Source organism: Vanessa atalanta, chromosome W (assembly GCF_905147765.1).
Source record: "Vanessa atalanta chromosome W, ilVanAtal1.2, whole genome shotgun sequence".
Lineage (NCBI taxonomy): Eukaryota > Metazoa > Arthropoda > Insecta > Lepidoptera > Nymphalidae > Vanessa > Vanessa atalanta.
The window spans coordinates 8,580,976-8,653,064 of NC_061901.1; the positions used below are offsets into that span (position 1 = coordinate 8,580,976).

Below are 72,089 nucleotides of genomic sequence, written 5' to 3' on the forward strand. Positions count from 1 at the left end.
TTAAATTTGACACTTAACTTATCGTGTCTTCTATGATCTTGGTTAACATAGACAATGTCTCCAACTTTAAAAGACATGTTAGTCCGGCGGGTGGAATCAAACCGCTCTTTAAATTTATTGTTCAATCATTGTTCAATCGTTGTCGAGCTAGATCGCGATCAGCATGTACGTTAATACGAGTTTGTGTAGATTCATCAACAAAATCAGTAAGTCGAGCCTGTATAGCAGGAATATTACCTTATCTACCAATTAACAATCGAATGGGGGAAAATCCGGTGGATTTCTGAACAGTAGTATTTAGTGATTGTTGTACCTTCCATAAGACGCTCGGCCATTCTGTTAAGTCATTGATAGTACTACTCAACATGTTAATTACAGTGGCCACATATCGTTCTACCTGCCCGTTACTACGCGGTGTTCCTGTTGATATCATATGGTGCTCAATATTCATTTCGCAGAATAATGACTGGATTTAATGTTATTGTTTGTCGTAATAGAAGTTCTTGACAATTGAGAGTTTTGAGAGATTTTAAAATGCAAAATTTTGTAAATCCATCCACAATTAATAAAACATGTTTATATCCCTCAGGTGATTGTCTAAATGGTCCGGTGCAGTCAAGATGCAAAGTATGAAACGGTATTGATTTTATAAGCGGATGTAACAAGCCCTGTTTGGGTCCTGAATGACCTTTATGCTGTACGCACTTTAAGCAATGTTGAATATATTTTTTTGTAAACGCAGCAATGAAATTAAACCAAAAATTTTCACGCATTTTACTCATGGTTTTATCATAGCCCACATGTAATGTGGTGCCCTTAGAGAGGAATGAAAGCCGAGACTGCTGAATAGATACTGCCTTTATTTCCAATAGGTCGTACATTAAATAGATACAAAATTAGGTTACGTAGTATATAATGATTAATAAATATGTTTATTTAATATAATCTATTCACTACATCTCATCTCCACCGCAATAAAAAAATAAAATAAACAATACAATTTATTTTATTTTAGTTTATATTACGAATGTTCATATAGTATAATGTCATATTATAATTACTACCTTTACAAACTTTTGAAGTAAGTGTTTAGTACATAAACTTTTAACAAAATTGTTAGGTAATTGGTTCAAAATACATTTTTGTTCTGTTTTTGTGAACAACATAGTTTTTATTATCCTTAATTATTTCTACATTGGGTGAACATTCCCTTATTACTTTGTATGGACCTGAATATATGTTTTGGAACTTACTGCCGGTTTCATTTTTTATTAAAATCAAATCATTCTGTTTATAAGTCACAGGGTTTATATTACGATCATACTTATCTTTTCTTTTTAATTTACTTGCTATTAAATTTTCTCTAGCCTCTTTTTGTGACGTTTGTAATCTGAATTTGAGTTCCAAAGGACAATTATCAAAATTGTACAAAGGATCAACTTGTGCTGATCGCAAGTTAGATGGTAAAATACATTTCTTACCGAACACCAACTCATAGGGAGTGAACTTAGTCTCCGTATGTACTGCAGTGTTATAGGAAAAACACCAAAATGGAAGCCACATGCTCCAAGCTTCTGAGTGATTGTCTGTCTGTATTCGCAAATAGTTACCTAGATGTTTGTGAGAATTCTCCAAGGCACCGATACTTTGATGATGATAAGCAGTAGACTGCAGCTTGTTAATATGCAAAAGTTTACAAACCTCTTTCATTGTGTCCGATAAAAACTCCGTTCCCCTGTCTGTAGCTATCTCCTTCGGAATACCATACCTGAGGATAAAATTGTTTACGAAGTTCCTGGCTACCTCATCTGACCTTTTTGATATTAATGGGTAGGCTTCAACATACTTGCTCAACTCACATTGTATAGTTAAAATGTACACATAATTATTGTAATCTCTCTCTAACGGCCCTACTATATCTAAATATACCTTTTCAAACGCTGAAGTTGCCGTCGAACTAATTGTCATAGGTTCTTTAGTATAATGTGAGGAATGTTTTTGTTTTTGACATTTGTCACACCTTTTTATAAATTCTGTAACATCAGCTTCTAATTTTGGCCAAAAATAATATTTCTTTATGTTATTTACCATTCGTCTTATGCCGGCATGGCCACTTGTGGGTAATATATGAAAATCGTTTAAAATTACACACTTATCGTCTTTATCAGTTATTCTCTTTGTTCCCCTTAAAATACATATACGTGGTCCGGACCAACTACATATGTTATTTACTTCATTTATTAACTTTTCCACAAATTTATTATTTTTCTCAGTCTTAATAAAGTACACTTCTTTAATATTTATTTTCCCACAAAATATTTTTAGCTCTCTCACAAATTCGCCTGGCGATAGTTGCGATCGAGAAGCTAAATTAATAAAAATAGTATCCATTGTGGGCACGTAACTCAAACATCCCTTCTCATGCGTTATCTCTCTCAATTTACGATATCGATTTAATTCATAAGCGCTTATGAAACGTAATTCCGTGAAATATTTCGGCTTGCTATGTATTTCTACAAGTTTTGGTTGATCAGTCCCATCGTTTTTAGAAATAATAGCATCCCGTTGTTGCTTAGCCATCTGGCCACGCGTCATTACAGTCATCACCGTTTGATTCATCTCTTTCAAGTCCTCAGAAGTTAAATGCAAACGTGAAAGTGCGTCAGCGGCAGAATTATTCTTCCCTTTTAAGTATTCAAGTACAAAATCGTATTCTTCTAATGCTAACCTAAATTTAATTAAACGGCTAGATGGATCCCGCATTCCAAATAAATAGATAAGCGGCTTATGATCAGTCTGAATTTTGAATGTCCTACCATACAAATATTGTCGAAAATGCTTCACGGCCCATACAATCGCAAGCAGTTCCTTCTCAATCGTTGGGTACCTTTTTTCTGCTTTGTTAAGAATACGGCTGGCATAGGCTACAGGCCTACCGTCGCTGTTGCATAAAACTGCACCTACCCCATATCCTGATGCATCTGTTTGTAAAATAAATTGATTAGACTCCGAAAAATCAGGGTATTGCAATACAGGATGGGATATTAAATTTTGTTTCAACAGTTCAAATGATTTTTGGCATTCCTCATCCCATTTAAAAATAACACTTTTTCGACACAAATTATTTAATGGATGTGCTTTTGTTGCAAAATTAGGAATAAATTTCCTGTAATAATTTACAAACGCAACGAATCTTTTTACTTCGTCGACTTTAGTAGGAACTGGGTAATCTTTAACGACTTCTATTTTATCAGAATCTGGTATGACACCCTCTGCTGACACAACATGACCCAAGTATAATAGTTCCTTCTGTAAGAAAATACACTTCTGAGGATTTAACTTTAGATTAACTTTACGTAATCTTTCAAAAATAGATTGTAAATTCTTAATATGACTAGGTAAGTCTCTACTAAAACAAACTAAATCGTCTTGGTACACCAGACATTTTTCGTATGTTAACCCTGTCATTGCCATAGTCATCATACGCGAAAATGAACTAGGACTGGTTTTTAAGGCATTCTAGTCATCTGAAACTCTCCGGAACAAAAAGCAGTATACTTGCGACTGTCTGGGTCTAAGCTAACATTATAGTAACCTTGATGTAAATCTAAATGAGAAAAATACATGCAACCAGATAACGAATCTAAAATTTCTGTTATATTTGGAAGAGGAAATTTTTCATCATGTATACTTTTATTAAGTTTTCTGTAATCTATGACCAAACGCCATTTTTTGTTTCCATTTTGGTCACTTTTCTTTGGCACCAACAAGATTGGACTGGAACATTCACTTTGACATGGTTCAATAATATTTTCTTTCAACATTTGATCAATTTGGTTTTTAATTTCATTTTTTAAAGCATGAGGCAATCGATAAGGTTTTGAAAAAATTGGTTGTATATTCGGTTTTACTTTAATTGAGTGTTGATAAATATCAGTGGTTGATAACTTGTCCCCTTCCAAATAAAAGATATCGGGATATTTCGCACATAAACTTTCTATGTTAATCCTTTCCTCTTTATTTAAATTATTTAACTTCAATTTTGACAAGAGTGTTTTAACTCGCGATGCATTTTTCTCGATCTTATTAAAGTTGCAAATATTATATTCCTTTAAATTTTCTATATTAAGTTTAATTTCAGACAAAGTTATATCTTTTGAAGTCGTATTCAAAATTCGAACGGGTATTTTGCCATTAATTGGATATACTAACGTACTCGCTATAAATACTCCCTCACATACTTCTTTTGTACATACCACACATTCCTCTGTTAAACTGGTATTAATATAGTGAATTGATTCTGATCTGGCAGGTAACGACAATAAATGACTACACGAGTCTATTAATTGCAAAGATATTTGTTTAGATTCACTGATCCATAAAGACAGACTATTATGTTTCATATCAATCACCGCTCCATACTTTCCTAAAAAGTCTTGTCCTAAAATACCATGCGACTTACAAGGTAACGTGTCAAATACATAAAACTTATGACTAATATACTGCCCGTGTACTGTCAACTGTAAACATACGTATCCGATAGCCTGTACCTTTCCACCTATCCCGTTTATTGTTATGTTTTCTTTGTTAATTGGAACGTTGATGTTTTATAGCTGAAATTGAGGCTCCCGTATCTATGAGCCAGTTAAAAGCGTATCTGTCTTTATAAAATAATTTTATGAAGTAACTACTATCGCTGGCTAGAATACTATATGTTGTAGGCACGAAAAAAATCATTTTCAGGTTCCGAATTCTGAGTGGATGCACTCGATTGAGGCTGTAACTCATCAGTTATTATTGTCCGAATCTGTCCTTTGAATGGTCTATGACGCCTAGAATAATTATTAAAAGTTCTACCTCGATATGGCGTTCTACCCCGTGGCGCTCCCCGTGGCTGAGATTGTGGCTGCTGGACCCATTGTCCAGTCCTGGTATGCGACTGTCGCCCGTTGTAGCTAGGGTTGCCTCGGCAATGGTCAGTATTGTACGTACCTCTTGGAATGCTCTGATGAGAAGGCGGCCTGGAAGTGTTTTTAAAGAAACGATTATTATTATGCCTTGTTAGTGTAAACACTTCAGCAGTTGAACTTGAACCTGAAATGTCCTCATCGATTGCGGCCTGAATCGCGTCTTTCAAATTTTCAAATTTCTGAGCCGTAATAATAGTGCCAATCCTACGATTTCTCAATCCGTCGCTAAATTGACGAATTGCCTGTTTCTCGTTAATAGATTTTAAAATATTAAATTTTTCAACATTTCCCTCAGATTGAGAAATTGTAAGGTCAACGAATAATTCGGATAAGGTTTTTCCGAAAACATCTATAGATGCATCATTTTGCCTGCAATTAAAAAACTGTTTTTGCAAGGCATTTGTAGATTTTTTCGGTAAAAGTAACCTTTTCATATCTTTTACAAGATCAGTTACAGTGTCGTATTTCGTTGCTAATTTTAGCTTGGCAGACTGCGACAATCCGCTTTTCAAAGTAAAAGATATTAAATACGTCTGTGACTCAGTATTGAGAACCGAACTATAATACTCAATACCATCGATAAGTTGTCGTAAATTAGAAAGCTCATCATTCATCACTGGCAATAAGCTCAAAGCTACCTTCAGGTCGAATTTATCCATTGTTGAAAAAATACTAGAACCGTCTGAAATTCGACACAACTCAGTAATTTCATCAAACAATTTCTTAATATCCGTACGATATTTTTCAAAAATAAGACGCTCGTCCTTTTCAATGCTTTTCAGTTCAATACTTTCTATATAATTATTATATTGTGCAATAATACATTTAGCTTCGTCTAATTTAGTCTGCAATATTTTACCTTGTCGTCTAGCGGGTCCTATTTTAATTAAATACTGTCTCACTACTAATAAATCTTCATATAATTTCTTTAAAAATGTTGCCATAGAGTTTAAAAATACTTAATATGCATAATAGAATATTAACATACCTGTTTTAAACCCTGGATCCTCCACATATTATTAAGAATTGTAACATTTATAATAATACACGAGTATACATTATATATTTAGTTACATACATTTAGTTATACATATTTAATTATACTAAGTTTAGATAATATTTTAACTAATAAGTTTTTTTTTTTTTTTTTATATATTATATTATAACAATATTGATTATACGTTGGTCAATAAGGCTACAGTCCACTAAATAATGTCCATAAACTTGCCGAAATTCCGATGTACGCGAAAAGAAATACACATATTTATGTAACCGCACTTCACCTCATACCACTTTATACAATTTTGAACACTTTTACACTTTGCTATCATCGATCTTCAAATCGGGGTACCCCTGGCGCCGTCGAAAGGAGAGTTGTCGCACCCTGCTGCCACTCGCGTTCAACTCAAAATCCTGCCGTATCCATCTCGTATGACATTTACATTATCGTACAAAGAGTTTGGGGACTGCGTCCGGTTCGCTTTTATAGTGTAATAAGTTGTTAATAATTACATATTGATTAACAACAACTTCGCCTGTATGAACCTTATTAATCAGGGATTGATGATCTGACATCTGCATTTTTAGTACATCTCAATTCTATAAATAAAAACATTCAATTTACTATGGAATTAGAGGCAAATAATTCTTTAGCTTTTCTTGACATCCTTATTATCAGGAATCCTGACAATACATTAAGTCACACAGTTTATAGGAAACCCACACACACCAATAAATACCTCAATGGTGACTCGCACCACCACCCTAGTCAGTTAGCTACCGTTGGCAAATCTTTGTTTCAGAGAGCCCACCATCTCTGCAATGCTGAACACCTAGAGGACGAGCTACTTCAGGTCAAGCTTGCACTCCACCAGAACAAGCTGCCCGTGCCTCGCCAGCATCGCAGAAGCCGTATCAAGCCACCCACAGTTGAGCGACAACCTGCATTTCTACTATATGTGAAGGGAGTTACAGACAGGATTGGCAATATCTTGAAGCGAGCTTCGATTAAAACCATTTACAAGCCTCATAAGAAAGTGAGCCAGTTCTTGAGACCTATCAAGAGTAATATCCCTTTACAAACTGCGGGAGTATATAAACTCGAATGTGAGTGTGGTTTATCTTACATAGGTCAAACAAAGAGAAGTATCGGTACTAGGGTCAAGGAACATATAGGAGATGTCAAAAATAGGCGTTCTTCAAAGTCTGCAGTCTGTGAACATGCTCTGGATAAACCTAACCATTTTATTCGATTTGATAAACCACAGATCCTCGCTAGAGAACACAGATTCATTCCTAGAATGATACGCGAGGCTATTGAAATTCAAAAACATCCGAACTTCAATAGAGAAGATGGTTGGAGACTTTCTAACACTTGGGATCCACTTATTAAAAATTTAAAATCCCAAATCCAACAGACTGCAAGACCTAAAGATACAGTTAGTGCCTTCTGCGTGCAACCGGAACGCTACTCAAGATACCAATTAAGAAATCGTTGGCGGTAGTTGTAATAATATTTCTTTTTAATTCGAACAGACAAATGTCACCTTAGTCTGCCCGTGACCACGAACACTGCAAAGTGCTCGAAACGTCGGGATGTTAAAATAATTAATATACGCGATTAAATCCGTTAAAAACTAGTTTTATTTCAATGTGTAATAATCGCGAAAATCTAAGACAACATTATCTTGCATAAAAGTCCACCAGCTACACGGGATGATAAATCCTTTTTATTCATAGTTGGTTTGATGGCATTACAGTCTAAGACTTTGGTAAATTCAATCCCTAATAGATAAACGCGAAAGTGCTTTAAGGCGTTAAAAATCGCCAATGTTTCTAAGTCGTAAGAACAATACCTAGATTCCGCGGGTGTAGTGCGTTTGCTATAGTAAGCAACAACTTTGTTTTGGTTTTCAACTCTCTGCATCAGGACAGCACCGTATCCAATGGAACTAGCATCGGTGTGCAGTTCTGTTTTAAAGACAGGATCGAATATAATTAAGAGTGGTTTAGATACCAGATGTTGAATAACATAGTTACGAGCATTATTCTGTTCCTTACCCCATACCCATTGTTGGTTACTTTTTGTGAGCTTACTAATGGGAGCAGTACGTGGGGCAAACTCAGGTATAAACTTCCTGAAATAACTTGCCAATCCCATAAATTGACGCACTTCTTTAACATTAGTTGGTAAAGGAGAGTTAATAAGTGCTAAAACTTTATTGTCACTTGGCCTAACGCCGTCTTTCGAAATATTCCTACCAAGATATTCTATGTTATCGACAAAAAATTTACATTTACAAAAGCCAGCCGAACTCAGAGCATCAAACGTTTGTTCGAGATATTTTAGACCTGTAGACATTGATTGGAAAGGAATTAACAAGTCATCTATGTAAACTAACAAAGAATCCAGATGTTTCACGGCCTTTGTAATAGCTTTTTGGAAAACAGATGGGCCATTACATATTCCAAAGGGCATTTTAAGAAATTCATAATGCCCATCGGGTGTAATAAAAGCTGTGTATTTTATTGAATTTTGAGATACCGGTATCTGATGAAAACCGTTTTTCATGTCAATAGATATGAAATAACAAGCTTTTCTTAACTTATCAATTTGATCATCGATGAGGGGAAGAGGGTAACGTTCTTTTTCTATAATTTTATTTAAAGCTCTATAGTCAATACATAATCGGTCACTACCATCTTTTTTTTTTGACGAGCAATACGGGACTAGCATATGAGGAGTTACTTTCACGAATCACTTTCTTTTTTAATAGGTCAGTTATTATTTCCTTAAATTTTTCTCGTTCGATAGGGGAAACGCTCGATAGGGAGCCAAACGGTATGGCCGATAATTAATTATCTCATCTTTCTTTATTTTATAGCATAATTCGCCAGTATTTACGGTGCCAAGGTTTTCTGTAGTGGACAATATGGAAGAATATTTAACAAGGAGGTTTTTGATCTACAGTTGCAAAGAAGGTTTTAAATGACTTGTCAATTCCCTTAACTTAATTTTGTCATGTGTGTAGGTTCGAATAAGCTTACAGCCACCTGAGTCTATAACTATAGCTATGTCCGGATAGTTAATAGCATTTCTACCAATCAAACAATCATAGGTAAAGTCCTTATCTCTTGCTATGTAAAATATATTTCTATACAGGCCTCATTGAATTTAACTGGCACCGCCATAATACCAAAGACACGTAACTTCCCGTTACAGATTCCATCTAAATTTACTGAACAAGGGGAGACATTACAGCCTAATTGTTTAGCAATCGACTCTTACGCTACAACTGGCACCGGTATCTATAAGTGACATAAATTTGTAATCTCTAATACTTATTTCCGTAAGCTTCAGATTTGTACTTAAACAATTCATGTTACTAGTTTTATTTTGGCTTTCTGATTTATAATGTTCGATACTCTTTTTCTTATAAAAGCAAATGGATTCATCATGGCCTAATCTCTTGCAAAAGGAACATTGTACTTTATTAGGAAAATATCTCATATTATTGAAATAGTCATAATTTCTGGATTAAGGCCTAGTAATTCTGTGTCTAAAGCACTGACTCCTAACATGACCTAGTTTTTTACAAATATGGCAACGGCGTTCTCGAGTATCTTCTAATTTAGTACGCTTACTAATTGTGGGTATATCGTGTATATCAATAGCTTCGTATCTTGGCATACGCTTCTTGGGTATTTTAACGTAAGTCGTAAATAATAAAATTAATTCAGCGGTACTTTCGACACGACTGTTGAAAGATGCCATCCTAATATTATTATCTACAATACCTCCGCATACAAGCTGGACTAACTATTGCTCAGTAAATGCCACTTTGGTGTTTTTGTAAAGCCTAATCTTTTCTCTAGCGTATTCACAATATGAATCACATAAATCCGAGGTAAGAAGTACAGCTTTATAAAGTTTCTCGGATTAGTTACGTTTCTCTGGATACAAGTCACTTATAGTCATTTTAAAGTTATCCCCACTTCTTCCCTCCTCCGGGTCCCACGATTCGTACCATAGTAATGCAGAGCCCTTGAGGGCCTTACCTGCCTTAACCACTGCAGTAGCACTACTCCATCCAAGATCCTTTGCGACGATGTCAATGCCATGGCACCAACCCTCTGCTCCACGTCATCCTCGCGGTGATTTATTGCAACTGCATCTCTGATGGCTTTGAGTAAGCCTTCTATGACAGCAGGATCCATAACGGAGTAACGAAGCCACGTTAACTTGAAACCGCAGAAAAAAAAATCTATTAGTGATTGAGTCGTATCCCACTTCTGAAAATAAAATAATACAAATATATATAAATATAAAGATTTATTAATTAAACTTAAATTACATTATTTGTATACGTTTATCTAAATACAACAATTATGTGATCTATCTTACACCATATATGTATATTACTTATCATATCTTACACAGAAAGGGCTTATAGCTAACTATCTGTAACTACGACTATACAAGCTCCCTTTAAGTAGGATGATATACTTTCACATAATCTAATACAAACAAACATGAGTTGTAATGCTGTGTAATTATATTATTAATAGCTTATATAAAATAATAATTGAAATACTTAACTTTAGAACTAGTCGCTTCGGCGGCAGAACCAACACTGGCCCAGGGACCAATCACCGTTCTTTTATATGTCGGTTGGCACAATATAGGACTTATTTGAAATAATTTATATTTATCATCTACCCTCAATGATTGATTAGTACACAACACTTGTAATAAACGAGTATTATACTTTTTAAAAACATGATTCAATTGCCATTAGTATAATAATCTATCACACGCGTAGATTCGCGGATGGTCGTCACAATCTACACGCAGCCAGACAATCGATAGGTCCTGTCCTTCCCAGATGAGATATCTGGGCCTCATCTTGGACGGAAGATGGAGCTTCGGGCAGCATTTTGTCCAACTCAGCCCAAAGCTCATCAACTCTGCTGCGGCCTTAGGTCGCCTTCTACCCAACGTAGGAGGGCCGGAAACACCTTGCCGGTGTTTATACGCTGGCGTGGTGCGCTCTATGGCATTGTACGGTGCACCCATTTGGGTGAACTTGCTCACCGCTCGTAACAAGGCTCTTCTGCGGAAATCGCCGAGGGTCATAGCGGTAAGAGCGATACGGGGCTACCGTACGGTGTCGTGGACGGCGGCGACCCTTCTTGCGAGCGATCCGCCCTGGGAACTACAGGCGGAAGCGCTTGCGGAAGTGTACCGGTTCCGGGTGGAAGCAAGGTCTAGCGGCGATAGTCCAGGACTGATGGAGGTAAAGCGAGTCAGGGCTCTAGCCCAGCGAGCCTTGATTAGAAGATGGGAGGAGGACCTGGGGTCCCCCTCGGCAGGCCTGGCGACAGTGGAGGCTATCCGACCCCACTTGAGTCGCTGGGTAGACCGAAGACACGGCACACTCTCATTCAGGCTGACGCAGGTGCTTACCGGGCACGGCTGCTTCGGTAGGTATCTGCACCGGATAGCGAGGCGAGAGATGACACCCTCCTGCCACGAGTGCGGCGCGCCTTCGGACACGGCCCACCACACTCTGATTGAGTGTTCCGCATGGGGGCCTCAGCGCCATTCCCTGGCGGCCATTGTAGGCGGAGATCTCTCGCTGCCGAGCGTGATAAGCGCTATGATCGACAGCGAGAGATGCTGGAAGGAAATGGTCTTGTTCTGTGAAAACGTGATGACACAGAAAGAAGCCGCGGAGCGGGAGCGTGAGAATAGTACGGCCGACCCGCTTCGCCGCAGAGGACCAGGAAGAAGGCGTCTTCGTTATGGACACCTTCTCCTCCCGCCATAAGGCTCGCCGGGGATAGGGGGTCTTTGTACCTCGAGAGCCCCCTAGGAATTGGAGGCCCACAGAGTTGGGCCTACCGTCAGGACGTCACGGTAGTATGCGCAAGCGATCCCCTGACGTCTCCCAAAAGACGGAGTGGGTACCGCTGGTTTTTTAGTGGGTATTCCGGCGCCTTCAGCGCCGGCGAGCCCCACATACCCCCCCACAAATGTGGGGGAAACACGTTATGCGTTTTTCCAGCGAAAAAAAAAAATTGGTCCTGTCTTTCAAGGCTGCCGAGGCGTCGAGAGCATATATCATCTCTGATATAAACGCACACCCCAGCTCGTGGTACAAAGGAATGTTCCAATTTATACCCGGGGTAGGAAAGAAAAGTCGTATCGGCAGGAGAGGATATCTGGGTCTCGGTAAGAAAGAGCAAGGCCGGCTTCGCCGTCTCAAGGTGAAGGTGAACAGCGTTCAAGTTTGAGTTGGTAGGGGTTGCCTTATGATGCCTGCTCCGCTTGCTCCGAACAGTGGCGAGCGCAAAATTGCCCCCTCCAGAATTCGGAGGGCAGCCTGGGCATCCCTGCTCAGGTGGTGTACGTCCTGAGCATGGATGCCCAGAGAGGGATTCTCCACCGCAGTCGCTAATGGTACCCTCCTGGGGTAATGTAACCAAATTCTGCACATCCATCATGTTTATCGGGTCTCCGGGACTCTCACATACCAGACGAAACGCGGTAGCATAGCTACCACTTTACGCCGGTTTTAAGTGAGAGAGTGGTACTTCCCCGGGCGTGCCGGCCCATTCAGCTGCAACCCGAAGATATGCAGTGTGGCGCTAACAAAATAATGTGAGCAATAAAGTGTTGTTCTCAAGTTTCACTGAGCAATGAAGAGCGCTTGGGTAGCCAGCTGCCAAAATTTGCCTATATTACTTTTTCAGGTTTATTGAACTAGAGTGAGAAGCTAAAAAAAAAAATTGCATCTTATTAACTTACCGTAACCCGTACTAAGGGAGCTCCAGATGCTTTATAACTCTGTCCTCTTCGAAGGGAGAACTCCGGAGGCGTCGAGTAGGAGTGTGGTCGTCCTGTTCTTCAAAAAGGGAGACAAGACCCTGCTGAAGATCTATCGACCCATATCCCTAATGAGCCACGTCTATAAACTGTTTTCAAGAGTGATCACAAACCATCTTGCACGAAGATTCGACGAATTCCAACTCCCGGAACAGGCCGGGTTTCGGAGCGGATACGGCACCATAGACCACATCCACACAGTGCGGCAGATTATACAGAAGTCCCATGAGTATAATCGGCCCTTGTGTCTTGCATTCGTGGACTATGAGAAGGTCTTTGACTCGGTTGAAATCTGGGCTGTTCTGGAGTCCCTGCAGCGTTGCCAAGTTGATTGACGATACATCCAAGTAATGAGATGTCTCTACAAAGCCGCCACCATGTCCGTCCAAGTACAGAATCAGCATAAAAATCCCAGACCTTTGCATCGAGGAGTGAGACAAGGGGACGTTATTTCCCCCAAATTGTTCACTAATGCAATGGAGGACATGTTCCAGACGCGGAACTGGAAAGGGCGTGGCATCAACAACAATGGCGAGTACGTCTCTCACTTGAGATTCGTAGACGACATCGTCATCATGGCAGAAACGCTGCAGGACCTACAACAAATGCTGAATGAGCTGGCTGATTCTTCTATGCGCATCAGCCTACGGATGAACTTGGATAAAACCAAGGTCATGTTCAATGAACATGTTCTACCGGAACCGATTGCGATACACGGTATCGTCCTCGAAGTTGTTCAAAAATATGTCTACCTCGGGCAGACATTGCGATTAGGTAGAAACAACTTTGAGGACGAGTTGAATAGAAGAATTCAGCTAGGTTGGGCAGCATTTGGGAAGTTACGACGAATCTTCACATCGTCGATCCCACAGTGCCTTAGGACGAAAGTCTTCAACCGTCCACAGTGCGTCCTACCATACGTCATGACATACGGAGCTGAAACGTGGATATTCACGACAAAGCTGGTCCACCGGGTTAAAATCGCTCAGCGTGCTATGGAAAGGGCTATGCTCGGAGAATCTCTGAGGGATCGCATCAGAAATGCGGTGATCCGTCAGAGAACCAAAGTCATTGACATAGCCCACCGGATTAGTAAGCTGAAGTGGCAGTGAGCCAGCCATATTTGTCGTAGAACCGATAACCGTTGGGGAAAACGTGTTCTAGAGTTGAGACCTCACGCATGGTGGAGTGACGATTTGCACAAGATGGTGCGGGCTGATGATGATGATGATGATGATTAACTTAGGGTTTGAGTTTAAAATAGTAGGATCGGAAATAACCCAGCCCAACTGCGAACTCCTAAGAAATGGCTTATTGTGACAGAGACTGAACTGAACACGCCACCATCACGCTAAAACTGTTAACTTAGACCTCAATTGGTGCACGCAACGCTCGTTTGTCAAGTGACGTGTTGAATTACCTGTGACAATTATTACACAAGGTAAATAATCGATAATTAGTGATTAAACGAACTTACCTGTAAGTGAAGTTCTATCATAATTATACGAAGAGCCTCGTCCGAAGAGATTAGTAATATACACATGTAGTTCCACATACAATGTCGCCACTCACGCACTTAGTTTGTCTTTTCTTTTTTTTTTTTTATGAGGGTATGTCAGTTTTCCTCGGTATCGATACACCGTCAATACCTCATTAAGTTTAGAGCTATGGATGTTATAACTCAAATTATATTTTACTAAAGGGGATGAATTTAAAAAATGGGAAGGGTGGGATGCTAATTATACTCGTGCCTCGTCCTCGGGATTAGTAATATACACATGTAGATCTTGAGAGATTATAGTAAAATATCAATTGAAAAAAGATAGTTGTAGTTGAAACATTCTTTAATCAATATCTATAATGAAAAAATAATTATAACAATAATATAAATTAATTAATCAATAGTATTTTTATTAAATACCAATTAACATTATTTATCAAGTATTAATTATACTAGACGCAAAAACATGATCATTATATTCATTAATCCTTCTATTGTAAAATCTGGCAAAGAATTTTGAATTATTAGACCAACCAGCAGTTCTTCTAATAGTGTCTAAATTTATCCCTAAACTGTGGGCTTTCGATGTATTAGCGTGTCTAGTACTATGTGCGGAAAATTTAGAAACATCAATTCCACATATAGCTAATGTGTCTTTAATCCATCTGCTTAAAGTTTGAGAAGATACCGCATTATGAGGTTTTTTCAGACTAATAAATAGTAAATTTATAGTTTTCGTAAATTTTTTGTTAAATTAAAGTATGAAGACATTACTTTCGCGGGGCAAATTTTTGGTTTGTTTTCAAAATAGGGAAGAACAAGCCTAGGCTGTAGAGCTTCAGGCCGAGATGTTTTAATTAAATCAGGGATTTTTATTGAAATTTCGTTAGGAAAAAATTCAATATTGGTAATTAAAATTTTTGAAAATGTTTGTACCCTGTGCGCCGTAACTAAAGCGAGTAATGTTATTAATTTTTTGGTTATTTTTTCTGACGTTAAAGTCTCATTAGGTAACCAAGTACCCAGAGTAGTACTAATACTTTTGAAGTATCCCATGTACAATCATATTTGGGCAACGAGGGCCTTAAACGGAATACTCCCTTAAGAAATCGCTTAATGAGATCATCTTCACCTATCTGACGTCCAAGAATAAGGGCCAATTTACGGAAAATGCATTTATAGCGTATGCGTCTGGATCCCTATGCCATGATATATATTTCTGACATTTTTTTGTTGACCCTACTCGCAAAAAGGTCTATGTTAGGAGAACCAAAAACATTTGTTACTTTTTGAAAAGCATAATCCGAAAGTTCCCATTCTAAATCGGGATGAGTTTTTCTTGACTCAGCATCTGCAACATCGTTCTCTGCCGAACGAATATATGATGCAAATACGAAAAGAATACTACCGGAACATTCGCGTGATCCAAATAAACTGAATACCTTTTTTCTTACAGTTCCTGGTAGCCACAATGCAAGTCAATTAGAAATTGAATACTATCAACAAAATAAATTTAGTGATGCAAATTTAAGCTTAAAGGTAGTATCAGAGTCTGAGATCTTTAAACATATTAAAACTTTGACTACAAATGCCATTGGTGCAGATGGCATCTCTCTCGATATGATATTGCCCACTCTTCAATATACCTTAAAGTTGATTACAAAAATAGTCAACACCTCTATTATGACAGGTATATACCCAAATCTCTGGCGTAGGGCTATTGTCAGACCTATACCTAAGGTCGATGCTCCTTTAGAGTTTAAGGATTTGCGTCCTATAAGCATTCTCCCGTGTCTGTCTAAGATTCTTGAAAAAGTAGTATGTAATCAACTCAGGGGCTATTTAGAATTTAACAATATTTTGCCAGACAAACAATCTGGGTTCAGAAAAAGAAGGGGAACTACGACTGCATTAGCAAACGTTGTAGATGATATCCTATCTGCTCGAGACGGGGGGAGGGTACTATCCTGGTGCTTCTGGACTACTTTCATGCGTTTGACACTATAAATATTCCTCTGTTAATTTTTAAGCTGTCATATTATGGTTTCGACGACAAAGCAGTACAATGGTTTCAAAGTTACATGACTGACCGCAGCCAATCTGTTGAGATAACGCTAGAGGATGGCAATGTTGCTAAATCGGATGTACGTCAGGTTACAAGAGGAGTTCCGCAAGGCTCAATCTTGGGACCGATTTTGTACACGATCTATATAGCAGATATTATTAAGCAAATAAAATACTGCAACTACCATTTGTATGCTGATGATCTGCAGTTATATATCTCTTTTAGACCATGCAACACACAAACGGCCCTACAACAACTTAATCATGACTTGGACCAATTAGCACGCTGGTCACACTCAAACACGCTATCAATGAATTCTAATAAAACTAAGTATATGATTTTTGGTACAGAGCGTCAAACTCAAATAATAAGCAGCTATGATCCTGTTATGGAAATAAACGGTGATCGCATCCTCAGAGTGTCCGAAGCGCGAAACTTAGGTGTTCTATTTGATGAGGACCTTCGATTTGAAAAACATGTAAACAATATTGCAAAAAATTGCTTTTATAGATTAAAAATACTTTATAACATCAGGGATTCTATTAGTACTAAAGTTCGTATAAGATTATGTGAGGCACTAGTTTTGTCAAAATTTAATTATGCTGATCCCGTACTAAAAAAATCATCCAACGAGTGCAGAACGCCTGCGCTCGTTACTGTTTCAATATTCCGCCGCGTACACGTGTCACACCATAATTAAACACTGCTAATATCTTAAAAATGAATTACCGTACGCAAGCACATTTCGCTACATTACTTTTTGGTGTTATAAAATATCAGATTCCACCTTACCTCTATCATAAGCTACAGTGGTTAAAAAATAACAATAGTGAGCATGTTACAAGAGCGTCATTGTTTAAGCTGAAAATGCCAATCTATAAAACAGCGGCATTCCGAGGAAGTTTCAGGTACTGCGCCACCAGGTGCTGGAATGACCTGCCTCCTCCTATTCGTGACCTGAAATCGTTAGGAAATTTCCGCTATAAGTATAGATTATATTTATTAGATAAACAAAAAAATTCTTAAACTAGACATTTAATTTTATTCATTTAATTCAATCGCAGTTATTTTTTTTTATTTATTTATTTTATCTATTTATATTTGTATTTATACACATGGGTATGTAAATTTATGTACAAAATTAATTTATATGTCGTTGACAAAATTTAAATATAAATTATGTTAATATTCAAGTATACGTATATTGCAAAATTAAATTAATTATAATTTTACGACACGAACCCGTTTGGTTTGCGGTCCGATTGCTATAGGCAAGAATCACGTTATCGCCTGGTGATCCCATGGCTTCCACGCTCAGCTGCATTGTTTTTTATGAGATGTCATCTTAACCGCTCCTATTTCATAACTCCTTAGTTCTTCAATCCATATCTTTAAGATAAAGCGAAATAAATTAAGATATTGGGTTTTTATGTTAGCGTGTAATTAAATATATATGCGAATAAAACTGAATTTTACTATAATCACATATATTTTATATATATTTGGTGTCATAAAAATACTTCTTACCTTATATTGTCTTTTCCAAATACTTAAAAATGTAGTACTATAATTTATTGTCAAATCGCAGTATGTATTTTTCTGTGTTCGTTTGGATATTTTTAATTAAGCGAACAACATGCTTACGGTTAAGCGTCAGACGCTGCGGGCTGCGCGGGCCGACTGGGCGCGTGAGCATTAAAAACACTTAAAATATTATGTACAATTTTACGTATAATTAAGAAAGAGGTTGCGCCCAAAGAGTATGTCAAAGAGTATGTAAAGTAAGAGTCGGCACTTAGAACACTAGTCCCGAGCTCACGCACACATATATGAACCGTATGGGAAGCACTACCAACCTATTGGAAGTAAAATACGGAAAGTACTTACTGCCAACCCAACCACTTTTTTGACAACTGTAGGGAGGTGGTGGTGTCGATAATAAATGTATCGATATCGATAAAATAATGATGTGCTTTAATTATCGATAAAATAGATCATGTCTGTATTTTTCATTTTATAGTTTTGGATTTAAATAAATAAAAACACAAACTTTAACTCAAAATGTACTTTATTTACATATGTTGTTACAAGCACTTTTAAAATCGTCAAGTGAGTTATAGTCTACTTTTACTTGGTATCATAATTAAGATACAAACAAAATGAAGTAAATGAAATATTATTTTTTACATTAAATAATTGAATAAAAAGATTTAGATCGCACCAAACAAAGAAAAAACAGACTATACCTGGTTAAGCAATACTGTACTTAATGAGAAAAAGCCAGGAACATTTATTTGTCTTTATTAAGCTGTTGTGCCTTTTTAACTTTATCCGCTACATCACATTCTGATATTACAAAATCAGAATTAATAATTTTACATGATCTTCTAATGAAGAGAAAATGAGTTTGCTTAATAAAGTAAATATATGTTCCATTACATATTTATAATGAGCTTCGCATTTAAACCATGTCATATTGCAGCGTGTACTTAGTTGTAATATAGAATACTGGCAAATGTTTAGTCTATATAGGTCAGAGGGCCTAGCCAAGTTACATTCGTTTCATATCGAATCTCTTTCTACAATCGTTAACGCTTCGGCGTAAGCGATTATAGAAAACGATAAGTTGCTAGCCAAATTGACACGAGTGATTCGATCGCTCATTCTACAATGAACTTAGAAAAAACCTACACTTTAGTCTATGGTGAGCGATCTTACATACGTCAAACCAACGTCAAAGTCGCAGTTGTGTACTTTGAGCGCGGGATCAACTCTTGTTTTGAATTGAAGTTTGAAGAATACTTATTTGAAGTGTTAAAAAATAAGTAAATTAAATAGGGTGGGTATACATTCTCCTTGTAATTGGTTTATAACAATATCACAGTGCCGAATGTAAATTTAAACATTACTTGTGACCCGAAATTTTATTTTATTATCCTGCTTAAGTATGACCGATAAATGATGTGATAACTTTTATAGAATGGAATATAAATCTCGAGCAAGCCCAGAACAGTTTGCAACTTTACTGGAATTTATGGAAAGGTACGTAAAATTATTAGTTATTTCGTAAATATATTCCTTTGTTATTTGAAAATCTATCATACTGTAGCACTTGAAAGTTTAAAACATAAACAATGACGCGATACGCGATAGGAACTAATATACCACTTACGAAACAAACAATAATTGTGTTTGATTCTTTACTTAATCAAAAGACCCTTTGTTCCTCTGAAATAGTTTTAACTTCTTCTAGTTATGGCGATATAACGAGACCCCAGCAAGGGCCACAAGGCCGAATTAAAGCTGCCCGACTGTGGCAGCAATTAGAAGAGTTATTAAACTCCATAGGTGGAGGAGTAGTAAAACCAAGGGACAAGTGGAAAAAAGTATGGTTCTAATAAAACCTCCCCTAAAAATATTATTTTATAATTTTCTATAATTATCATTCATTCACTTCATTATTATCAATCAGCTTATTTCAAAAATTATAAAATAATTGATGAAAATATTAATGACAAAAATTAACAAATAATGTCCAGGTGTGGGCAGACTGGAAAGCTAAAACTAAGAAAAAAGCTTTAGCAATACGTCGTGAGGCTTCTGGTACTGGTGGTGGTCCAAGCAGCAGACAAACTCTCACTGCTTCAGAAGAGAGGGTGTTGTGTATAATGGGTTTGACTGCTGTTGTTGGGAATTATAGAGAGAGGCTTTGATGCTAGTTTTTTTTTTTGCTTGGGGTCTTGGCTTATTAGTGTATTTTCTTCTTAAAATAAAAATTATCAAGTTGTTCATATTTTCAGGCTCAACCATCAGTGAGAAACACTGAACCATCCCCGACCAGAGATTCTAATTGTACGGTCTGTCCACCCCAAATTTCTACCACAGCCACGGATGAAATTATTTTTAAAGATAGAATGTTTTGCCTGAATAAATTTATTTGTGCCCAATTTAAAATATAGTTTTTTATTTTATTAGCAACAACATCAGCCTTTACTGCCACCTCATCACAACAACATCCACCACCAGTGCTAACGCCGCCGCCCGGCACTACGTCCTCGCCGGTGCCGTCAGCGACGACACCTGCCGCTTCCACGTCACGGCGTGCTACTTAACGGCAGCGACATCAGGCAAATCCGTCGCCTTCAGCTTCGCCCACCTCAACTCCGCGGCGCCATAGGCTCCTCCGAGCGCGCACACGCCGGGTTCAAACATCCTTTGAACGAGCCACAAGTGAGTGTGTGGCTGTTGAGAAATGCCGGCTCCAACTTGAGGCAGACCGTGAAAAAAATTACCATCAAAGGGAGTTGGAAAGATTAAAACTAGAGTCTAAAAGAATTGAGGTCCAAGAAAAGCAAAACGAAATTTTAAACAGTTTAGCTAATACAGTAGTCAATTTAATAGAAATTTTACCACAGTTGAGACCATCATCACTGCCTTCAACAAATATTATCCCATAAAATATCAATGTAGTAATAATGATCTCAGCTGTGGCTTACTTACATTTCAAATTGCCTACAGTATTCGTTTTTTTTTTAAGTTTCTGACTCCGCAAAGCTAGTAAATCCTTGGTACAAAGTATCCGTTTGTATAATAAAATTCTACAGCTATTTTTAATTTTGTTGATTCATACATTCATATTCGTTTGTATTTTAATTATTTATTGATTACTTTAATTTTGTTGTAGCATTTAAGAAACCTGATTTTACCTAAATGTTCTTTTTTTGTTCTTACCTACACAATAATACTAAATTATTTATATTATATTATATTTTAACGTCTTTTATTTGATTATAAATGTTAGTGTTTTAATAAAAAATTTGTTGTAATAATAAATGTTTTATTATTAAATAAATTTCATTTAAAGTAAAATTACCTAGACTTGTTCACAATATTAATAAGTTGATTGTCAACTTATTAATATTTACAGAAGATAAATTAAATTAAATGTTAAAGATCTCGGACTGCACATTGATTCAACTTTGAGCTGGAAGGTGCATATTAATGAAGTTAGTCGCTCGGTTACCGCCACCTTAAGGTGTCTCAATAGATTAAGAAATTTTCTCCCTATTAAAACCAAAGTTTTGCTAGTGCAAGCCCTTATATATCCGATCATCGATTACGCTGATGTGTGTTATGTCGATCTCAATGAATTTTTTTTAAACAAACTCGATCGCCTCATAAATAATTCCCTGCGTTTCATCTTCTGCCTTCGAAAATTCGACCACATTTCCCACTGTCGAGCCGAACTCAAATGGCTCCCTATCCGCCAACGCAGAGATTTACGGCTACTGTGTTCTCTTTTTTCTATTCTTTTTGACCCGCTTTCCCCTGATTACTTAAAGGATAAATTCAAATTTCTTTCTGACAATCACGATCGACAGCTACGCTCTATTGATTCTCTCCTTCTCTCTTTTCCCAGTCACTTCTCTGGTTTCCTAACTAACGCTTTCTCTGTCCAAGCTGTCAGATTATGGAATAAACTTCCGGTAGAAATTAGAAAGGCTTCTACTAAGGCATTGTTCAAGCGTCGTTTACAGGATCATCTTATTAAAAACCTCTCTTAAGTTTCTCCTTCTTTCTCTCACTACGCTGTGTTTTTAAAATTTCTATTATGTCTCTGTTAATTATAAATGTGTATTCTCATGCATATATATAATATTTTATCTATGTTTCTGTTTCATTATTATTATTATTATCGTATATATTGTAAAATTTATTGTTACCGCCTTCATGACTTTCTGTTTGGCCTAAAGGTTGACTGGTAGAGAATGCCTTCAGGCATTAAGTCCGCCTTTTGTTCCAACTTTTGTTGTTGGTCAATAAAGTTTTTAAATAAATAAATAAGTATAGAGTATAAAAGTTTAATTTATAATTAAGAAATGTAAAATAGATTAATATTAAAGCTTAAAATAATCTTACTATATCCTATTCAATAAACAACTCAGCATGGCTCTTCCTTGGATTACTTCACTCTGGCTACCTACAAACACAGTGGATGTGGGATCTTGCATCATTGTATCATCCCCATTGTCATGTGCAGCAGGAAGTGGTTGTGGTGGTGGCAGCCCAGCTTGCAAAGCTATATTGTGTAATACACAACATGCCATTGTAATTTTGCTAGCTACATGAGGATGATAGTGAAGAACCCTGTCTCTAAGCAAACATCTCCACCTTGCTTTGAGTAATCCAAAACATCGCTCAATGCAGTTACGGGCTTGTACATGCAATCGAGTGTATTGTTCTTCCCTAGAACCTTCAACTGCATTGAGGATAGGTGTCATAAGCCAAGGACGTTGTGGATATCCAGAGTCACCTGAAAATTATTTTAAAATTTGGTTAATCACAATTAAACTCTTTTAGATTAGATCTTTTTATTATTATAAATACCTACCTAAGAGCCATACTTGCTCATTATTTTGATGAAGTTCACGCATATATAATTCAACTCTACTAGAAGAACATATATGTGAATCATGTGTAGCTCCACCAAACTTTGCATTTACATTTAAAATTAAAAGATTACTATCACAAACCTGAAAATAAAACCCCTATTAAGACTGATATCTCACTCTAACATGCCGTACAATATAAATAATAATTATATCTACCATTTGAACATTTAAGGAATGATATCGTTTTCTATTATAAGAAAGATGCTCTTCATGGTTTGGCTTTACCAAAGCTATATGGGTGCAGTCTATGCACCCAATTACACCAGGCAGGCCAAATCTTCTTTGGAACCTCGGAAATTAAAATGTTATGTTTATTAAATTTATTTCATAAATTAAACATTGTTACTTTAAATGCTCACTCTTGTTTTATAAATGATCTGTCTTGTCGTGTTTTCGGAAACTTGATCCATTTTTCCATGATAGCAGAGTGGTTCAAAGCATCAATGACTTGTCTTATGCACCGACTAGCTGTCCGTTGGGCAAGATGCTGAGAAACCCCAACAATTCGCTGATAGGATCCTGTTGCTAGGAAACTAAGAGTGCACAATACCTACAAACACAACAATTAAGGAAATAAAATTTATCATAGTTGCGTTAAAAAATAAATATCAAATACAATATTCTATTGTGAGTAATTTTTATTATTGTAAAAATATTGTTTATGTTATTATTATATAACTGTAACGTAAATAACTGTTGTGGCTGTCTTGAAGAGTCACACACTTTATGTTAATTCTGAATATGTTGTTATTATGACATGTGGTGTGTCCTTAATAAATAAATAAATTATCAATAAGATTATTAAGCACTTACCTTAACATTGAGGGGAATCTCTTTGGTTCCTTTTAACGAAGTCTTGTGTCGGAGTTCACGACAAAGAGCTTCAAAGGTTGTTTTGTCTAGCCGAAATTGTTGCACAAATAATGTCGGCAGCATTTCGCGTATGTTTTCCATGCACTGACGATTTTTGTCTCTTTTTTGCCGCCTAAGCCACACTTCTTCATTATGAGCACACCACAACATATTTAAAGTATGCATTTTAAAAGGTAATAATAGAAAATAATAAGTTTAACAAACAAAACACTTGTCGATCACCAAATAAGACGCCATTTTTTTAGCGTTAACTATTGAGTCTCTAAGATCGCTTAGTTATCGATAAAAAACTTCGACATCGTTTCGTCAGCGCTTGTCAAACTGTAACTTGGCTACCATTTTTTATGGAGTTAGCGATTATCGTTGTAGAAATGATTATATTCAATTCTATCACTTTAAACGATTGTCAACTTGTCTACGACTTTTCTATTCGTTTGTTTTGATCACGTGACTTAGCGTTGTCAAAGTCAAAGTCAAAGTCAAGTCAAAGTCAAAAATCTTTATTCAATATAGAAGTGTTTGCACTTGCTTATTGATTGTCAAAAATCTACCACCGGTTCGGAATTTAGCACCTCGGACCTGAGAAGAACCGGCGAAAGAAACTCAGCGGGATAGAGATGACGTCATGCCCATACATTTGTTTAGTTTTCTATTAGCGATTACGATTGTAGAATGTCAACTTGGCTAAGCCCTCAGTTGTGTTAAATCATATTCTAAAGCGAAGTCGAGAACAGAAATACCCGCATGATCGGTAGTACGTGATCCAAGCCATTCGGCATGGTGGGCATTAAAATCACCAAGAACCACAATCTCTGCGGATGGGATCTGCTACAGCACGGAATCTGTAGCCATTTGGACGTGCTCAACCAGTCGGTCGGTTTCGGCATTACCGCTATGGGACCTATAAAGGCAAGCATAGATTCGCGGATGGTCGTCACAATCTACACGCAGCCAGATCGATATGTCCTGTCCTTCAAGGCTGCCGAGGCGTCGAGAGCAGATATCATCTCTGACGTAAACGCACACCCCAGCTCGTGGTACAAAGGAATGTTCCAATTTATACCCGGGGTAGAAAAGAAAAGCCGTATCGGCAGGAGAAGATATCTGGGTCTCGGTAAGAAAGAGCAAGGCCGGCTTCGTCATCTCAAGGTGAAAGTGTACGGCGTTCAAGTTCGAGTTGAGTCCCCTTATGTTGCAAAAGTCAACAGTGAGGGTGGTAGGGGTTGCTTTATGATGCCTGCTCCGCTTGCCCCGAACAGTGGCGAGCACAAAATTGCCCCCCCCCCCCGTTCAAAATCAAAATTCGGAGGGCAGACTGGGCATCCCTGCTCAGGTTGTGTACGTCCTGAGCATGGATGCCCAGAGAGGGATTCTCCACCGCAGTCGCTGATGGTACCCTCCTGGGGTAACGTAACCAAATTCTCCACAACCATCATGTTTGGGGGGGAGGGGGATCGGGCTTCCGGGACTCTCACATACCAGACGAAACGCGGTAGCATAGCTACCACTTTACGCTGGTTTTAAGTGAGAGAGTGGTACTTCCCCGGGCGTGCCGGCCCATTCGGCTGCAACCCGAAGGTATTCAGTGTGGCACTACCACTTGAAATGCCAATTATTATTGTTTTTTAAACTACAGTAGAAACTCGATTAACCGGACTAATTGTTGTCGTCAGGCATTCGAATAATCGAAAATCCGGATAATCGAATGCATGAAGAAAAGCGGGTTTTGTGCATATGTACATAGTATATATCGAATTTATGATAGGCAGTTATTTAAAAAAAAAATACGCAGAACCGCTGACCTTGTTCTGGTCATCGGCTCTGCTATAGTTATAACAATTTTATGTTTATATTGAAAAGCAACTTTAAGATATCGTCGGCATTTATTTGATTTAAAAATAAAAAGGTGAGTATTAACAAAAATAAGCAATAGTTCAAAATAGTTAGTTTTATTTAATCAACACAGCTTTTTCTTATTTAACCAACATAGATTTTACTTACAATGTTTTCTCTTCCGAAGTCGGTAGCAAAGTGTCTCGCGTACTTAAATCAACCCTCTTTTATTAAATCGCCCGCCCCACCAGAGGCGGACATCAATAACAAAAACACTTCATTATTAAACAAACGGATGTTATAAAATCACTGTATTAGAAAATGGTTTTGACAATTCTTTTTATAAAATAATTTAATAATTTTAAATGATAATAATTAAAAGTAATTTAAACCGAATTACAGTAGCATTATCTAATTAGTAACTAAATAATTAATTTTAACAATTCATTTACACGATTAATCAATTTTTATAAAATCAATACTGAGCATATTTTAACCATACAATCATTTTAACATTTACAATAATTTTATTTAGAGTATAATAAAATTAACCTTAACAGCTAAATAATATTTGCGGCGACACGGCCATACTGACGCGCGATGCGTGCTCTGCATCGCTCCTTCCCTCTTTCTGTAAAAGAATAATTATTACGAGGCAAGGTACCTCCACGATACACACAAGCCTATTTCATAAGTTTTAATCATTTGATAGATTACTGCTCATTCCATATGACAACAGTAACAGATCTTGTCTTTACTAAGACAAAATTGTAATTATTTTTTTTTTTTTTTTTAATAGGCTAGGATAGGTGTATGAAAGGGCGTTGCTGTATAGAACAGAGGCTCTAAGGGATAGGATAAGGGATAAGGGATATGGGATAGGTCGATGCTGTGCTCTGGGCGGTCTCGTGCGCCGTGGTACACAGAGGACTATTTTTCTTTCAGGATAGGTTTAATTAATGGCTTATTGGACGGCTCCACACGCCAATAGCATCTTTTATCATTTTAGACATTCTTAATGTTCTTTTAATTAATTTTTTTTTTTTTTTATAATTATTATAATTTTTTAATTTTTTTTTTTTTTTTTCTTTTTTTTGTAATTATTATAATTTCGGTTTTTTTTTTTTTTTTTTATTATTATAATTTTTTTTTTTTTTTGTCTTTGATTATGCTTATAACTATTTAGATAATTTTTATGATAGAATAATAATAAGGACCTCACCATTTTTAGTTTCATTGTTGCTCGTTTGTGAGCGGCGGAGTACCTGAAGGAGTAGGTTGTGGTGAGGCCACCACAGCGCTGGAATGTCCAGCTTGCTTTTCCTCTGGGGGCGACACGGCTGCCTGGGTGGCTCCGGGAAGTGGAGCGCGCCGTAATTGATCGTGTGCGACTTTTCGAGGTCGCCCATGATGTCCTACTACTTTTTTTACGAGGTAGCGGTCGTTTTCAAGGACTTTGTAAACCTCATAAGGAGCGCTAAACTTAAGGTCAAGTGAGGTTTGATTTCTAGGATTGTTTTTTATTAAGACAAAATCACCTCTTTGGAAGCGGAGAATCTTAGCTCGGCCTTTGTCGAACCTGGCTTTATCGTTAGTGGATACCTGCACCATCCTTTGCTGTACGTGACGTTCAAGGGCTTCAATGTCAATCAGCGCATTGTCCAGGTTAACTAAATTTAACAGTTCTGGCGGGACACAGTTTTGACGCCTAGTTAATAGTGTAAGTGGAGCTACGCCCGTGGTTCTATGGACGGTGCAATTGAGGGCAAGCTGAAGACTCTCCAGTGCTGTATGCCAGTCTGGGGTTTCATAATTCTTTATCATGATAAGAGCGTTTTTCAAAGTTGCCATGACGCGTTCGACTTGTCCATTAGCTCTACTAACACCGGGTGCTATGGAATGTACTTCTATATTGAATCTATCACAGTAATTTTTGTATTCTCCTAGAAACTCGCGACCACCATCGACGATGATTTGCCTTGGAGTTCCAAAAAGGTGGATGACTTGTTTTAGGGCCGCCAGAGTACTGTGTTGACTTTTGTCATTAGTGTAACGTAGTAGAACGTATTTAGTAAATGCGTCTATTGTAACCACGACGTACTCTCGGTCATTGGAGGTTCCTAATTTACCCGTAATATCCATGTGAATAATTTCAAATGGAACTACTGGTTTAGCTATTGGATGCAATTGTACCTGCACAGCTCCAGATGACTGCTTTGATGTTTTGCATACGATGCAGTTGTCCACGAATTCACGTACCGTGGTGCTCATTTTCTCGAAATAATAGGTTTCCCTTATTTTTTGAAGAGTCTTCTCCCAACCAGGATGCTTAAGGGCATTGTGAAAAGTATTTATGAGGCTCCACTGAAAAGACTTTGGCACAACAATAAGTTTCAGTAAACCTAGGACAGCATCCTGCCTTACAAATTTTAGGACGTTATTTTCGAGCTGGTATCCTGGTACGTTGTTTCCATTTTGCAAATCATCTATGATGAGTCGCAGTTGGTTATCGCGTCTTTGTTCAACCGTTACCCAATCCAAGTTCTTGGTCAAAACGTTGACGGTGAGAAGATCCGCATTTCTGCTTAAGTAATCTGCGTGCTGCATCCGCTCGCCTTTCCTATATTCTATTTCAAATTCAAAGTTTTGTAAATATGCCCACCATCTATGGATACGGGGTAGCAATTCCTTTTTATGTTTTGAGGCTTTAAGCGCGTTACAGTCCGTAATTATTTTAAATCGGCGGCCATAAAGGAAATGCCGGAAATGCTTTATTGCCCTGACTACAGCCAACGTCTCAAGCTCATACGAGTGATACCTACTTTCTATGTCAGTAGTACGCATACTGAAGTAGGCCACTACATGCTGCCGTCCACTTATAATCTGGGTGAGTACTGCTCCAAAACCAAGGCTACTAGCGTCAGTAAATAATTCAATAGGTTCGCCTTCTTGAAATATTGTTAGGACTGGTGTAGAAGTTAGACAACGAATAATCTTTTGTCGTGCCTCTTCATGAACATGAGTCCATTCCCACCGTGCTCCCTGTTTCGTCAATGCGTAAAGAGGGGCCATAGTACGCGCAAAGTCGGGTATAAAGCGTCTGAAATATGCCGCTAGACCGTTAAACTGGCGAACTTGTTTAACATTTGTCGGAATGGGGGCCCTCGATAAAGCCTCAACCTTTTTAGGACTAGGACGGACCTGACCATTTTCGATTATGTTTCCGAGATATTCTATGGACCGTTTAAAGAGTGAACACTTATCAATGTTAACTGAAAATCCGGATTCGCGTAATGCTACAAATACTTTTTCTAGGTTTACGAGACCAGATGAAAAATCACGACATTTACTGATGACGTCATCAATGTATACCTGAGCTACACTATCATTATGGATCTTATCTGCACTGCCAGGGCTTAAAAGGGGACCCAAAGCGCGATTAATGCATCTTTGATATACTGAAGGTGCGTTACACAATCCGAAAGGCATAGCTTTGTATTCAAATAAGCCATCCGGAGTAATAAAAGCGGTTTTCTCCATAGACTCAGGTGCAATCGGTATTTGGTGGAAGCCAGAGGCCATATCGAGTGTAGAATAATATCGACCACCATCAAGCTGATCTATTTGGTCTGCGATTAAGGGGAGTGGATAATGATCGCGTACTGTATTTGCATTTAGCTCTCGATAATCCACGCACATGCGATCGTCACCGTTCTTCTTTTTGACCAGAATTATTGGACTTGAATACGGAGATTTACTTTCTTGTACAATATCATTATCTATTAACTCTTTAACAATTTCTTTTACCCTTTCACGCTCGACTGGGCTTAACCTGTATGGTCTCCGCTCTACGTATTTGTCCGGATTTTTCAGACGGATCTCCAATTGACCTGTGTTAACACGGGTTCGCGAAAAACCGCGCGTAAAAATGGTACTATATTTATCGAGCAATGTTAATAGTTGTTTGATTTCAAAGTCATCGCTTAAATCATGATCTATGTTATTAAATAGGCTGGTTGTCGACCGCAGGTGCATGACGCGGGGTTGAGAACACAATGTCGCGCTATTTTGAGTTATGATTACAGTTAGCCCGGTTTCACGCAAGATATTTGCACCAATCAACACACTCGATGTCATTTCATAGTCGGCCAATATAAAAAAAATCTATTTCTACATTTATATCATCAATAGTACACACGGTTGTTAAAGTACTCACGGAGACTACGGGAAACGGACCTATTCCACGTAAATAGTTAATAACTTGTCGTCGCTTACCCGGTAATTTATTTGCAATGGATTCGCACATAACGGAGCACTCCGCACCACTATCGAATACGGTATCAATAATAATATCACCTACCCGCATACGCATAGTATTTAAATTTTGTTTATTTTTATGGACTGAGACTATGTTAGAGATCTGTTTTTCTCGACGGTAACACGTATCAAATGTATGACCAGATTTAGAACAAAATGAACAGAACCTATTGTCACCCTTTTTAGGTAATGATGCAGAAGTACTAAGGTTTTTCTCGGTAGATTGTTTTTCTACAATTACAGGCGTGTTTTTATTTCGACAATCGCGATATGTATGCCCGGGCTGCCTACAAAAACTACAATAAGCTATGTTTCGATTATCAATTGAGTATCTTAATCGTTTCGATGGTGGTTGGTTCGAGCTTAGATGGTTAGCACGCTTAACACGAATAGACGCGGCGACAGAAATTAACTCTGGTACTGAGGTAGCTCTGGCATTCATTAGTTCAATTCTGAGGCGTTCGTCACCGATTGTTCCTATCACTGCTTCTACAGCATCACTATTGTCAAGCTTATCTTTAGTGACTCGTCTCCATAAAATCCATTATTGTGACAGAAACTCTGCAATATCTTTTGTTGGGTCGTAATTGTGTTCCCGGAATCTTAGTATATCCCTTGAATAGCGAGTCTCGGGTTCAAAGGTAGTAATAATGTTTTGACGCAATTCTTCCCACGTGGAAGTTGTGACAAGCCAATTTCTGCCCACATTTTTGCACGACCTTTCAGTAGGCTAGTCACCTTCATGCGAACATCGTAATCACTCAGCTCATAGTTAGTTTTAGCAGACGAAATGTGATTACACCACTCGCGTACCCCGACGTTTCCGTCTGGATCGAATGAAGGTAGAAACACGTCAATAATTTTAACCTTATCACTTTGTTTGGACAGTCTTTCACTCAAATTTTGCATCATAGTCATCATATGTAAGTAAAACTCAGGGGGTACATTACCCCCCTGTAGCATCGCCTTGTTAGCAGTTGTAGTTGACCCGTGAACACCAGCCTCTGGATCATGCTCGGTTGATGGTGGCTCACTTGGTTCTGCTGATACATTCTGGTCTCTTATATCCATCGCACAACGAGATAATTTCGCTCAATGTGGCTAGGCGGTATCTGAAATCATAAAATAAAACCGACAGAAACAATGGGTTCGTATCCCACTTCTGATATCGAATTTATGATAGGCAGTTATTTAAAAAAAAAATACGCAGAACCGCTGACCTTGTTCTGGTCATCGGCTCTGCTATAGTTATAACAATTTTATGTTTATATTGAAAAGCAACTTTAAGATATCGTCGGCATTTATTTGATTTAAAAATAAAAAGGTGAGTATTAACAAAAATAAGCAATAGTTCAAAATAGTTAGTTTTATTTAATCAACACAGCTTTTTCTTATTTAACCAACATAGATTTTACTTACAATGTTTTCTCTTCCGAAGTCGGTAGCAAAGTGTCTCGCGTACTTAAATCAACCCTCTTTTATTAAATCGCCCGCCCCACCAGAGGCGGACATCAATAACAAAAACACTTCATTATTAAACAAACGGATGTTATAAAATCACTGTATTAGAAAATGGTTTTGACAATTCTTTTTATAAAATAATTTAATAATTTTAAATGATAATAATTAAAAGTAATTTAAACCGAATTACAGTAGCATTATCTAATTAGTAACTAAATAATTAATTTTAACAATTCATTTACACGATTAATCAATTTTTATAAAATCAATACTGAGCATATTTTAACCATACAATCATTTTAACATTTACAATAATTTTATTTAGAGTATAATAAAATTAACCTTAACAGCTAAATAATATTTGCGGCGACATATATATTGTTACGTGTTTATTAAAAACAACAAATCAACGAAAATCAATGTTTATTAAGAAATTATTAAGAGATACATTTTCCAACATACGATATATGCACTTATTTATGTAAGTAGGTACATACATATTTTCTTAAATTACATACATACTAAAATACTGCAGCTTTCATCATTAAATAAAATATTTAGGTACATATGTACGTATAATTTGTTTACAATATGTATTTGGTAATTTGCATTTGGTAATCATGAAATAAAATAATAAGTTTAATTTGGTTTAAAATATTTGGTAATTGTCATTTGACGTAAGCCACTTTTTGTCTTCATTGCTGCTAAATCACGAATTCGTTTCAGCTGTAGTAAACTCACAGTATCACTCTCTGTTTGTTTTTCAAGCCACTTGAGAGCTGTTTCCAGGGTCTGAAGCGCTTCATCATGAGACGGTCTTGCATCATTTTCCACGTCTAGATTTTCTTCTGTTTCATCTTCTTGCATTTCCAGCGGTTCATTTATATGCAATATGTTTTCTACGATTTCGTCATCCGACATAATCTGAAAGCCTTGATCATTACTGTCACAAGTGACCCACTCTTTCATATCATCATTATCACAATCCTGGCAAATTTGTAGCTTTAACATTAGCTCATTTATATCCTCCAAAATAGAATCATCCGTATTGGTTATTGAATTTTCGTTCTCCCGATTAAGTACTCTGTTCCAAGCCTTGCTTAAAGTCTTTCTTTCAATGAAATCCCACGCATCTACAACCATGTAACAACACTCCTTTAAATTCATTTCCTTAAAAAATGATAAAACGACTTCTACATTATCTTCATCAACCGATAACAACCTACGTAAAAGTTGTTTTCTATAAAGTCGTTTCAATGTTTCAATAACACTTTGGTCCATTGGTTGTAGCAAGGATGTCACATTAGGAGGCAAAAATTTAACTTTAAACTTTCCATTTTCTCTCTCTAAGAGTTCAGCCGAAGGATGGGTTGGCGCATTATCCAGCAAAAGTAGGACATTTCCTTGTTTGCCAATTTCGTTTTGTCTTTTTTTTACTTCAGGGATAAAAGTGTTGTCATACCAGTCGATGAATATTTCTGAGTTCAACCATGCGCTTTTTTGATTTTTATAAATTAAGGGCACTCTAATATTTTTAAAACATCTGGGTTTTTTTGATTTTCCGATGAGGAGCAAAGGTATTTTATTCGAACAATTCCTCGGAACATTCTCCGTGATAAATTCTGTAGAAGATGCAGAGCGATCCAACATCTCTACGCAAAGCCAAAGGATCAAGCAGAATTTAGCCTCCGGCACCGTGGTATCACACCGCGGGATTGTTGGTGACTTTCCTCGGTCATCCAGAGTCGAGTTCGCCGCAAAGAGAGAGCCTAAAAGATCAGCCTTCTCCTTCGCTGTATGGGCCAATGACTCACCGTCCTTGTGCAGAGATGGTAAGGAAGGCTGACAGAAATTCCCTAAGACAGCCTTGGCGAGCGACCAGCGACAACGAGCAGGAAGCTCACCTGATGGGTAGTGACTACCACCGCCCATGGACATCTGCCACACCGGGGGGCTTGCAGGTGCGTTGCCGGCTTTTCAGGAAGGAGTACGCTCTTTTCTTGAAGGTTGCCAAGTCGTATCGGTTCGGAAAAACCGCCGGCGAAAGTTGGTTCCACAGAGTGGTTGTGCGAGGCAGAAAATGTCTTAAAAATCGCGCTGTTGTGAATAAAATCCTGGCTGTTCCAGGCCAGGATTTTTTTTGGCCAGTTAATTTTCGTTGAGATCGTAATAACATACGTCTGCATAATAAATTATGAGAAAGACCAAAGCGTGCACAAGTATAATCTTAGTCTTGATGGAAAGGAAATTTCGAAGTCGATTCAGACACCTTAACGTGGCTGTAACTGAGCGACTAATATCAGAGATATGCACAGACCAACTGAATGTGGAATCAATATGTAGACCAAGGTCTTTTACATGATTGCGGTAAGGAATATTGATGTCATTGAACGGGCGGTAAAGATGTTAGGTTCAGATTGGTGATAAGGCGAGAGCTCCCAATAACGATCGCCTGACATTTTGATGGATTAACCTTTAAACCGAATTTTTGAGACCAAGTATTTACACTAACTAGGTTATTATTAATAGTTGCAACAGCATCATTTATGTTATCCAACTTGGTTTGACAGTAGAGCTGCAAGTCGTCGGCGTAAAAATGATAAGAACAGTTGATGTAAGTTGTGAGGAGATTTATAAACAGAGAGAAAATAAGAGGAGATAAAATGCCACCCTGTGGTACGCCAGTATGAAGGTCAAACCAATCGGAGAACGATTGATCCAATCTAACTGCTTGCTGGCGGCCGCGAAGATATGATGAGAACCACTACAAAACTAATGGCGAAAACTTGAGATGCTCGAGTATAGCAAGGACAATATCATGGTCAACCATGTTAAAAGCATTAGAGAAGTCGATTAAGACTAAAATGGTGACCATTCTATTCTCCATACCATTCCGAACATCCTCCGTGACCTTCAGAAGAGCCGTAGTAGTACTACGACCGGGCCGAAAACGCCGCTGAAATGAACTAAGGATATTGTTACTGTAAACGAAGGAGGTCACTTGTTTGTAAACTGTATGTTCAAGAATTTTTGACATAAAGGGCAGGATCGAGATAGGTCTAAAATCAGTTAACTTGTTAGGGTTAGAGACTTTAGGAAGAGGAATGACAAAAGACTTGCGCCAATTTATAGGGAACATCCCGGATGACATGGAAAAGTTAACAATGTGCACTTCTTTCATTTTTGTATCTCCTGAAGGCGCGATCACGTCGTGTCATGGCCATTCGTACTTCTTGCGTTATCCACAGTGCTGGTGGCCGTCTTATCTTAATCGGTCTCAGTGGAGCATGTTTATCGAAGAGCGATAAAATGGACGAGTTAAAATGGGAGACTTTATCGTCAAGTGACGAAGAACTGTATACCAGTGATAGGTCAAGTAAGTTCGCGTCGCTCATTAAAGCCTCATGATCCATTTTTGAAAAATTGCGCATCCACACAGTTGGAGGTTTCATTTTAGGGGGTCTTAGCTTATAAGCCAAATATAAGAGATCGTGTCGAGAAAATCCGGGAGCCAATAACTGTCCATGCTTAAAGACATCATCGATAGAGGAAATCAAAGTTACATCTAACCAAGTATCAGGAGCATCCGAATTATGATGAGTGGGACCAAAAGGAAGAATGTGAAGAGCGATTGATTTTAAAAAGTCAGAGAGACGAAAAGAGCGAGTTGTAGATTTTAAAAGGTCAGTGTTCAAATCTCCCATGACAATAATATGTAAATAATCCGAAGACAGAAGAAGAGGGCCTAGCGCCTGTGTGAGTGCTTACGTTCACAGTGACTCTGTAGTAAATATCATAATATAAATAAAAACTCTGCGATATACGTGTTGATTTGCATCTAAAAACTTGTATAGTGGGAAAATTCAAAGGCAAAATATATAAGTGACGAAGAAAACTACACAACTGTGTTTAAAACTTTAAAATAGTGCTGATACTTTTCGAACTATTTATTATCAAAGTGTCATTACAAAGATAATTACAATCAGTGCTCAAACAAAAAACTTTTGGGAAACCAACCAAATCACAGCCAGTGAAATGTGTGTCCTACATCTATAATAAAGTTAGACTTGGTATAACCTAAAAATGCATCAGTTACAAAAACTACAACATCAACCTCATCAAAGTTCAGATCAGCACCATCTCGCGTAGAGTGGCACAACAATTAAGGCAAACAGATAAATCGAAACTTGCCGTCACCAATTTACATTCGACGTTCGTTTGACTACTCATCGCGAGAGGGCGTAACTATCCAATAAAATCACCGATAACGCGATAAATACAACATCGTAATGGAAGAGCTTACAAAATTAATTAAAAATCTACAAACAAAGTTAGACGAACAAACTAATGAAATACGCGATATTGTAGTGTAGTATATAAGCAGATGACACATGGTATTGAGGAGCAGTAATAAATTTATCTTCAAACCTTAAACATCTACTTTATTTACCTAGTCCCGTCCTTACATGGCGACCCTGCCATTTAAGGTTCGGTTTCGGGTTCTAACGAAGTGCAGTATAACAATATAATGTCGCTCTGTGTAACATTGGATATTCGTGTATTTAATTGTTCGAACGTTAGTAGCGTCATAATACAAAATGGGCAAAGAACAAATTGTGCATTGAAATAAAACTAGTTTTTTTAACAGTCTGCCCGTGACCACGAACACTGCAAAGTGCTCGAAACGTCGGGATGTTAAAATAAAATAATTAATATACGCGATTAAATCCGTTAAAAAACTAGTTTTATTTCAATGTGTAATAATCGCGAAAATCTAAGACAACATTATGTGAACAAATTGTGATTGCACAAAATGCCGCAGGAGGCGTGAATTCGGCCGACGTGGAAATAATACACCAAAATCAGAAAGTGACTAGTATAATTTTGGGTATTTTTCTTTTACTTTTAATTTTGGGGGCAAAGTTTGCCATATATAAATTATATAAACGCTGCCACATAAACTGGATGCATCAGGAGATGGCCAGGAGCGCTTTCAGACGTTCGAGGCGTGAACCAGAGACTAAAGAAAGAAATCAGGAACGTGTCGTTTAGCCTGGAGAGACATGAATAGATGCTTATAAAAAAAAATAGGAGTGAAAAGTGTGAAAAATATATAAAAGGAGAAGTGAAATAGTGTCATCAGCAAAGGTGTTATGGTATTTTAGACAATAGATATATTCATATTTTATCATTATTTCTAAGTGTATATTTTTAAGCCTTTTTTGTTATTTTTCGGTGCTAAATATTATATTATGTTTCTTAAGATTTAAATGGATCATATATTAGATATAAAACATCAAATTGGAAATATAAAAATCAATTTAATTAAACTAAGTAAAGGGAGAAGAACTAAAAAGTTGTTAGAACAGAAATATTAAGAGGCAAAAAGTTTAAATGACGAATATATAAAATATCGTGACGAGTTAAACTTTAATGCATCTAAAGGGTATATAAAAAAGGAAGAGATAAATTACTTATTAGTTGCTTCCGAAGAAATTGAATCGTTTTATCAAAAAATTCAAACAACTTGTTTAGTTAGTGACCAAGATTTTAGCACCATGACTGACTTTGACATGAAAACTGCTACTTCTCTTCTACCTATTATGACAGAAGATGAAGAAGTTACTAAAAAATTAATAGATTGTATCGAATTCTATAGCCAAACCATTAGGAAAGAACATGAACAGTTACTTATTTCTTTTGTCCTTAAAACTCGTTTAACTAAAAATGCCAAATTACGTTTGTTATCTAACTATGAATCTTCCACAGAACTTATTGCCGACATGAAAAATAATCTGTTGACTAAGCAGTCAGCCACGGCACTACAAATAGAAATGTTAAAATCTAGACAAGGTTCGCAGAGTATTGAGGAATTTGGTAAGAAACTCGAGGATTTATTTGTTGAATTGACTATTTCCCAAGCTAACGGTGATGATAACGCGTTTAAAATATTGAGACCCGTAAACGAAAAATTAGCAATACAGCGATTCACCGAAGGTTTGAGAAATATCACGTCATATATCCCAGTGTACACGAGCTGTCTCTGTGAGGGAAATGGAATAATTTTGTATCGATTTAAAAATAAATACGTTATATGTAATAAAAGATGAGAATAATTTTCAAATAATTAAAGAGCTAGCTCAGGTTATAAATAAAATGCATAAGTGGTCCGGACCCCGTTTATGCGTAATTAAAGGAGTTACAAAAATTATAGACGACGATACGAAAAGAGTTATATTAAACGATTATCATATCCTGCCCACTAGCGGACACGCAGGAATAAGACGTATGTTAAATAACATTCGTAAAAAATATTTTTGGCCAGGATTAGAGCATGATGTTAAGCTTTTTGTAAAAAAATGTAGTAAATGTCAACGTTATAAATATTTAAATACCATAAAAAAACATGAACTATGACCATAACGGACTGTGGAAATTTAGCTTTTGATAAGATTTATTTAGATTTGGTAAGTCCATTGACAAGAGATAATAATTATAATTACATTTTAACGCTCCACTGCGACCTCACCAAATATGTCGAGGCATATCCGATAGCAGGTAAGCATGCGCGCACAGTAGCTACAACTCTAGTAAATAATTTTATACTTAGATATGGCAGATCGTGACCGATAGAGGAACTGAATTTATAAATTCTACAATGGAAGAGGTTTGTAAAATTTTAAATATAAGTCAATTACAGTCTACAGCCTTCCACCATCAGACCTTAGGATCACTTGAAAATAGTCATAAATATTTAACATTTTATTTAAGAATGCAAGTTAACAGTCATAGTCAGGAATGGAGTCATGTTTTGTAAGTCATAGTTGCGCGCGTCACGTCGGCTCCGTATAAAATAATTCGAATAAACAGTAATTATCGAGTATTCTCGTCGGTGTTTTAAGTAAAAAGTTACCTAGTGCATTTGCCAACTTTGTAAAGGTAGCATACAGTACATTTTTGGCGAAAAACAATTGAAAATAAGTTAATAAACAATGTATTAAAACATAAGTGCATCAGTGTAAAAATAAAGTAGTGTAAGGTAGTCATTAAAACGATCTCAATAATTCTACCGCCCAAGATCATATCACAACAACAAAACAAATTCAACAAATTCTGTGAAACATACGAAGCCGTTTTTTTGCCAAGCCTATTAAACTTAATCTGGCGCGTTAAGGTGAGCGTGCGAATTAAATACTCCTCGTGCCGGAGGTCCTAGGATCGATTCCTAACAAAAAATAGAATTTTTAATTTTTTCGAGCAAAAGTATTACTGAGATTAACTAATAAAGTAAGCTTACAATGTCGTCTAAAAACAAATTAGAATGCTGTCTTCGACTTCCTAATTCAACAGAGGTGATGTCATGTTACTGTTGCAAAAAACGATATCACTATAACTGTATTTCAACATCTAAAACATGTTTCAATGAACTGTCCGAGAATTACAAAACTACATGGCTGTGTCCAACTTGTGCTAGACCTAAAAGAGACAACTCAAACACACCAATTAGGACCTCGATTACTACTTCAGAGGAGCATGAAAACCAGACTTGCAATGTTACTCGTCGCATCAAAGATAATGAAAGGAAGGTTATTGATACAATAACACCCGACCTACCACTACATGAAGTCCGGTCTATTGTCAGAGAAGAAATGAAAAGTTTGCTAGACGTTTTCAAAAAAAGCATACTGGATGAATTCACTACAAAAACGAACGAAGTTCTTGCGTCTATAAATTTCCTGGAAAATCAATATGAAAACATCAAGAAAGATTTATCCGCTAGAAATGAAGTAATTAAAACCCTACAGTTAGAAAATAAAACACTACACTCCAAAGTGAATGACTTACAGACTAGACTCACTTTAGTTGAAAATCAATCCCGAGCCAGCAACCTAGAAATCCAATGCATTCCTGAGCACCGATCTGAAAATATCATCTCTACAGTGAAACAACTGGCCGCTAACGTAAAGTATAACTTATCAGATACTGACATACAGAGCTGCAGTAGAATAATGAAAATCAACAAGGAGAGCCCCCGACCACGTTCTGTACTAGTCAAATTTAGTAGTCCAAGAATACGGGATAATTTTCTAGCGGCAACTATAGCCTTTAACAAACAAGCGAAATGTAAGGAGGACAAATTAAATACCAGTCACTTAGGCATCGGAGGAAACAAACAACCTATATATGTTACCGAACATCTCCCACCGGCTACAAAGGCACTACACGCAGAGGCACGCATTAAAGCTAAGGAACTCAAATATGAATTTGTCTGGATTAAGAACGGTCGAGTTTTTATGCGGAAATCAAAGTCGTCTGAATACAAAATTATAAAAAGTTCAGAATCTCTCTTAAATTTATCGTAACTAAATTTTACTAATTTTTATTAACATACATGTTGTGGTACATTAATTGAAAAATTCGATTCAATAACCTGTTATTATCAAAATGTCCGAGGACTTCGTTTAAGCTTAACTGAAGTACGAAATGAAGTCCTTAACTCGACTTATGATATCATTGTACTAACCGAAACTTGGCTCAATGATAGTATACACGATGCTGAGATCTTCGATGACAGATATTATATATATAGACGTGATCGCGAAACGTCCTCCATTTCTAACTATAAGAAAATTGGTGGTGGAGTTTTGATAGCGGTAAAAAAGGATGGCTTTAGTTCACGTAGACAACTTGGATGGGAGAGTCAATGCGAAGACTTATGGGTCACAATAGAACTCGATTCTGAGGACATATCAAAACATTTACATATCTGCGCAGTATACATTCCCCCACCAGTTACTCGCAACACATTAGACATTTTTATTAATAATGCAACTAAAACAATAAATAATAACATCTTGGATGTTCCAAATAATTCAATTTTATTACTTGGTGACTTTAACATGAGTTCTATCACATGGGAAGTCCAACCTAATGTTCAGTACACATCCCCAAGGAACCACACAAATTGTCTTCTTAAAAGTAGCCTAATAGATTTCTTCACCTTACACGACCTAAACCAATATAATAATATAAAAAACCGAAGTGGAAAAATTTTAGACTTAATTCTATCCAACATAACCACGAACATTAGTGAAAGTCAATTTCCAATACGCAATGTAGATACTTTGCACCCACCATTAGAAATTGTCTTAAAAATAATGCCCTCAAATATTCCTCTTAAAACCAAGCCTAAAACTTCACACAATTATAAAAAAGCTGACTACGATTCTATTAGAACGTATCTTGATAATATTGATTGGCTTCAAACTTTAGGTACACTAGACAATGTTAATTCAATGATATCTAAGTTTTACGAAATTCTGCAAGTAGCGATTGATAAATTCGTCCCCAAGTCTTGCAAAAAAACAAAATGTTATCCTATCTGGTTTACTCCTACAGTCATCAAACTAATAAAACAAAAATATAAATATCACCACAAAGTTAAATTATATAACAATCCACTTGACAAAATTGAATTTGCATACCTGCGGAAAGATTGTGACAAACTTATTAAAAAATGTTACTATAATTACATTTTACATATTGAAGAAGCTATTGGCCAACATCCGAAATATTTTTGGACACATCTGAAAAATATGCGACATAAGGGTTCGAATTACCCCAACAAAATGACTTTGAATAATCGTGAGACAAGCAATAGGCAAGAAATATGCGACTTATTTGCTAATCATTTTTCATCGGTATTTAATAATAATAATAATTCAAACAATAACTTTGATTTACCGTCAGTGAACATATCCAAAACTTATATAGGCAACATTCATTTATCCAAAGGAGACATTGAGAAACGACTAAAAAGACTTGACACATCGAAGGCTGCTGGTCCAGACAATATTCCGCCTTTTTTTATACGTAAGTGCGCAATCTCATTGTCTGTTCCGTTAACCTTAATATTCAATAGCTCCCTGAATTCAGGTATTTTCCCCGAAAAGTGGAAAGAGGCGCGTATAGTGCCAATTTACAAAAGTGAAAGTCGTCAGAATATTGTAAATTATAGACCTATCTCCATTTTATGTACTATGTCAAAGGTCTTTGAGAGTTTAGTGTATGACCTGAGCTTTAAGGTACTAGGAAGACGTATCAACGGGCAACAGCATGGCTTCTTGTCAGGTAGATCTACTGCAACAAACCTCTTTTCATATGTCACTGAATTAATTGGCAATGTCGATAATCGACTGCAAGTCGATGCTATATACACAGACTTCTCTAAGGCCTTTGACAAAGTAAACCACACATTACTTGTTAACAAACTAAGCGAATTTGGACTAAATGAGACAATTTTAAAATGGTGCTCATCCTACCTACAAAGTAGAACCTCTACTGTGGTGATAGATGGATATTCTTCTCAGCCATACATTGCCAAGTCTGGTGTTCCGCAGGGCTCAGTCTTAGGACCAGCTTTCTTCAACATCTTTATAAACGATATTGTTTCGATATTCCAGCACTCAAAAGTCTACCTATTCGCAGATGATCTTAAAATTATTAAAACAATTACAAACAATTTTGACGTCGCACTTTTACAGGAAGATCTGAACAGGTTGATACAATGGTGTAACCATAACCAGATGACACTGAATCCCAAAAAATGCTTTTCAATCAGATTTACAAGAAAACAAAACTACGTTCAGAGCCAATATTACATCGAGGCAGAAAAACTGACGGTAGTTCGAGCGATGCGTGATTTAGGCGTCGTACTGGACAGCGAGTTAAGATTTACCAGCCACATTGATAATATTATTACCACAGCAACAAAGACATTAGGTTTTGTATTGAGGAATTCAAAAGAGTTCAGGCAGCCCTCTACTACCATCAAACTTTACAGTAGTCTAGTGAGAAGTAAACTGGAATATTGCAGCCAAATTTGGAATCCTCACTACAAAATTCATAGTGATAGAATAGAAAGGATACAAAAACAACTATTGCGTCATCTTGCGTATCGCTCGAACTGCAATCTAACCGATAATTCTTATGAAGGAAGGCTTGAACGATTCAACATTACTTCATTACAGTCGCGCAGAATAATGTCAGATCTATTATTCCTACACAAAATATTGAACAACAATATTGATTGTCCAGCTATATTGCAATTATTTAATTTCAATGTTCCCTCAAGATTACCTAGAAAACCGAGCGCCTTATTTCGTGTACCGCTATACAAATCTAACTTAGGAAAATATTCCCCATCAGCTAGACTAGCACGCACATATAATGATCTCTCTTCGAAGATCTCTAACCTAGATATTACTTGTAATAATTTGCCTATTTACAAATCAAATTTGTTAAGTCTCTTAAAAAATAATATAAATTATTGAAACTAAAATTATTGATTATTGTTATTAACTCAAAATTAATTTAAAAAAAAAAAATGTTTACTTTTTATTTAATTTATATTGCATTTAATATGATCATTTAAATGCAAATCAATTGATATTGTTATAAAAATGTTAAATAATTCAATTTCTTTTTAATTATATATTTGATCCAAAGAAAACAATTTTGTGATAATTACTAATGTTTAATTTTATATTTAGTGCAAGCTGTGATTACCTATAAAAAGAAATACAATTATCAAGTGTGTTCAATTGTTAACTATATAATATTTGTAATACTATTGTCATTTCTGTTGGTGATCCTATAATAAATAAATAAATAAATAAATAATGGAGTTTATGGATTCCTTACTGATGTTTTTCGTATAACACTTCTGTACACTCGAGTACAAAATTTACTCCATACGAATTAGTGTTTGGCAAACAATGTAACTTACCAAGTAATCTTAGGTCGACAATAGATCCAAATTACAATTTTGATGATTATGCAATAGAACTAAAATACCGGTTACAAAAGTCACAAAATGATGCAAACAAACCTCATAAATCGTAAAACTTTAAGAAAAATAAAATATGATAGAAGTATAAACCCAGTGGAGTATAAACAAGGAGACTTAGTATTGGTTAAAAATGAAAATATTAGCAAACTTGATCCATTATATTTAGGCCCATATACAGTTGTTAAAAATTTATCACCGAATGTTGTAGGTAGCCAATGGTAAAGAAAAAACTGTTCATAAAAATAGGACAAGACTTTATGTTGAATGATCATTAAACATATTGTTTATTAAGACTTGTGATTATGACTATACCTATTATGATATTTGATATTAAATTTCAGCACTGCATTATTATACCTTTGTTTACATATTTGTTTTATTTTGTTTAATTATTATTATATTCAATTTTATTTTACTTTTTCATAACGTATTTTGATAAAAAAAAAAATTAATGTATCCAACATTTTTTTTTTTGTTTGGTAGGGCATGTAGTGTAGTATATAAGCAGATGACACATGGTATTGAGGAGCAGTAATAAATTTATCTTCAAACCTTAAACATCTACTTTATTTACCTAGTCCCGTCCTTACAATACGCGCCTACAAATGAGGTACCGTTGTCTGAAAATATAGTTGCGGGCTTTCCTCTTCGTGAAATAAAACGATATAAAGCCAGTAAAAAATATGACTACTTGTTAAGTCACTTACTAATTCTAAGTGAATCGCCTTGGTGGTAAAACAAATGAAAATAGCAATATAAACTTTCACTAGCCTACATCCGCGACCCTGGCGACTAGCGCAGATTACAGGCCCAGCGTAATCAACCCCAGTAGTCTGGAACGGATAACCAGGAAGAAGCCGCTGCCGCGGTAAGTTTCCCATCAAAGGAGTTACTGTAGCTCCCTTCATTTTACGGCAACGTACGCATTTATGGAATTTCTTCCATACGAGATGGAGACGTCCTCCAACACGCATTATTTGGTTATCGTCTAAATAAATATTAAATTTAAGAAGAACGCTCTTTTTAGGGAAACTGATTTTATCAATTAACAATTTGTGCTCAGAAAATGATTCACTTTGAAAAGTTATTACATTTAAGGCATTCTGTAATTCAGACTCTGAAATAAATATATCATATACTGAAAGTTGTTTACATAATTTAATAAATCGAAGCATGTAAGCAATTGAGCGCAAAAGTCGAATGTATTTCGAAAAACGCTTAAAATTTATAAATGAATACTATTATATTCTCCTATTATCACTTTCATTTTTAACCTTTCCATTAATACTGGTGAATATCCTGATTCCTGGAAGGACGCTCAAATTATACCTCTTCTAAAAAAAGCAAGTCCATCTTCTTTTTCTGATTATCGTCCCATTTCTATCCTTCCCTTTCTTTCGAAAGTACTTGAACGTCTCATCCATACACAATTAAATTATTTCCTATCCAGAAATAGCCTTCTGAATCCTTTACAATCTAGTTTCCGACCTGGTCACAGTACGACTACTGCTTTGATCAAGGTTTCTGATGATATTAGGCTAGGAATGGACAATCAACAGGTTACGGTGCTGACATTATGTTGTCTTAGATTTTCGCGATCATTACACATTGAAATAAAACTAGTTTTTTAACGGATTTAATCGCGTATATTAATTATTTTTAACATCCCGACGTTTCGAGCACTTTGCAGTGTTCGTGGTCACGGGCAGACTAAGGTGACATTTGTCTGTTCGAATTAAAAAGAAAAATATTATTTACAACTACCGCCAACGATTTCTTAATTGGTATCTTGAGTAGCGTTCCGGTTGCACGCAGAAGGCACTAACTGTATCCTCAGTTCTTGAGACCTATCAAGAGTAATATCCCTTTACAAACTGCGGGAGTATATAAACTCGAATGTGAGTGTGGTTTATCTTACATAGGTCAAACAAAGAGAAGTATCGGTACTAGGGTCAAGGAACATATAGGAGATGTCAAAAATAGGCGTTCTTCAAAGTCTGCAGTCTGTGAAAACAAAACAGTTATGTAGGTAGGTACATTTAGTTATCGCGCGGTAGTTTACCTACATCCAAACGCCGCGCACCGCCGCGTGTTAACAGGGTAGCAGGCTACCTTAGATAAACAAAAATGATCCAATTCCCTTCATACTTTAATCCTGGCTTAGGACAGGCAAAAATACCAAGATATTTCATTCGTTTAAGCAACCAATTTATTGACTAGGTAAATGGTGTGAACTTGACACAAAAAATAATATGAACTGTTTACCTATCTTGGTATTTCCGGCGTATTTAAAAATGGAATCATACTTATTTACAACAATTGTCAATCATTAAACTACCTATTTACCTACATAACTACACTAACCTTAACAAATGTTCAAAGTGAGCTCCTTCATTTTTGAATTTTGCAGGTTCTTAATATCAATTTCACGTGATATTAAGTCTGCTGGATTCTTATCTATGGGAACATGTTGCCATATACAGTTACCCGCCCTTTCTAGTATTTCAGCAACGCGATTGTGTACAAAAAGCTGAAGCCTAGAAGGCAACATCTGTAACCATCCTAACACAATTGTCGAATCATTCCAACAGTAGGTTCGGCTAATAGTTACTCGAAGTGAATCTTGAATCTTCTCATACAGACGCGCTCCTACTAATGCGCTACACAACTCCAACCTTGGAATGGTTGTAGGTTTGAGAGGCGCCACCCGACTTTTAGCCCTTACTAAGCGAACCAAATACTTACCTTCGGGATTATTGCTTCGAATATAAGCGCACGCACCGTATGCTCGCTCAGAAGCATCGGTAAATATTTTTATAAGATTTTTTCTGGTATTCTTTTTATTAGTACGACACAGTTAATAAAATACAATTGAGTTTCTCTGTTAAAAGAGATGTATTTGTTTAATTTTACACTAATAAAAAATAAAATAAAAGTTTGAATTTACCTACTCATTATTTTACAAAAATAATATTTACGCACCTGTAAAAAGAGAAACGACATTTAATGGTTATTTATTAACAATGTCTGTTCCTAAATCACAAGATACTTTATACTTTACTTTTCACAATCACGAGATTGATTCTAGATTAATATTCTTCATGGCTAACAAAATTTAGTTGTCATGTCACTGCGCGTTCGATGACGGTTGTTGCGCGGAATTCAGATTAAAGAAAAATACATTTTTTTCTTTACATCTCACCCCCTCCGTAAAGAAAGTAAGGTGAAGATGTTTTTTCATGCACGGTCTTTAATCGTAGATAGGAGCTGGTGTTAGCTTTGAAATGTGGAAAAAATTTGACTCTGATCTCCTATGTTCAATATTTATTTTGTAAATTGAGTTTGAAATTTTTTCTAAAATTTTGATCGGTCCAAGTTTCAATTCATCAAGCTTCTTTCGATTTAGTTTATTTCCATTTTCTATAAAAACAATATCACCGACTTTGAACTCTATATGATTTCTATTTTAATCGTAAATTGTCTTGTTATAATTATGTGATTTGATTAGCTTTTTCTCTAGCCTGGATTAAATTATGGTCAGTCTTCTTCTGTTTTAGCTCCTTTGGCAAAATCGTAACATCTGTACCATAAAGTAGGTATTAAGAAGCATATCCAGTAATAGTATGCTCCGTTTCATTGTATTTTTGCACAAAGTTATGGGCTATAGGCGTCCATACCATTTTAGTGTCATGTTCGTTTATCTTGCACCGGATTTTATAAACCAATGTCTGGTTTAATCTCTCATTTACGCCATTTGAAAAAGAAGAATTCACTGCTGTAAAAATTATGGGAATATTTTTTTCATCCAAAAATCTTTTAAATTCCTTAGAATTGATACCTGGGTATTGGTCTGATAGTATTAATTCAATACCATAACTTTCTGTACAGTTTCTTATTAATTTAATGGAGTCATTAGCATTTTGAGTACTTGATGTTAGAACATACGCATACCTGGTGAAATGATCTAATAAAAGATGTAAATATTTCTTTGTTGATCTGGAACCTCCGAAACCTCCAATGGTATCAATAGAGCATATCTGAAAAGGTTTTGTGGCGGGACCCAAGTAGGACATCAACTTTATACATAACATATTACATATCTGTCCCCTTGATTATGAATTGCCAGGCATTCCAGATAGATGGCTTTCTTCCTTTTCTGTACTTCAGTCAATTTTTTCGAAAAGTATGCTACTGGTTTTTCTTCATTGTTTTTCTGTGGTTGTTTTAGTACTGCTCCTATTCTTAATATACATCTATGTATATATGAAAAGGTAGGTTTGGGTCAAAGATTGTTAATATCGGTTGAGAACATAATATTTGTTTCATTTCATTAAATGACTCCTGACATGCATCAGTCCAGTCAAAGGTTTGTCCTTTTTTCAAAAGTTTATGCAATGGTACCAATTTAATGGCTATATTTGGCACATATTTATGATAAAAATTTATTTTTCCCAAAAATTGCCTTACATTTTTGAGTTTTAGGAGTCGGGAAGTTTTTTGTTTTGATATTAAGTTATCTTTCAGTGGTCTGACTGAATTATTTTGTATTATGTGACCCAAGTATTTAACTGTATCTGCTGCAAATGTGCATTTTTAGTTTTAAGCCTTCGCTTTTTATTGCTTCAAAAAGTTTTTTCCAAATGTCTGATATGATCCGAGAAAGTTTCTGAGAAAAGTAAAATATGATCTATGAAACATACTGCGAAATTGCCAAGCTTGTGTTTCCGTATTATATTACACATTATTCTCAGAAATATAGCTGGGGAGGTTTTCAAACCAAATGGCAAACAGGTCCATTGATAGTGTCCCTCCTGCGTCACAAACGCAGTTTTGTGTCTGTCTGTGATACGTAAAGGAATTGACCAAAACGCTGAGTTTAGGTCCAGCGTTGAGAAAAACTTGCTTGAGAAGTTTATTAAATTATCATATTTAATCTCCTTAGAGACTATATCTATTTTGTCTGTTTCCTTGGAAACTATTTCACTTCTTTTTATAGATAATTTCTGCATAATTTTTAAGTTTTCGTTTTGAACTAGGTAAAGCAAATATCACCCCAGCTTAACAATAAATAATGTAACTCTTGCAACTGGAAGTCCTAAACATACACTTTCTGAAATAACCTCAACGACTACAGATGAAGTAGGCAAAATTGATGGTGTAAGCCCTAAATCTCTCAAATGTATAAAAAATATAATTTTAGATGAACTTACTGTCAGTATAAATAAATGTTTAAAACAGGGAGTGTTTCCTAATAGTCTGAAAATCGCCAAAGTAACTCCTATCTATAAATCAGGATATAAATTGGAAGTAGGTAATTACCGTCCAATTTCTGTTCTTCCGGTTGTATCAAAAATTTTCGAAAGAATTCTCTGTACTCGTTTAGAAAAATATTTAGATTTGCAAAATTTCATATATGAAAAACAATATGGGTTTCGGTCTAAATGTAATTTTCTTATCTTTCAGCTACTATAGATCTGGTTACAAAACTAAAATTAAATATTGACAATAAGCAATATTGTTTAGGTATATTTATAGATTTAAAAAAGGCGTTTGACACTGTTTCCCATGATTTGTTACTGAATAAACTTATTGACATAGGAGTTACCGGAACAGCTTATGATATTTTTAAGTCTTACTTGTCAAATCGATATCAGATTGTTAAAATAGGGCAAACACAAAGCCAACCGCGTGCAGTGTCCTTTGGTATTCCCCAAGGTTCCATTCTTGGACCTTTGTTGTTCATAATTTACATAAATAGTATTAATAAAATTGGATTAAAAGGGGATATTACTTTGTACGCTGATGATACGAGCCTTTTCTACTATGGAAAATCAATTGAAAGTGTTTTCCATGATGCACAAAATGACTTAAATCTTTTAAATCTGTGGTTCCAGAGTAATCTTTTGACAATTAACATAGCAAAAACTAATTACATTATTTTTGCCGTTAAAAAAAAAAAGTACCTCAATCATTATCATTAGTGATGAATAATCAACAAATTAATAGAGTATATGAAGAAAAATATTTGGGATTAATTTTGGATACCGGGATGACATGGAAACCCCACATAAATAAAATAAAAGGTAAACTTATTTCTCTGATGGGTTTTTTGCGAGGCACTGTGCGTTGCTTACCACGACAAGTGCGTTATATTATTTACAATTCTCTTATCAAACCTCACATAGACTATCTAATACAAATATGGGGAACAGCTGCTAAAACTAATTTAGAAAGTCTACAAATAACTCAGAATAAATTAATAAAACTATTATTTCATTATAACTATTTAACACCTACGCAAAAAATCTATAAGGAAACCCAAATCATGAGCATCCACCAATCATATATATATTTTAATTGCGTACTAATACGAAAAATATTATATATTAAATAACGAAATACACACCCAAATAAAATTTACTAAAAAACACGAAGAGCAAAAAATGACATTACGATCAGCAAATGACATTAGCTTATTTAAGCCGCGTACTAAATACGGTAAAAAGTGCATTATGTATGAAGGTGCTAAATTGTATAACTCTTTACCCAAAAATATAAAAGACGCAAAAACGATGGCTAATTTCAAAAAAATACTTAAATCCTACATTACTAGTAATCATAACATTCTAAGTTAAATTATTTAATAAATAAAAATATATGTCCAAAATTATATTTAGGAACATTAAACTAATATAGATATTTACAAAAAATATGTTAATAAATTACTGTACAATACAATACATATCAAATATTTTTTAACATTATATCAAACTCCTAAATTTCGGTATGTTAACACTTCCAGTTGTAACAGTTCTTTGTTTCTATGCATCGAGTGTACCGTACGAATTGTCGAACTACCCAACAAAATTTTTATAATTGTATTATTGAATGTAAATTCTTTTAAATAAAGTTCTTAAGCACGAAAATTATTTTATACAATCAAGACCCACTAAAAAATCATAATCGAAATTTTCCTTGTCTATTACGAAAACATTCATTTTTTTTCCACATCAAAGATGGTTATATCAAGTGTTATTACTCCATTTGCCTTTTTAACGCCATTAATCGTTTTTTAATTAGTATTGTTGCTATGACTGGTTTCCTCATTTTTTATTTTTAACAATTTAGAATTTATTAATGAGACATTAGACCCAGAGTCATACATTCCAGTCACTTCAACATTTTTATTCAGTACTAATTTCACTTTGATCAATGGCGGTACTATTAGTTTTTTGGAACTTCACACTGCAATTCACATTCCAATTCTGAATTATAAACGAGCTTTACTTGCTTTTTATCTTTTTCAGTATTTGAATTTGTTTTAAACCAGCAAGAATCTTCTGAATGATAGCGTACGCCTTTATTTAATTTTTCACAAATACTACATTTTTTTTTCTCTGGCTTAGTATCTTCTTTTTTCTTGATAAATTTTCTTCTTGAAACTAAATGTTCTAATTTTCCAAGTTCACTAAACAATTTGTTTGTTTCTACGATTTGGTCTTTGTTGATTCTGTCTGTTATAAAATTTGGTAAGCCAGCAGCAATGATATCAATAAGAGTCCCTTCATCTATTGTTTTTCTTACCTCTAGTAAAAGTTTTTCTTTCTTTACTGCATATTCTAGTAAAGATTTTTTTTTTTATGACAGAGGTGGCAAACGAGCAGGAGGCTCACCTGATGGAAAGTGACTACCACCGCCCATGGACATCTGCAACACCGGGGGGCTTGCAGGTGCGTTGCCGGCCTTTCAGGAAAGAGTACGCTCTTTTCTTAAAGGTTCCCAAGTCGTATCGGTTCGGAAAAACAGTCGGCGAAAGCTGGTTCCACAGAGTTGTGCGAGGCAGAAAATGTCTTAAAAATCGCGCTGTTGTGGATTTTCGGACATCTAGGTGATGCGGGTGATATTTGGAATTTTGACGAGATGTCCGAAGGTGAAATTCAGCAGCAGGGATTAATCCAAACAATTCCTCGGAACATTCCCCGTGATAAATTCTGTCAAAGATGCAGAGCGATCCAACATCTCTACGCAAAGCCAAAGGATCAAGCCGATCGGAAAGGGCTTGATCGTCGATAATTCGAGCCGTTCTACGTTTTATATGGTCAAATGGAAGGAGCTGGTACTGGGGAGCACCCGCCCAGAGGTGAGAGCAGTATTCCATGTGAGGCCGAATTTGCGCCTTGTATAGTCTTAGACGATGGGCCGACGTGAAATACTGTCTTGCCTTGCTGAGCACACCGAGCTTTTTCGATGCCAATTTGGCTTTGTCTTCCAATTGACCGCGGAACTGAACGATGCTCGAAACATCGACGCCAAGTATTCCGATACTAGCTGTGGAACGGAACGGAATGTTCTCGAATCGTGGAGATACGACAAATGGTGTTTTTTTAGCAGTTAACGCGCAAACTTGCGTCTTTTTGGGGTTGAAATGGACTAGGTTTAGCCGACCCCAGTTCGAGACTTTGTTCAACGAAGACTCGATTTCAGACACAAGTTTGTTCCGGTTTTCTTCGACGTTTTCCCGAGAAATATTAGCACGGCCGGTGTATGAGGTGTCTACGGTGCTGTCGTCTGCATAGCAGTGAATGTTACTGATTTGCAACAAGTCATTGATATGCAGAAGAAACAGAGTAGGTGATAGAACGCAGCCTTGTGGAACACCAGCATTGACGAATTTGAAGTCAGAGCATGCACCGTCGACAACGACCTTGATGCTCCGATCTGCCAAAAAACTGGTAATCCAATTGCATAATTTCCCGGGAAGACCATAGGAAGGAAGCTTCGAAAGAAGCGCTTTGTGCCACACGCGATCGAAGGCCTTCGCTATATCCAGACTGGCTGCTAATGCCTCCCCCTTGCTCTCAACTGCTTCCGCCCATCTATGAGTAAGGTAAACTAGAAGATCACCGGCTGAGCGACCCCGACGGAAACCGTACTGGCGGTCGCTAATCAGCTGGTACTCCTCTAGGTACCGCTGGAGCTGGCAGTTTCTAATGGACTCCATTATCTTGGAGAACAAGGAGGTGATGGCTATAGGCCTATAATTGGACGGGTCTGAGCGGTTGCCCTTTTTAGGGATCGGATGCACCAAAGCAGTCTTCCAGGAGTTCGGGACGACGCCGAATGCATAGGATTGCCGGAAAAGACGCGTTAAGACCGGCGCCAACTCGGGAGCACAAGTCCGTAGCACGATTGGAGGAATGCCATCGGGTCCACTCGACTTATGAATATCCAAGGAAAGAAGTGCTTTACGAACTGCACTTTGCCGGAATTTAACCTCCGACATCGTGGTATCACACCGCGGGATTGTTGGTGGTGACTTTCCTCGGTCATCCAGAGTCGAGTTCGCCGCGAAGAGAGAGCCTAAAAGATCAGCCTTCTCCTTCGCTGTATGGGCCAATGACTCACCGTCCTTGTGCAGAGATGGTAAGGAAGGCTTACAGAAATTCCCTAAGACAGCCTTGGCGAGAGAACAGAACGCACGCGTTCCTGAAGGGATACGCACGAGTCTCTTGCCAATTCTGCTAATGTACTCCGTCTTCGCCTTAGCAATCACATTTTTGAAGGCCCTAGAGGCAGAGTTATATTCCTTTCTGAATGCGTCGGTCTTTACATCACGAGACGCTGATGCGTTAGCCCAGTTATGGTAACGTTCCTATTTTCGGCGTGAGGCCGTTTGGCAGAAACGACCAAACCAGGGCTGGGGCTTACCACCGATGGGCACCGCAGAATACGGAATGAAAAGTTCCATACCTTGAAGCACCACATCGGCAACAGAGTCGGCAATAACGCTCGGATCATCCAGCGAGAAACAAACCTGCCCCCATGGGTAGGAGGCAAACAAGGACCGCATCCCATCCCAATCCGCTAACTTGTAGTACCACACGCGGCGGCAGCCCATGAAACGAGGTCGTGAGTACCGCGCAACCGGCACTGTACTTCGGACGAGACAGTGGTCCGACGAGCCCAGAGGGGGATCCACGGTAACCTGGTAGCCATCCAGATGGGAAGTCAGCAGAAGGTCCAACAGGGAAGGTGTATGATCTTCCACATCTGGTATTCGCGTTGGCGAGGGGACTAATTGTGTCAAATCATATGCTAAAGCGAGGTCGAGAACAGATCTACCCACATGATCGGTAGTGCGCGATCCAAGTCATTCGCGCATGGTGGGCATTAAAATCGCCAAGAATTACGATCTCTGCGGATGGGATCTGCTGCAGCACGGAATCTGTAGCCATTTGGACGTGCTCAACCAGTCGGTCGGTTTCGGCATTACCGCTATGGGACCTATAAAGGCACGCGTAGATTCGCGGATGGTCGTCGCAGTCTACACGCAGCCAGATAATCGATAGGTCCTGCCCTTCAAGGCTGCCGAGGCGTCGAGAGCAGATATCATCTCTGACGTAAACGCACACCCCAGCTCGTGGTACAAAGGAATGTCCCAATTTGTACCCGGGGTAAGAGAGAAAAGTCGTATCGGCAGGAGAGGATATCTGGGTCTCGGTAAGAAAGAGCAAGGCCGGCTTCGCCGTCTCAAGGTGAAAGTGAACGGCGTTCAAGTTTGAGTTGAGTCCCCTTATGTTGCAGAAGTCCACGGTGAGGGTGGTAGGGGTTGCCTTATGATGCCTGCTCCGCTTGCCCCGAACAGTGGCGAGCGCAAATGCCCCCCCCCAGAATTTGGAGGGCAGCCTGGGCATCCCTGCTCAGGTTGTGTACGTCCTGAGCATGGATGCCCAGAGAGGGATTCTCCACCGCAGACGCTGATGGTACCCTCCTGGGTTAATAAAACCAAATTCTGCACAACCATTATGATTTGGGGGGGAGGGGGATCGGGCCTCCGGGACTCTCACATACCGGACGAAACGCAGTAGCATAGCTACCACTTCACGTCGATTTTAAGTGAGAGAGTGGTACTTCCCCGGGCGTGCCGGCCCATTCGGCTGCAACCCGAAAGTATGCAGTGTGGCACTACCACTTCCATCTACTGTTGTGCATTTGAACTTTTACCATCAAATTTTCCAATCACAAACTTGTTAGCTAAATTTTTAATACTTTGTTTTTCTTTGTCTTGTTTTAACAAATGTTTCCAAAATTTTCACTATAGGATCTTCTGAACACCTTTTACTACCAATAATAAATAAAATTAATAATAAGCCTTATATTTCTTTCTTAATTATAAAATTTACAATTAAAACAAAATATTTTTAAGTGTATTCTTATTATTTAATTATTTTAAAAATATAAATAAATATATATATATATATATATATATATATATATAATTTTCTCTTCCAGAGTTCGCCATTGGTCTCTATCGCAAGTTACATTCATCCAGTGTTTTCCAGCCAATTGCACTATGTTGTCAGCCCACCGTTCCACTGGTCTTCCTCTTTTTCTTATACCTATGGGTCCGGACCAGAAGTCAATCTTTTTGTCCATCTATTGTCAGTAATTCTAGATATATGGCCAGCCCAGCGCCACTTTAGTTTTTTTTGAGTAAGAGAGAGCATCGACGACTTTAGTCTTCTCCCTTATGCTTGAGATAATAATTTATGAATCAGAAATATTAATTAACAACGGAGTTAAAAATAACTGCATCTTGAGGAGTTACACGTGAGGCAGAGTGAATTTGGTATCAGTACACATATTTCAACGGTGTTAAGTTTTCTAGTGGATAATATCGTCACCCAACACTCGTACAGGTTGTTTATTTAATTTTAATATATAAGAAATATAAAAGGTTAGTACATTTTTATACCTGTATTCATTATTTTAATATAGTACCGACTTGCATTTTGAATAGTTCTCATTTTCGTATTATTTTCATATGATTAGCAGAAATATGATTATTTAATACTTAAATAGTGTTTTAGAAGTAATTACTTCGATTTATATTTGTATTGATGCGTTTAAGAAACATAAATTCAATCATTATAGTTGATGCGTAGGTACTTTTTAATTACAATATATTAATTAGTGTTAGATATTGTTACGATTCATTTACTTTATAATATAGTTAATTCAGCCGTAGTGTACTTAAAATAATCATTTATTAACTTATATATTAAGAAACACGTGGTGAAAATAATATTTGCCGTTAAATTAGTTATTATATTTTAACATTCACAATAAAGATTACCTACTTACATTGTTAAATATAATAAAATCAATTCCAAAACGTAGTACCTAGTTTATAATTATAATAGTACATCATCTGTTATATAACTTGTCATTATATACATTTCAGGTCGACGACACTCGAATCCCAGTATGTCCGAGGAAAGGGAGTTAGTAAAAAAGCATGGAAGTTTCAAAGGTCGCTTAACAGCATTTATTAATTATCTCGATGCGTCGAATGATAAAAAATTAAGCAGTTGTGATGTTACTGAATTTCAATTGCGGAGGGAAAAGATCGAGTCGTTGTACGTACAATATGATGAGGTACAGTTGCGTTTAGAATGTATAGTCGACGATGTAAAATTACAGTTGTCTGAGCGTTCAGAGTTCGAATCATTTTATTATAAAGCTTTGTCTAGGTCTCAAGAATTGTTAAAATTATACAATAAAGATAATGAGTCTATATGTAGTGATCGGAATACAGGTGTCAGCATTCATAAGCCTTTAATGGGTGTTATAGTAATTGGCTAGAATTTCGTGACACTTTTTCTAGCCTCATTCATGATAATGATGAAATTGACCAAATAAATAAATTCCATTATTTGCGTGCTTCTCTTGAGGGATCTGCTGCTTTAGTTATTCAATCGATTGAATTTTCCGCTAGCAACTACACCGTTGCTTGGGATTTAATGTTCGTTATAATAACAAACGATTATTAGTGCAGAATCATGTGTCAGCTTTATTTAACATTGAAGCTGTTGCTAAGGAATCCTCTATGGCGTTAAAAGGTTTGATAGACCAATTAAATAAAAATTTGCGTTCATTAGAATCCTTAGGTGAGCCAGTTAAACAATGGGATACTTTATTAATATATTTAGTTACTCGCAAGTTAGATCAGAAGTCTTATCGTGAGTGGTAGGAGTTTAAGGGCCGTATAGACAAGAATAGCAAAATCACATCCGATGCTTTCCTTCAATTCCTTCATACGCGCGCTGACTTAGTTGAAATTTTAGAGTTATCACGAAATAATACTCCCGTGACTAACAAATACGTTCCCAAGATAAAATCCATGGTAACGACACAGAGTTTTGGTGTTCCAAGCACTGAATCTGTCACCAAGACTTGTCCCTGTTGTAAAGATGACCACAGCTTAAATACTTGTTCACAGTTCCTTGCATTAAGTAATGAAGCTCTAGTTATAAAGTATGTTATAACTGTTTTCGTTCAGGTAATTTTGCGAACAATTGTAAAAAACCAGGGTGCAAATTATGTAAGCGTAGGCATAATGTATTAATTCACGTCTCGGACATCAAAGGTAATCGCTATAATAATAATAATATATAAACGTCTCCGTCAACGTCTGTAGCGCCTGAGCGCTCAATTCCCACTGGCGATGGCACTGGTAGTGTTGCTTTATCTGCGCGCATCTCGCCTTCGACTAGCGAGAATAATAATAAGCAAAGTGGCGTGTTATTATCAACCGCTTTAGTTAAATTATATGATCACTATAATGTTGAACATATAGTGCGTGCAGCACTTGATAGTGGTAGCACATCATGTTTTATGACGGAGCGATTATGTAAACGACTTAAGTTATATACTAAACAAGTAGATGGGTCAATATATGGTATAAATAACGCGAATTCTCGCGTAGGCAATGCATGTCAGGTCAAAATGACGTCACTGGATAACATAAGTAAACCGCTAAGTTATTTTGTTTTGAAATAAAACTAGTTTTTAACGGATTTAATCGCGTATATTAATTATTTTAACATCCCGACGTTTCGAGCACTTTGCAGTGTTACCTAACCTAACCTAACCATTATATTCGATTTGATAAACCACAGATCCTCGCTAGAGAACACAGATTCATTCCTAGAATGATACGCGAGGCTATTGAAATTCAAAAACATCCGAACTTCAATAGAGAAGATGGTTGGAGACTTTCTAACACTTGGGATCCACTTATTAAAAAATTTAAAATCCCAAATCCAACAGACTGCAAGACCTAAAGATACAGTTAGTGCCTTCTGCGTGCAACCGGAACGCTACTCAAGATACCAATTAAGAAATCGTTGGCGATAGTTGTAAATAATATTTCTTTTTAATTCAAACAGACAAATGTCACCTTAGTCTGCCCGTGACCACGAACACTGCAAAGTGCTCGAAACGTCGGGATGTTAAAATAATTAATATACGCGATTAAATCCGTTAAAAACTAGTTTTATTTCAATGTGTAATAATCGCGAAAATCTAAGACAACATTATTTTGTTTTGTATTGCCGTTAATAACAAATGATATGCCTTGTTGTGAAGTTGATTTGTCTAACCTTAATATTCCTACTAATATTTGTTTAGCCGACCCTACTTTCTACCAGCCGTCGGATGTAGTGTAGTATATAAGCAGATGACACATGGTATTGAGGAGCAGTAAAAAATTTATCTTCAAACCTTAAACATCTACTTTATTTACCTAGTCCCGTCCTTACATGGCGACCCTGCCATTTAAGGTTCGGTTTCGGGTTCTAACGAAGTGCAGTATAACAATATAATGTCGCTCTGTGTAATATTGGACATATCGTGTATTTAATTGTTCGAACGTTAGTAGCGTCATAATACAAAATGGGCAAAGAACAAAGTAAAGAACAAATTGTGATTGCACAAAATGCCGCAGGAGGCGTGAATTCGGCCGACGTGGAGCTAATACACCAAAATCAGAAAGTGACAAATATAATTTTGGGTATTTTTCTTTTACTTTTAATTTTGGGGGCAAAGTTTGCCATATATAAATTATATAAACGCTGCCACATAAACTGGATGCGTCAGGAGATGGCCAGGAGCGCTTTCAGACGTTCGAGGCGTGGACCAGAGACTGAAGAAAGAAATCAGGAACGTGTCGTTTAGCCTGGAGACGCATCAATAGATGCTTATAAAAAAATAGGAGTGTAAAAGTGTGAAAAATATATAAAAGGAGAAGTGAAATAGTGTCATCAGCAAAGGTGTTATGGTATTATAGACAATTATATCATTATTTCTAAGTGTATATTTTTAAGCCATTTTTTGTTATTTTCGGTACTAAATATTATATTATGTTTCTTAAGATTTAAATGGATCATATATTAGATATAAAACATCAAATTGAAAATATAAAAATAAATTTAATCAAACTAAGTAAAGGGAAAAGAACTAAAAAGTTTTTAAAACAGAAATATTTAGAGGCAAAAAAGTTTATATGAAGAATATATAAAATATCGTGACGAGTTAAACTTTAATGCATCTTAAGGGTATATAAAAAAGGAAGAGATAAATTACTTATTAGTTGCTTCCGAAGAAATTGAATCGTTTTATCAAAAAATTCAAACAACTTGTTTAGTTAGTGACCAAGATTTTAGCACCATGACTGACTTTGACATGAAAACTTCTACTTCTCTTCTACCTATTATGACAGAAGATGAAGAAGTTACTAAAAAATTAATAGATTGTATCGAATTCTATAGCCAAACCATTAGGAAAGAACATGAACAGTTACTTATTTCTTTTGTCCTTAAAACTCGTTTAACTAAAAATGCCAAATTACGTTTGTTATCTAACTATGAATCTTCCACAGAACTTATTGCCGACATGAAAAATAATCTGTTGACTAAGCAGTCAGCCACGGCACTACAAATAGAAATGTTAAAATCGAGACAAGATTCGCAGAGTATTGAGGAATTTGGTAAGAAACTTGAGGATTTATTTGTTGAATTGACTATTTCCCAAGCTAACGGTGATGATAACGCGTTTAAAATATTGAGACCCGTAAACGAAAAATTAGCAATACAGCGATTCACCGAAGGTTTGAGAAACAGTCGATTAAGCACTATTTTAGCGGCCCGCAACTACTCAGAGCTGAAAGATATTATAAGAGCAGCCAAAGACGAGGAACTGTCGCGTCAAGGCTCTTTTACATCAGCTGAAACGATTTTCACGACTCAACATCGAGGTAAGTACCAACCATCTTATAGGGGGCATAGTAGAGGTCGAGTATTAAACAACGCACGCCAACATTACACGCCAAATCGTTCATTTAGGCCGATGCCGAATCAAACATCTAGTTTATACCACCGAGGAAACAATAGAGGATCCACAAGTAATTCTCGAGGACGCGGACATAATTTTGAACGTGCAGTATCGCGAGGTAGAAATAATAACGGTAGAAAACAGCATGGGTATCTTATGAATCAATCCCAAAACGATATACAGGTTACTACTTCGGAAAATAACCAAAACAGAGTTTTTTCGATCCTAACTTTATTCTAGCATGCAATACATAGAGGGCTATGTTTACATACCCTTTACCTTATGTGGAATAGAATTCAAACATAAGTTTTATGTCTTAAAGAATTTGCCTTGTATTCAAGATGGTTTAATCGGACAAGAATTTTAACTAATTATAATTGTGTATTAAATTACGAAAATAATACATTTACTTTAAATAGCTTCGACAAACCAATTACGCTCTCCTTAGGTTTAGGAAAATTAGGTAAAAATACATTTATAAAGGTACCTCCGAGGTGTGAAAAGTTTTTTCAAGTTGATTCTTATTTGAATGAATCGTATGTTATATTTCCCAGAGAATTGTGTGAAGGTGTATTTATCGCTGGAAGTATCTGTCAACCGAAAGAGGGAAAAATATTTATTCAAATTTTAAATACTCGCGAAACAGAAATTAATCTTAGTTATTTTAGGCCTGAAATTGATTTATTATCGAATTATAATATTTGTTCGTTTAACAAAGAAAATTTGGACGGAAAAAGAGTTCGGAAATTATTATCATTAATTAAATTGAATCATTTGAACAAAGAAGAAAGCATTAGTATACAAAGTATTTGTGCGAAATATGCTGACGTATTTTTCTTGCCAGGAGACAAGTTAGGTACGTGTAATCTTTACGAACAAAATATACAACTAAAAGCTAATACGAATCCGGTCTATACTAAACAATATAGATTACCGTTTTCTCAACGTGATGAAATAGAAAAACAAGTTCAAAAAATGTTGGCCAATGATATTATCGAACCCGCTAACAGCGAATGGTCTAGCCCAGTGCTATTAGTACCTAAAAAATCAGAAGATAATAATAAAAGCTGGCGTTTAGTGATAGATTTTCGGAAATTAAATGATTGTATAATGCATGACAGTAAGTGCGCAACAGTCGTACATAGCAGATGTGTCACTTTTTGGTTCATAATTCTATTGTTTAAGTTTTAAAGTTTCGAACAGTTTCATCTCAATATCTAATACATATCTCTTAGTATATCGTCCGGTGCATCTATTGTTGTTGTGGTTTTGATTATGTGACTGTGTTTTATTGACTCCTTTTCTCGTGTTATAAACTTTGTTCGCGTATATAAATTGCCGAGCGTGTTCATTTATATACAAGTATTCATCACATACCCTCGTTTAACAAGAATAACTTTAATTGTTATATATTGTGCCTGTTTTTCGTCGCTATCTCGTACTAGCTAACTGACCCAGTGGTATCAACTACGCCTGGAACGCCGGCGACACGAGTTCGAATCCGAGGAATCCATATTCCATTTTATTATTTGTCTTTCGGATATTTATTTGTATATTACTTCTTATGAGTGTTTGCAACACACTCAACATGAAATTTACATGCTGTAAGCTGACAACAGGTGGCGCTGCTGACCGTGTAGCGTGCATAAAATGTAAATGTAATTATCATTTACTGTGCTTATTCCCTTCAGAAAAAGATAAAGACTTGTCGTCCGAATGTAGAAAAACTTGGATATGTCCGTCGTGCACTAAAGTTAGGCGTCACATTAGTGATAATACTCCTGTAAGAAGCACATCGTCATCAATAGCGACTACTATCTATAATAATGAAGATGAATTGGACAATGTGACGCTTAGAAGAGGGCGCTCAAATACAAATTTAGAAATAATAGCTGATAGATCAAGTGTGCTCTCTGCCGACGATATTAAATCTATTATTTCATCAGAGCTCGCTAAATTGACAAAAAGTATTGAATCGAAGATTGATAATCTGATGTGTACATATCTAAAGCCAATACAGGACGACATAGCTGTTCTAAAGGAGTCTCTATCATTTATGAATAGTAAATATGAGGAATTAAATTCAAAAGTCATGAATTTTGAAAAAGACCTAAAATTGATGTCGAACCAATCTAATGAATTAGAAGACTTTAAAAAACATTTAGATATTTGGGGTAGAAGTGTGTAAACAAGTATACAGAGGAAATAAAAGTACTCACGCTAACAGTCCAGTACACGTATATTAGTCACAGTTCACAAAACACACAAGAAAGTTCAAAAGGTCAATAGAAGATAGACAGAATAGAATATAGACAGTCACACATAGAAATATAGCACAACACAAAAACTTAGGAACTCAGGAAATATAAAGTAATGAGAAAACAAAGCAAATCGCATCGAACGTTAAAGCCGACTAAGTATGTGACTTTGTTCCGCAGTAGTCGGTAGTCGGAGAATAATATCCGAACGCCGTATACTACGGGTTTCGCCCGAGTATGCTTGTGAATTAATTATTTATATATATTTTATTATTTAATATAAATTATAATGTGTATGTATGTATGTATTGGTGAAATGTGTAAGATGTTTATAATATTAATACATAAATAAATATTAAATAAAATATTATATTATGTTTATGTAAAGTGTAATAAATAAAATAAACTAAATAAATGTGATAATTCGCCTACAGATAATATAACACTGGAACAAAATAATCGAGATCAGTGGGCGCGCCGATCGAATATTGAAATTTATGGCATTCCCGAGAAAAAAAATGAAAATCTAATGGAAATATTAAAGAATGTCTGTGATGTAACAGGTTTTGAACTTAACGCTTCCAACGATATAGATTTCATGACGCGAGTTGCACCCAATAAAAGCGAGACTCATCGAATTAAACCTATTATAATCCGCTTTCTATCACGCTGGAGAAAGGATGATTTCTTAACGTTAGCAAGAAAATCCAAAATAAAATTAAATAATATTGGCTTTGAGGGAAATTCCAATATATATTTTAATGATCACCTCACTCGAAGCAATAAACTGCTTCTACAAAACACGAAAAAACTAGCCAAAAAAAAAAATCGATATGTTTGGGTGAAGAATTGTACAATAATGGCTCGGCGCTCCGATAACAGTCCGGTACTTCATATTTTTAACAAAGCTGATTTAAAAAAAAAATTGTTTAAGAACAATCCTCCTTTCCTTAATTCGTTTTCCTAAATTGTGCTACATATGGCTTGCTTTCATTCATCCCTATATATTACTGGTCTTTGGCTTTGGCTTGGTGTATTTGTTGTTACTGCCTTGTAAATAATTTATATTATTAGTAGAATTAGTTTTGCATGCTGAGAACATTGTACATAATGATGATTTTGCTACTTTGTTAAATTTTATTATATTTGCTATTAGCTTTATTTCAATAATTACAAACGGTTACCGTGAGGTTCATTGCTCGTATATAAATTTAACGGACAATTTATTATGCAATTTATTTATTTTTTATATCAATGGCTAATGAAATTTCTATTTATTATCAGAACGTTCGGGGTTTACGTTCTAAATCCAATTTGTTTTTTCGCAATGTGATTGGAAGTGATTATGACGTTGTTTGTTTGACGGAAACTTGGCTGTTAGATGGAATTTTTAGTGAAGAATTGTTTGATTCTAGATACAGTGTCTATAGGTGTGATAGAAGCTATGACATTTTAAATAATAGTCTAGGTGGTGGAGTATTAATAGCCGTAAACCATCGACTTACTGTACATTCTTCCAGTACGGTCCCAATAAGTGGAGCTGCTGCTGATATTATTCAAGTCACCATTAATCTTAACAACAGTCAGAAATCTTCTTTTTTAAAGATCTATTCATGCTATTTTCCCCATAGTCGTTTTCAGTTTGATGCACTGTGTACGTATTTTGAGCATGTGTCAAATGAATTTACCAACAATTCTGATTACACTTATTTAATAATGGGTGACTTTAATATATCGACAGCAAAATGGGAATGCGTTGACTGTGTTATAAATATGCTTGATTTTGATTTGAATAATGATTTGGTTTTTTCTCTCTACAGCTTTTTAAATTTTAATCAATATAATTGTATCCCAAATGTAAATAATAGATATCTAGATTTAATAATCGGAAACAATCTCTGCTCAGTATCTCGATGCTCTAAGCCTTTGGTTCCAGAAGACAGTCATCATCCTGCGATAGAAGCGCGAATGTCTTTGGATCACAAGGAAACCCTACGGTGCTTGCCTCAAAAAGTACGGCCATTTCGAGCTGCGGATTACGATATTATCAACAATAAGTTAAGCGATATTGATTGGTTCATTCTACTTAATGATTTAGATGTGGAAGCGGCAGTCAATGTTTTCTATAAAACGATCGATAGTATCATTCGTGACTACGTTCCGGAAAAATTAAATGTTAAAAATGTACGATATCCCTGTTGTTACTCAAAATCTCTTATTAAAATAGTTAAGGAGAAACTTAAATTTCACAAGAAATGGAAAATCTATGGTAGAATTAGTGATTATAACACATTTAGTATTTTAAGAGAGAGACAGAAAATAATTCAACTTCAATGTTATGATTATTTTATTATTGATTCTGAAAATAGAATTTTACGCCATAGTAAGTTTTTTTGGACCTTTGTGAAATCAAAAAAATCTTCCAATGAATTTCCAGATACAATATTTTTGGGGAGTAGATCAGCATCGGGTGGGGAACAGATTGGTTCTTTGTTTAATGATTATTTCAAATCTGCATTTCAGATACAAAGTCAGGACGAAACTAATAGGGTATTAAGCTACTCTTTGTCAACTTATGATTCAATATCCATTTCTTCCATTAAAATTAGTCCCCAAATTGTACAAATATATCTTAAAAAATTAGATGTTAGGAAAGGTGCTGGTCCTGACTATATACCCCCTTATTTTCTGAAGATGTGTAATGACACCCTTGCTTTTCCGATTTCTGTACTTTTTTCTAAATCTCTTCACTTAGGTGTGATGCCTAGTATATGGAAACGGTGTTTTATTACTCCTATCTATAAATCAGGTTAATAAACACAACATAGAAAATTATAGACCTATATCTAAGTTATGCACTTTGGCCAAATTATTCGAAAAACTTATTTATGATCAAATCTTTCCCCTCTTACGATCTATCTTAAATGAAAAACAACATGGTTTCATCAATAAAAAGTCGACGGAGACCAATCTTATTCAATTTGTTCATAAGTTAACATCTGCTATGGAACATGGCTCTCAGGTGGACGTCGTGTATACCGATTACTCAAAGGCATTCGACAAAATACCGCACGTCCATCTTATTCGTAAACTTGGAGAAGTCGGTATACACGGTGATCTACTTCGCTGGCTAACCTCTTATCTGCGCGAACGTAGCCAAGCTGTTACTATTAAGGGTTACTATTAAGGCTCATCCTTTGTTCCGGTTAAGTCAGGAGTGCCTCAAGGCTCTCATCTCGGACCCCTCCTATTTAATTTGTTTATTAATAACATTTGTGATATTTTTAAACATTCGGATATTTTATTATACGCTGATGACATGAAAATTTTTAGGGTAATTAATACTACACAGGATTGTACTCTATTACAAAATGATTTAAATAGCCTTTGTCACTACTGTTATCATAATGGACTCACATTAAATCTTAAGAAATGTAGTATTATAACATTTTCTCGTAAAAACAATAATTTAATATTCGAATACAAACTTAATGAAACACCTATAAAAAGAGTAACCGAGGTGAGAGATTTGGGAGTACTCCTCGATCATAAGCTACTTTTTAATAGCCATGTTGATAACATTGTTGGAAGGGCATATCGGATGCTGGGATTTATCCTTAGAGTGGGTAAGGATTTTCACTTTAAATCCACACTCTTTTTGCTTTACAATGCCTATGTCCGATCCATTTTGGAGTATGCCTCAACAGTTTGGAATCCATTGTATAAAAAAAATCTATGGTAGAATTAGTGATTATAACACATTTAGTATTTTAAGAGAGAATACAAAAAAAAATTCTTAAATATCTTTTAATGAAGAATGATGATACTCACGATAACCCTCAAAACCTCAGTATTTTGTCATTAAGGGAACGTCGTATTGAAAAATATGAACTCTTTCTTTTCAAGGTACTGAATAATTATATTGAATCTCCATTTTTACTTAGCAACATATTTATTAGATGTCCTCGTATGCAAACTCGTAAAAAATATTTGTTTGATGTTCCCAAGGCCAAGACTAAGTATGTACGCAGCAGTTTTATTTATAGATCGTGTATAATGCACAACAATATATTCAATGATTATGATTTATTTTATTTGTCATTAAAAGAAATTAAATGTAAGATTAATTTTCAATTTAAAAAATTACTTACAGAATAATTGTATTAATTTGGTAACATTTTATGAAATTTTAATTAATCAAACTCAATTGTTATTTTTTATTAATTGTAATAATAATATTTAATTTTAATTTTTTTATATAATTTTTATTAATATTTATATCAATCTGCTATGTAATGATTTTGATCTAGTTTATTGTGAAGACTTGATTGGTTTTTTTTTCTGTAATGTGATATTTCTTTGTGTGTATTTTATAACTGTTTGTCTTCCTTAAAAAAAATAAATAAATAAATAAATAAATGACAAATTTCCCCTTCCGAATATAAGTGATATATTAGACTTACTTTCAGGAGCTAAAAGCTGACAGTAGGAAATATACCGCATTCACAACACCGTCTGGCCAGTACCAAATGACCCGTATGCCTATGGGTTTGAAAACCAGTCCTGGTTCATTTTCACGCTTAATGACAGTAGCAATGTCGGGACTTAATTACGACAAATGTTTTGTATATTTGGATAATTTAATTTGTTTCGGAAGAAATTTAGATAGTCATAATAAAAATTTGTTAGATATTTTAACAAGGCTTAGAAAAGTTAATTTAAAATTAAATCCTGATAAGTGCGATTTTCTTCGAAAAGAAATTTTATACCTCGGACACGTGGTATCAGCGGACGGCATTAAACCAGATCCAGAAAAAATTAAGGCATTAATTAATTGTCCGGTTCCTAAAAACGTAGACGAGCTCAAACGATTTGTAGCCTTTGCGAACTATTATCGAAAGTTTATTCCGAATTTCGCCCAAATCTGTATTCCATTAAATGATTTATGTCGTAAAAATGTAATATTTAATTGGGATAAAAACTGTCAAAAATCATTTAGTACTTTAAAAGAAATGTTAATGAGCCCTCCAATATTACAATATCCTATTTCCGATTATAATAACACATTTATACTACAGACAGACGCCTCGTATGCAATAGGCTCGATTTTATGTAATGCTGATCGTAGACCAATAGCTTACGCCAGTCGTAGTTTAAATAAAGCTGAACGTAGGTATCCAACAATTGAGAAAGAGCTTTTAGCAATTATTTGGTCTGTTAAATATTTTAGACCGTATCTCTATGGACGAAAGTTAATTATAGAAACGGATCATAGACCCTTGATATTTTTATACAATATGACAGATCCTTCCAGTAGATTGTTAAAATTTCGGCTAATACTTGAAGAGTATGATTTTAAGGTTACTTATGTGAAAGGGTGTGATAATGTAGCTGCAGATGCATTGTCAGGCATAGAAATTAGTAGTGAAGAATTAAAGGCGATGAATGATCATATTTTGTCAGTACTTACAAGGGCACAAAAGAAGAAGCTTGATGAAAAACCTTGTAATTCTACTTCGGTTTCTAATATTTCTACTGACGATTGGACTGATCACCCAAGAGTTGTAGAGATGTTAAAACTACCGAAGTATTACACGGAGTTGGTATTTGTGAATGAAGAACAATGGAAAAAGGTTAAAAAATGCGTATCATTAGAGCGTGGTGATTATGCATACTCGTCGTCAAATCGTACAATTTTTGTGAAACTGTTTACCCAATCCCAGTGTACACGAGCTGTCTCTGTGAGGGAAATGGAATAATTTTGTATCGATTTAAAAATAAATACGTTATATGTAATAAAAGATGAGAATAATTTTCAAATAATTAAAGAGCTAGCTCAGGTTATAAATAAAATGCATAAGTGGTCCGGACCCCGTTTATGCGTAATTAAAGGAGTTACAAAAATTATAGACGACGATACGAAAAGAGTTATATTAAACGATTATCATATCCTGCCCACTAGCGGACACGCAGTAATAAGACGTATGTTAAATAACATTCGTAAAAAATATTTTTGGCCAGGATTAGAGCATGATGTTAAGCTTTTTGTAAAAAAATGTAGTAAATGTCAACGTTATAAATATTTAAATACCATAAAAGAACATGAACTATGACCATAACGGACTGTGGAAATTCAGCTTTTGATAAGATTTATTTAGATTTGGTAAGTCCATTGACAAGAGATAATAATTATAAATACATTTTAATCGGATATGCCTCACCAAATATGTTGAGGCATATCCGATAGCAGGTAAGGATGCGCGCACAGTAGCTACAACTCTAGTAAATAATTTTATACTTAGATATGGCATCCCTCGGCAGATCGTGACCAACAGAGGAACTGAATTTATAAATTCTACAATGGAAAAGGTTTGTAAAATTTTTAATATAAGTCAATTACAGTCTACAGCCTTCCACCATCAGACCTTAGGATCACTTGAAAATAGTCATAAATATTTAACATTTTATTTAAGAATGCAAGTTAACAGTCATAGTCAGGAATGGAGTTCATGGATTCCTTACTGGTGTTTTTCGTATAACACTTCTGTACACTCGACTACAAAATTTACTCCATACGAATAAGTGTTTGGCAAACAATGTAACTTACCAAGTAATCTTAGGTCGACAATAGATCCAATTTACAATTTGAATGATTATGCAATAGAACTAAAATACCGGTTACAAAAGTCACAAAATAATGCTAAAACAAACCTCATAAATTGTAAAACTTTAAGAAAAATAAAATATGATAGAAGTAGAAACCCAGTGGAGTATAAACAAGGAGACTTAGTATTGGTTAAAAATGAAAATATTAGCAAACTTGATCCATTATATTTAGGCCCATATACAATTGTTAAAAATTTATCACCGAATGTTGTAATTTTAGTCAATGGTAAAGAAAAAACTGTTCATAAAAATAGGACAAGACTTTATGTTGAATGATCATTAAACATATTGTTTATTAAGACTTGTGATTATGACTGTACCTATTATGATATTTGATATTAAATTTCAGCACTGCATTATTATACCTTTGTTTACATATTTGTTTTATTTTGTTTAATTATTATTATATTCAATTTTATTTTACTTTTTCATATTGTATTTTGGTATTAAGGAGCAGTAATAAATTTATCTTCAAACCTTAAACATCTACTTTATTTACCTAGTCCCGTCCTTACAGGAAGTAGATATTTTACTTGGTGCTGATCTCTTCTGGGACTTGCTAGGTACTAGAAAAATTAAGTTAGGGGTTGGAAAACCTGTGTTATGTGAAACCGGGCTAGGCTGGATTAGCGCTACGCGCACCTTCTCCCCCCACCTCAATAGGCGTCGCAGGGACTAGGGGGGGGGGGTCTCAGTACCCCTAGAACCCCCTCTAGGTGTTGGAGGCCCGCATAGGCGGGCCGACCGTCGGCGTCACGGTAGCATGCGCAAGCGATCCCGTGGCGCCCGCCGAAAGACGGAGAGGGTACCGCTGGTTTTTTAGAGGGTAAACCCGGCGTACCTGGGCGCACTCGGCGTCCTGGGCTCCGGGGAGTCCTACACACCCCCCCACCTTCCATCACGTGGGGGAAGCGCGTAACGCGTCGTATGATACGGTTATTGATGGCGAAGAGTCGTGTGGCACCGATCAAATCTACTACGATTCCACGATTGGAATTGTGCGGTGCCGTAGTAGGAGCTCGGATTTATGAGAAGGTTGTAAACTCACTTCGAGTAAATTTCCGTCGAGTTTATTGTTGGACTGACTCAACCATCGTTCTCGGATGGTTACAAATGTTGCCTTCTAAGCTTCAACCATTTGTTCGCAACCGCGTCGCAGAAATTTTAGACAAAGCAGGTAACTGTAACTGGCGGCATGTCCCAACTAATAAAAACCCAGCAGATCTTATATCTCGTGGCGTGGATATTGGTACCTTACAGGGGTATGGTATGTGGTGGCACGGTCCTGATTTTTTAAAAGATAAATCTAATTGGCCTACTCAAATTATTTTGAATTTGTAACTTTACCTGAAACTCGTTCACATGACTGCGGTCGCGGATAATGTTAAAGATAACACATTAATTGATTTTAAACGTTCTTCAAATTATTTAAGACTCGTTCGATGCGTTGCATACATGCTGCGATTTATTAGAAATTGTAGAAAACTTCCTGTTTCACAATAATTCTTAACACAAGATGAATTACAAGAAGCATTAAATATTATTATTGTAAGAAGTCAAATTGAGTCCTTCCCCGAGTATAAATTACTTATAAATAAACAAAATTTACCTGTGAAAAGTACTCTTCTTAAATTTAATATTTACTTAGATTCTAATAATATAATGTGAGTTGGACTTAACACCACTTCAATTCAAATTGAGGCGATACTGAATTCTCGCCCATTAACACCGCTGTCGTCTGATCCTGAAGATTTTTCACCTCTGACACCAGGTCATTTTATTATTGGTCGGCCACTAACTTCACTTCCTCAACGAGATAACCGAAACGATCCTATCAAATATTTAACTCGTTTCCAAAGAATCGAGCAACTACGCCAGCACTTTTAATACAAACATTAAATAAAGACCTTGAATCGATTTTACTTTGGAGTAAATCACATGGACTTAAAGTTAATCCTTTAAAAACACAGGCAATTATAATCGGCAGTCAAAAACTCGTTACCCGCATTGATTGGCCCAATTTGCCTAATATAATTGTTGATAGACCAAGTAAGCGAGGTGAGCGGGAAAGTGTTTGCATCTATTGGATCTCTTCGCAGATTGCGAAATTTTCTACCGATACCAACTAAAATTGTGCTTGCACAATCTCTCCTGCTACCGATTCTCGATTATGCTGATACCTGTTATCTCAATTTAAGTGAGGAATTGCTTAATAAACTTGAACGCATCCAGAATCTTTGTATACGGTTCATATTTGGACTTCGTAAATATGACCATGTTTCAGAATTTCGCGAAAAACTCAAGTGGCCCTCAATCCGCCTTCGCAGGAATACTCACATTCTGTCCCTATTATACAATATCCTATTTAATCCTACCTCTCCCTCATACCTTAAAGAGCGCTTTGAATTCCTGAGTGATACTCATTGTCGCTCGCTTCGCTCTGACGATAACTTGATTTTAAAAATCCCCTCCCACAATACATCCTTCTATTCTAAATCCTTTTCTGTGGAAGGTGTACGGCTCTGGAATTCCTTACCACTTACCATAAGGCGTGCTCAATCCCTAGCAACATTCAAACGGCTATTAAAAGCAAACCTCTTCCCCCCATAAATTTTGTCTACCTGTTTCCTTAATATTTATTATTTTTATTTTTCTATTTATTCTAAACTCCTACTCTGCGATATATTTGGCTTATATTTTAAATTTATTATTTCATGTTACTTATAGTCATATTTAAACTGTAGTATAAATTATACATATAGATTATTATATATTGAATGTAGTATATATATGTTTACTATGTATATATATATATATATGTCGTGGAAAACCAATCATTTTGATTAAAAGAAGCTTATTTGATTATTATAGTAGTGGGTAAACGCCGTGACGTCATGGAATGTTAAAGTCACGTGGACAGAGTCGTGTTGGTGATTATGCGGACTGGATAACGACACTTACGTTTGAGTAACTGATCAGCCCACACCTCCAAGGCGAAACTGTCGGTTTACCTATTTAAGAACCAAGTTGTAAATCCGTATTAAAACTTCTGTCGCTATACCACGTGTTATTTTAATTCATCGTGATGGACCCCGTACCACCGAACACAGAAAAGGACAATTCTATCACTCAGCCATCGCTGCCGCCGATATCAGAAGTGGGATCTGATTCCCACTGGCGCACGATGTTCGAGATTCAACAGAAAAATATGATGCAATTGATTGAGGCTATTCGAACACCAGTATCGACACCCAATATATCTCTGCCGGAGTTCAACCCAGAACAACCAGATGCTGATCCACGTGCTTGGTGTGCAACGATTGACATCTGCGTTAATGAACGTCCTCTGGAAGGTGCATCGCTCTCAGTAAGGCACTGAAGGGCACCGCCTCGTCGTGGCTGTCACAAATCTCCCATGCGGGTATGACTTGGCAACACTTCCGTGACCTGTTTCTCGCACGTTACGATTCCACGGAAACACTTGCCGCGATCCTTATCGGTGTGAATAACGGCAAGCCGAAGGATGGTGAGTGTCTCGCAGCATATGCAAGCCGTGTGATGACCTCGCTGTTGACCAGGTGGAAGGATTTAAATCACGAGGAAATCGCTACGTCATATGTGTTGGCTCATATTGCCCAGTTCGATTCACGTCTGTATCGCTTAGCGTTTACAAGTGAAATTACCACACGTAACAAATTACTCCAAGAAGTGAAGGCAAGTGCAAGTTTGAAACGAAAATATGATCGGGTTAATGGTTCTGCCTTACGAATGGACGGGTCGG

The 72,089-nt window shown here is 36.3% G+C and overlaps 2 protein-coding genes across 2 annotated transcripts; one reads left to right on the forward strand and one right to left on the reverse strand.

Annotated features, from left to right (window-relative positions):
* Positions 1–22,288: 22,288 nt before the first annotated feature.
* On the reverse strand, positions 22,289–23,812 carry LOC125075653 (putative nuclease HARBI1). The gene is made up of 5 exons (XM_047687363.1): positions 23,690–23,812; positions 23,236–23,426; positions 23,033–23,165; positions 22,816–22,957; positions 22,289–22,737 (listed from the first exon to the last, which is right to left on the reverse strand). The coding sequence occupies exons 1-5, from the start codon at positions 23,810–23,812 to the stop codon at positions 22,343–22,345; spliced, it is 984 nt and encodes a 327-aa protein (XP_047543319.1). The 3' UTR covers positions 22,289–22,342.
* Positions 23,813–38,658: 14,846 nt separating this feature from the next.
* Positions 38,659–39,723, forward strand: LOC125075654. The gene has a single exon (XM_047687364.1). The coding sequence runs from the start codon at positions 38,659–38,661 to the stop codon at positions 39,721–39,723; it is 1,065 nt and encodes a 354-aa protein (XP_047543320.1).
* The last annotated feature ends 32,366 nt before the right edge of the window (positions 39,724–72,089 follow it).

Bases quoted from the DNA above. Each gene is read 5' to 3' on its own strand.
- LOC125075653 (XM_047687363.1), bottom strand. From the start codon at position 23,812: ATGCTGCCGACATTATTTGTGCAACAATTTCGGCTAGACAAAACAACC. The intron at 23,166-23,235 runs GTGAGCATTTAA...TTAATTTCCGAG, and splicing joins AGATCATTTATAAAACAAGA to GTTCCAAAGAAGATTTGGCC. The intron at 22,738-22,815 runs GTAGGTATTTAT...AATAATTTTCAG, and splicing joins TGAGCAAGTATGGCTCTTAG to GTGACTCTGGATATCCACAA.
- LOC125075654 (XM_047687364.1), top strand. From the start codon at position 38,659: ATGTCGTCTAAAAACAAATTAGAATGCTGTCTTCGACTTCCTAATTCA.